The following is a 60663-nucleotide window of genomic DNA, read 5'->3' as shown; positions in this document are numbered from 1 at the left end:
CTGTGATAATACGTAGAGTATTGTGCAGATGGAGTTCGCGTGAAACTTCAGGACGCGGATCGAAGCCATTTAAAATTCGCGCTGTTTATATCGCAACAATTTAAAAAAAACACGGCATAATAGTTTTATAAACCCCCAATAATTTTTGTTTCTGTTCAGAAAGAAATAATTTTCTTGCCATGGCATTTAAGATAGATGTTCATTTAAAGGAAAGGTGGTTCAGCTTGCCTTGGCTCGGCTACCGCCCGCCTGAGTATCCTCCAATTTTTGAGTTCGCCGTATCCCAAGTTCTGCGTCCACGTGCGTGTCGTAAACACGCACTCGTAGAGTTAATAACGCACTATGCCGAAGGACACAAAAAGGAATTGTGGCCCTGAAGCTTCCAGAAGTTATGTGCTTTATCAAAAGCGTCAGTTAACCTTGGTAAGTATTCCCTAATTGCGTTCGCAGCTGCTGTACCGTGCTGTCTGCTTCGCCGGCGAAAGCTCACTGCAGTATGCCTCCTCCGCCTAAACATGCAGTTATTTTCTGTTGCAGTTAGATCCGTCAGGAAAACGCCACGACGGACGAAAGCCTCAGGACATTCGTCCAATGTGTGAGCTCTTCACCTTTTGCAGTTGTACCTATTTATTGCAGTTGTACCTAAATGTTGCTGTCTCGCAGTTCTGAAAACAGGTGTTGTCAGCCAAGCCAAGGGATCAGCCTACATCGAGATGGGAAACACAAAAGTTGTCTGCTCAGTGTAAGCGGCGCCTTGACACATTCCTTACACTTATTTCTCGATCCGTACGAATGGTATCTACTCGGGAGAAGTGAGGGGTAGAAGACGTCCGCATGATTCTCCTGAGGGCGGGAACAGTGCGCTCCAGAGCGGACACGAGCCATCCCAGTCTAGGCGTTATCAGCAGGTGTCCTCTGTGGACCGTGGAGCACGTTGTTCGCTCGCGCCAAACAAGAATGCAGACAGCTGTACTAGTAGCCTGCACCACGGGGCTGAGTCCTCAAAATACAAATATACAAGAGCGAGGAGTGAACACAAATGAAATTGTAAATAATAAAAATTAATAGCACGCAGAAAGCAAAATTTCTAGAAGCCATTCAGAGTAAGGCCTTGAAACTTTCATTGTGCAGATCAGGGTGTCGCTACACAACAAAAACTGGAACCAAAAAGCAACAACAACAAAGCTATATTTTTGACCGGAACAAAATGAAATTTTACGTATTATTTCGTTTACGATTGAAACAAAAAAAAATCATTTCGTTTTTTGGTTTGAGTGGAAAGTTAAGATATTTCAGCATTGATTCCACCTTCAATGCAGAGAGGTACGGGATTGCCGTCGGTTCGCTAGCACAAAATTGCCCTTTGTATTGCTGGTGCCGTCTCTCCTTCAGCAGGCTTGCTGCCTGCTTCCATACTTTCTCCGTCTGCCTTGATGGTCAGTGCTGAGCACCCCGCGTTATCGCTGTGCAAATCTGGCTGCAATGCCGATGTTGCGGCCTTATTTATTCATCCAGTGGAGACCTGTACAAGTCATGTTGAGCTTGTGCGCAAGTGCTGCCAGAGAGCAGCGGGAAACATTTCATAAAAGGCGAAAAGAACAGCATCAGGGAGGGCGTTGCTATCTTTAATAGTTTTTAGAAAATGATGCTTAAATGTGGATGCGTGCCATAAATGAATATTTACCAATTTTCTTGATGTTATCCCTTTGTGTGGATGTATATGTGGGGGACTGAAGGTACTAGTGGTGGTCCTTTGCTACCTCCTTTCCTACAATCTATTTTAAAATTGAACGCAGAGAACAGGTGCCCCGGAGTTTTATAGGGACCCATGAGATGGAGCGTTTTAAACTTGCAACAATGGAATCGCAATGTTAGTAACAAAGTGCACAGCTGGATTTTGAATTAGCTCAGATTTATTCATGAGGATTTTAGTGTTCGGGGCCCAGACGGAGGCTACATGCTCAAGCATTGAGTGAACGCCTGCAGCACGCTGGTTTTCTGGAGGCTTGGAGTGTCCAGTCCTAAAAATTGTATACCTCACCCAAATTGGGTGCCCTGAAACTAATAGCGCTTGAGGATTTTTCATCTACGACAATGTCTCAATCATACCTGGGAGCCAGGTTGGTGACGGCTGGCATGCAGTTTCTGGGGACCGGGGTGTCAACTCCAACTGTTATTTGCAGCTGTGCCATCTAGAAGTATACGACAAGTAGTGTTTAGGCGTCCTTAGATTTCTTTGTATGCACTTGAGCTTTTTAACAGACGTTTTTACAAAAATTAATAAGCATCACCTTGTGTTTCTTAACATAATTTGGCATTTCTGAATGTTTCTTAACTTAATTTTATAAATCATAATTTTTCTTGTGCGCAAACACGAACTGTTATGAACAGTTACGAAACATTGTTTTTTTTTCATTGCGGAGCTGAACCAGAATGGAACGTTTATTTATGGAACGAAGTGGAAACTGGAATGAAAAAATGGCCCGCTGCTACACCCTGGTGCAGGTGCGGTGCCTATGCACAGTTTGCTTAATTTGGTGTGGGCTTATCGGAACGTCTATTTGTGCTGCAGATACGGAGCAGAGTGTATATTACTTCACCTCGACGTCACGGTCGCAGTGTACTTGGAGATACAGGTGTGTTGTGCGAGTGGCGAACCAATGGAGAGCATGGGTCCCTTTGCGATGAAAAATTGTATGGAGCGCAAGGGTTACGTGGAGAACTCCTATTGCAGCCAGCGCCACCTAAAAGCTTTTTAACCAATCTCAGTAGTTAATTGAGGAGTTTTTAAACCTTTATGCCATGAAATGGCAAAATAAGACTATTTAAGGCAACAAATAAGGATGAATTTAACAAACAAAACTTCTGAAGTTGACTAGTAAGCAGCGACCGGCAGGGGCGCTGCTTACTACAGTTCTCCAGCAGAAATTTTCATCCCCGTACGGCACACTTCTCTCTTCTAGTACACCTATCACTAGTATATCCTTAATTTCTGTATTTCTGTTCCCCCCCCCCCCCCCCCCTCCCTAGATATGGCCCGCGAGAAATTGCTCGTCGTAGAGACTTCACCTTCAAGGGCCAGATCAACTGTGAGCTCAGGTTTGCACAGTACTCATGCCCGATTCGCCGTCAGCCCCTTAACGATGGTGAAGCCCTGCATTTTTCCCAGCTCCTGGAGGAAGCGCTTGCTCCGGCCGTGTGTCTGGTGAGCTGTGCCTGCTGTGTGCTGCATTCGGGGAACCTACATGATGGCTGTGTCAAAGAAGGGTAGAGGCTTTTGTGCAGGGCTAACAGCTTCCTACCAGTACCCGAAGTGGCACTGTGGGGGTGTGAATCAGATGTGCCGTATTTGCACAGTGGCTAAGACATTGTTCTGCTTAGCCCAAGGATGTGGGTTCGATCCCCAGCCACAGTGGCTGCGTTTCAGGGGGAGGCAAAAAGCAAAAACTATGTGTCAATATTTTGACACACGTTAAAGATCTCCAGGTGGTCAAAAATAATCCGGAGCCCCCCACTACTGCATGCCTCATATTTCCAGGTGCAGCTTTGGAGGGTAAAATCCCAAAAGTTTGAATTTTCCGGCGGACGAATCGCAATGGAGTTAACATTGCACATGCTGTACAAACTTTGCCAGCGATCACCAAACGAGCCTTTCTGATGACTTTCAAACTCGCACCCTGTGCGCCATTGCAATTACTGATTCCACCCTTACAAACCAAACGAGCCTTTAAATTCTGTGAAAACATTCAGGCAACTCTCCGTTCTGACGCGAGCAGTTTGTAGGTAAATTGCAAAACCACTGTACCTGTTAGCAGCCCCTGCATTTGAAATTACACTGCATATACTTACTTCTCAGGGAAGGCAAGAAAGCAGCTGAAGGCGGAAAAAAATGAAAACAGTGCTGCCTTATTTGTGTGCCCAGTGTTTGCTGCCATCCACAGTGGCTTCCTTCTGTTACAGCACTGTTGTGAATATGAAAAAAAAAACTTGTTGAGCATGTCTAGGTCACTATCACGTCATCTCGTGCGTGCTGTTTTTTCTGGCATTTTCAGTACAGGTTAATAGTAAGTAAGAACAGTACCTGGAAAAACGGTATGCAGGGTAATAGCAAAGAAGGTAAATTGGGCAAGAATCTGTCGTGCACGAGGAAGAGGGCTGTAGCATTGAAGTGGGCAGAGTGAATAAAATAAGAATGATAGAGTAACATGCAAAAACCTTTCATTGATGTTGCCGTTTGATTTTTTTAATTCCGCCAGGTAGTGCGGGCAACGATGGGCGACATTTTCTGCAGATGATGTATTTTATTTGCTACCGCAAAAAGCAAGTATCCGTAATTTTTTTATTAAAGGAGCACTGACACCAATTTTCGGCGTTAATATTATTGCACAGTTCGCTTCCTTCACTCAACGGAATACCCTGGCTGAAATATGAGCGGCCTGCGACGCGAAGAACATAGTTCAATTGCATCGCATTTATTGCGCCGACGGAGCAGCGCGCGGAGCGGCACTCAGCAAATGGACATCAGCGTGACATCACTCCAGGAGAGGAAAAAGAAGTGACGCGACGGCGCTCGCCAAAAACTCGTGACGTCACTTCACGCGCGCGGCCCCACGAGCGGCGAGCGGGCGCAACACCCTCTCGAGCGGGCGCCAGTGACGTCCGCACAAAGCGATGAGGTCAAACCGGGAGGCTGTCATATGCGCCGTTCGGGATGAAAGCGCGGGAATTTGAAACAAACGATTTTCAGGCCGTTCAATGTAATTAACCCTTTACGATCCAGACCAATTACCCCATTTCTGGCCGTTCTGGACCAGAAAGTGGGTAAAATGTATGGATTAGAATGGCTGGACCTTTTACCCGCTTGTGAGAAGAACCGCGAAATTAAACTTGAACACCCACGTCGAGCTGCCCCGACAGCAAACCACTGTGGCCGTGTTGCCGTGTACGGCTGTGCCGGGCATGGCCCGACAACCGACCGCAAAGGGTTAACTATCGCGCGCTGAAGTATTTGAAGTGCTGTTTCAGGTTCGCCAGACCATTAAGCATCGATAAAAGCAATAAAAGTGTAACATAAAATTTTCGTGTCAGTGCTCCTTTAAAGGAACACTGCAAATATCACTTACGTAGTGATTGTCTGCCTTATATTTGTGTAATGTCTTGTTCTTGTTCAACAGTGTTGACAAGTATGAACGTTAACACTGGAGTTAGACGTTTAGATTTGGCTGTTAGTATATAAGACTTGCGCAGCATCAGTTTCACTTTGGTCAGCTGGCTGAATCGAGTGACATAGAGATAGACATACAGATAGACCAAAATTTACCCATTCAAGTAGCCCAAAAAAGACTATCGGCTTTAAATACCAAGTTCGGAATAAGTGAGGTAAAACGTAACAACCAGTGAACACAAAACGCCATACATCACTGAAATCTTGACAATGTCAACTCCAGCGTGAACATTTCTTAGGCAAGAAGTAGGGATTTTGTTTCTCCAGTTGAAACGGCCATGGCCAATCGCAGTGCCTCAAGACGTGCACCATAGGTGGGCGGTTACCTAGTTTACTAAGGTGGAGAGCCGTGGCTGCTGCAAGTAAAACAGATGCAGTGGCACATTTGGTGCTCGTTCATTTTGTTAGTGCCACATAAGTTGCAAGCAGGGCTGTCAGCCATGTGAATGGTATAAGAATAAATGTCAGCAAAGGCAGTGCCGAGGCCTGGGCGACGGTGGGGTGAAGAGACAAACGATTGGGGGGCACGTCAATAGGTAGGTACGTTTTGACTGCTGACATAGGTCCAAAGAGTAGAGGTGAGAGATGTAAGGGCTGTTTCAATACCAAGTGATTGGTCGTTGTGTTGTCACAGTGTGATAGTCTGAGTGAGTACTTTCTTGGGCAGAATACATTGTCAACAGGGTCAGCTTCAACGATTCCACAATGATTTGGGAGCCAATAGAAAGTGACGTCAGGCCCATGCCTAACAGTTTGGTCGTAACACCATTTTAGTTCAACCTACATCTGCTAACACGGACCATGGCAAAGGGCAGAATAAAGGCAGGGGTTGGTAGGCTTACTCCAAAGGCAGCCTGATTTTTTTTTAATTGTTTTTGTTGTACTCTTTGCATAACTTTACCCCACTTCCCCCTGTGAATTCCCTGGACTTGAGAGTAAAATAAATCAAATGAAATGAGATGAAAGTCTTACCTTATATATAAGGGAAGAACCGTGCTGCAGTTTGCCTGCTGTAAAGTGGATGGGGTTTTAAGGTTGGTTTTGTCTCACTCAATTTTAGTACTATATGGCATAAATGGGGAAAGGAAATGTGGAGTGCAGCTAGTGAGATTGTAGCCTTTGTGTTGAAGCTGCCATGGTTGCATAAGTGCATGTGCAAAATTGGAGGAATAGCTGGAGGCATCAGTCAACTCTGCAAGGGCATAATTCCTAACACATTGTGTTGCACATGGTGGCTGTAGTCAAACAGCCTAGGGGGGTAACACTCACTGAACTTAGTTTCTACATAGACAGCTGGTCTGCAGTTATCTTGGTTAGCACCATTTAAATGCCAGAAAGAGTTAGCAATGAGGAAGAGGAAAGTGTTTCGTTATCTGCAGTACGCTTTCAACTCACGTATATGGGAAATGTAAACAAGTGTAGCATTTTATTGGCTTGTTATCAGAATTGTAGCCTTTCGTTTGAAACTTACCTGTGGTGGGGGAGACAGATCTGTCATACAATTTTTGGCAGATACCTAGGTCAGTTTTTTTAATGGTAAAATTTAAAGGAGTAGTGACATGAAATTACAAAGCTGAGATGACTATGTAAAATGCTTCCTTTTTATCAGGAGGTATCTCCCAGCAAGTTTCAACAGTAACCGTTCAGTATAACATATTTTAAATCCATTTTAATCTTTGCACGCACGAGAAAGCCCAGAGCGGGCCAGCATGACTTCATCTGCTCCTTGCCCCAAAGTGCCGATGTCGGGCTCCAGTGAAGCAGCCGACGTGCTGGCTGGGGTTGGCGCGCACTGCTACGCCGTGTGCACACGTCATGGTTTAGGGACTGACGTCGTGCTGCCCAGGCGCGTGGGGATGGTGAAAGCCTCAGCCGGTCTGGACGCACACGTGCGCTCACTCGTGCGGGCGTCCAGACCGGCCAGCGGTGCGACAAGAATGGTGCTGTCACGGGCGCCCTCCTGTCATGGCAGCCACTCGGCATTCGTTTTGTCGAAACCGAAACTGACACGAATAAACGAAACGACGCCTTAAATAAATGTTTATGCTGCGATCGACCGTCTAATGTGCCATTCTATGATTACTGGGCTGGGAGGCACCCATAGCAGTGAAAATGTCGTGTCGATACTCGTTTACCATTCATCTCGCTATTTTTTAGCTGATGTTTTATCAAAAGTCGTGGAGCGTCATCATGCTTTTTATGCTCCTCACGTGATCCACTGGCTTTTATCGTCTTTCCGCAGTTCTCGGGCTTATGTTCTTTTCACACCCTCTCTGTGTGCAGCACAAGTTCCCGAAGTCGACCGTCGATGTCTTTGTCCTTGTGCTTGAAAATGATGGCGGAGGTGAGAAGCTCGTTCCTTGCCCTACTGTACAGTGTGGTGCCTCATTTGAGTATACATCACCTCAGTGATTGTTTCAACTGAAGAAATTTTTTTTTTTCTTTTTTAGTGCCTACAGATGTAGGTATCACCCGAACATTGATGTGTTTTTGGTGGAAAAAACTTCATATAGGATGAGTTTTGGTTTTGTGATTGTCTCCCTTGATGTGGCTGCTGTTATTGACTGACTGGATAAAATTTGGCAGAATTCTTATTCTGCATGCTCATTCTCTTTACATGTGTGCGTGGAAGTCCCTCTCTCCCTCTCACTGTGCCATAACTTTAAATTTCCAAAGTGGCTTATTGTTAAACCTATAGGGTATAATAGCCTGTCAATGTATGTATTTAATGCACCTGGGAAAGAACAGTTTTGTTATTTATCGGATTGCTCCGGTTCAATGGAGTTTGAAGTTCTCATTTGATAAGCTTTTCCACGGTATACTTTGAAGTTCGATTCAAACTGTAGGCTACAGTGTTAATTTGTGCCTTAATTAATGACATGAGCCCTGGTTTGTAGCTCTGTCAGGGACTGTGTTGTCATCAGAACGATAGGAGCACTGTGATCAGCTTCACCCCAAGTAGAAAATTTAGGGACAACTGTATTTTGGTGGTTCTGGAGTGATAGCAGACGGAAACCCAAAAAATGGATGTAAAACAGCCCCAAAATGGCCTATTACAGCAGTTGTACAAACCTTCTTTGGCAGCCTTCCTTTCTTGGGCTTGTGGCCCAAGAAAGGAAGGCTGCCAAAGAAGCTTCTTTTGCAGTGAAGTTTGCTTCTTATGCAGTGAATTTTGGCAAGGCATCAAATGCCATCAGTGAGGCATAGAAAGCATGGTAAGGCACAGAGCATCATCATATTCTACTTTATTTTATAAAGAGGGGGGGGGGGGGGAAAGTGCAGTTTTTGGTTTGTGCACTGGAAATAAGTCCATGCAAACCTTAAATTGAAGGGCTGTTCTTGCGGCTGGCTTCCCGAAAGAACATCAGGTGAAAGATCAGCCATAATGAGATGCTTCCCAGCTGTTTGGCAGCTTCCAGAACAGTGTAGTAACCACTTCCGCTTCGTTATCGTGGTGCGCACCAGTGAAAGTGAAGAGAAGACACGTAACTCTGACTCACGCAAGGACTGTTAGGCTAACCACTATTCTAAAAAAGTAGGAGATAGGAAAAACGTCTTGTCCGACTGCTGACCAGACGCATATTATTCTCTTGTCACGTGATGCCTGATGGGGTACACCGATGTCCACTTTGGCTGTCCACTTTGTTCATAACAGGCCGTACTGTCACTGCTAATTAAAGATATGTCCACGGCATTTGCCAGTGAACGAATGATCCAGAACACAGGAGTGAAAATTGTTTCCTCCCTAGCTGCAACACATTTGGCACTTTACAGGCGAGCTGCCGGATTTGGTGCCTAAAAAAGCCTGTCGTGTTGTATTAACAGAAATGTTGCTGCTGGCACAGCCATTTTGCATTGCCAATTCGCTGTAGTTAATTTGCACCCCTTCTTCCATCCCTCTAGCCTTGGCGTGTGCAATGACAACAGCTGCACTTGCTCTGGCGGATGCTGGTATCGACATGTATGACGTTGTCATCGGTTGCAGCTTGGTGAGTTTGTAGAGCGAGAACATCCTGTGCTCTTCCCCTGCAGCCTTGTATATTTCTTGCAGTGTTAGCCCTTTACACCAAGCCCTTGTTTTGCACTTTCTCAACTGTGTGAGGAAGAGGAGGGAAGGGGATTAACTCTTTAATTACCGCAGGAAACGGACTTATTCTTATGGGTCTAAAACATTTTTTTGTGATAAACACAGTGGTTAGGTAAATATTGCAGCAACATAAAATGCACATGGTTTAGTTCCATTTCCAATAAAATCAGTTTTTAAATTTTTTTTACACTAACGGCTATGAAAAAATTAACAAAATCAAAATTGTTGTCCAGTTGTAAAAAATTATAAAAAAGAAAGCTTTATATAACGAGCCACCACTAGTAGAAAACATGTCGAATGTACATTTTCTTGGTGTAATGCAAGTTGTTTTGTTTACGAAGAGGAATTAATCCGATCCGGCGGAGAAGGACGAGGCATGTGGTGTCAGGCAAGGACAAAGTATATTAGCGAGACAATTGAGGAAATACACCACGAAAACCCACGAAATTCTATACAAGTACAGTCTCCATGAAAAAGTCTAACCTGTGAAAGTTCAGGCTCGCGTGCGGAAGTTGCTGTCTTTGGTGCACTGTAGCAGATGTGCTGGTTGTTGATGCTGTTGGCACCGTTTTTTTTAGCTTTTGGCGGTCAAAGAAGAGGGCTGTGTCGCGGACGCTATGAGGACTTGCCAGGATCAAAGGCCTGAAGGAAGATGCGGTTTGGCGTTGATTCTCCTGGGCATTCGCGTCCTGGAGAGCTCTGCGAACCTCTAACCCCCTGCCTCCGATTGGCCATCCCTGTTCCACTTCCTCGCCTCATCTTCCTTTAGCCACTCACTCTTCCCCACATTGGCACGAGCGCTTCTTTCTTTTCATCTCTTTGCACCCCGAAAAGTGCCTCCTCATGGTAGGGAAACATTTCAGAAACACGTCTTAGAAAAAATGTTGACTTGCACGAAACCATTTGTCAGACATAAAAAAAGAATATTAGCACATGTGGTTCCCATGCCCTGCAGTGACGCCCAACTTCCATTTCAAAATGTGCAATTTTGGGTGGTTCTCTGGAAGAAATTTGGTGGTTTGACATTATCAGAGGCACCAATTCGTCGCCACGTGACTTAAAACACCTTTTCAATGGCTGACCTTGCAATTGCAGTCGGCACAATATTCAGGACAAGCACGCGATTCATAGAAATCTGCATGGAGATGAAGACAAAACTTGGTGGTTGATGCATGTTGACAATCACTGTCACTTATCTGTCAGAACTTAGACTTACGGTTTATTATCCTTTTTTGACTGGCTATTGTAGCCCTGCCTGCAAGGAAGAGGTTTTACTCGCTAGAATCGTGCCCAGCTAGCTTTCACCGAGCAGCTGTCGCGCGACAATAAGAGTTCAGCCCTTTGAGCCTCTGGCATTGCAGCAGCACCAAACATTTTCGAAAAGGAACAATACCAAACCTGCTCGAGACTACTTGTTGGAATACTGCAGTTCTGGAGATACCCTCATATGGAAAGGAAACTGGCTGGTGAATAGCTGGCAGTATGGAGGGCCGATTTAAAACTCTCTCCTTGTCTGAACTGATTTCTAATGACTAGGTGTTATCTTTTGACATCTATCTGAAGTTCTTTTTGCAGAAATCGGGTCAGGGTGTGGTAAAATTATGAGCGACATGCTATTTTCGAGGATCAGTAGCAGGTGATGAAGGTGCCGTGGCAGATCGGCTCAAAATTTGGTTAACTGCATAGTAGCCCCCAATATGAATTTCACAATGCACAAACAGAACCGAAACTCTTTCAAACTGTTTGTGAATAGTCCTGGGTTAAGTAGAACTGCAACATGACCTAGAACAATGTGCACAAAGGCCATAAATATAAAACTGCCTAAAATCATAATATAGCTTTGCAAACAGGCACTGTTTGATATTCTCAGCCAATTGCAGTGATTATTACTGTTAGAGTGCAAACATGACCATTGAAAACCATCTTCTGGTTCACCATTGGTGCTCTGACAACAAGAACCAAACACTGATGCAGAGTAATTATGAGCTGCACATTTTCTTTGGTAGCAGTGGTGTGTGATGACTATGCCCCATTTCCACACTCAGGTGATGCAAATGCATGTCAAAAGTTATGTTTTTGTTGCAAAAATAAAAATAAAACTGATTTTGAAAGGGAATTTTCTGAGATAACATCAAATAGCTTTACTTGTTTTAGGAAGGCCTGGGAGGTTAATAAAAGGGGCTCCCAAGTTATTGTTCACATTAAACAATTTCAAATAGGCATGGTGATTAAAGAAATAAAGGACTCTTATCATGCAAGATAAGCCTTTTTTTTTTAATATAAAACAAGCTTTGAAAACCACTAAGTAATGGAGTGGTCTCACCACAGGGCACATAAAGCACTACTCTACACTTCAGTTTACTTTTTTGACCCCCCGGAGCACGAGGTCGCGGGTTGGATTCCCGGCCGCGGCGGCCGCTTTTCTGATGCAGGCGAAAAGCAAAAACAGCTGTGTGTAGGAGATTTCGGCGCACGTTGAAGATCCCCAGGTGGTCAAAATTAATCTGGAGCCCTCCACTACGGCGCGCGTCATCGCCTGCGTTGCGTCGGCGCGTTAAACCCCACAATCAGTCAATCTTTTTCGACCCCTGTAACTTTCAGGTAGGTTGCTGTCAAAACAGTGTAGGTAAATGCCTGGTTTAAATTCTGAAAGCTATCTAGTCGCGCAGTTACGGACACACAGCGTCGTGCATGCAGGCTTAGCCTTAGAACAGAACTTGAGGTGGTGTGGAGCTTGAAACCGTGCCAGTATGCTGATTAATTTATAATTGCACAGCTTTCATGCACATTTGTGCACCTCTTGTGAGCAGTGTACCCCTGCTGCCCAGTTGCTTACAAAAAGTGGGTGAATGACATTGGGGTTGTAAACCTTTGTTTGTTTCCTCAGCGTCGAGATGGCAGCACGTGCCTGATTGATCCAACTCATGATGAAGAGGAGGCACCTGCGGTGAGTCTGTGTGGCCCTTCTTTGGAGGTGGTCAAGGGGGGACGGCAGGCAGCAGTTGACCGAAAGTGTGTGTCATTTACGTGTATAAACCCATTGATGCATTTTTTAAAGGCTGGGAAATAAGAATGTAGGATACAGAAAAATTTATTACGTAAACTGACATTGAACTAAAAAGTTAGCTTTAACTATGTAACTGCCAGGAAAATGCAATAACTGGGAATGTATCAACAGTAAAGATGGGTGAATAGTGAATTTGAAGTTCGAGGTGAATTCAAAGTGAATTTTGATATCGTTGAATAATTCTGAATCGAATAAGTTGAACCCTGCAATAACGAAACCACTGGGGAAAGCTGAAAAATTCACTTTTGCGAGAATTTCGTTGTCACGAGAATGGAACAAAAATTACAGGAAAATTCTCAAGGCTGGAGCATTGAGGTGGCATGGCGAGGCGAGTCGGACTTGTTGAAAAGAAAGCGACCTACCATGCCAGAGGCAGGAACAAAAGTGAGGAACACACGAGCAAACGCATCCCAGACCTCGCTTTGGTCTAGCTAGGGATTACAACACATGCAGGGATTACAACAGGGATTTGGTCTAGCTAGGGATTACAACACATGCGGGCGCTCACACCACATGCTCCGGGAGAAGCAGGTCTCGCCAGCTGCTGACAACATATCCTGCTGTTGAGAAGAGCCTCTCACTCCTCGCCTGCCTGACAGGAATCGAGAGGCACTTTCGTGCCACCTTGGCTGGCGCTGTGTAAAGCCGGCTGCCATGGCTCCTCCACCACTCCAGAGGGCTTTCAGACTGTGGGAGCACAGGGGCGCCCAAGTAGTCACAAGCCACTTGTGGAAGAACACTGTCGTGTGCACTCTGCTGCGCTGTTTTAGAACTTCGTGAAGAAAAAAAAGCCCCACAGAGTGTTAGCGGTAGGATGTCTGAGGGGCACAATCTTCTGGGGCTGGCACTAGCTCTGCGGCTGCAGCTGCAAGTGTGGCTTTTGCCCACTTTTTTTTTTACTCTCTTCAGTGCAACAAATGTCTTTGTATCGAGGGTGAACTATCATGGATTTGCTGGAACGGGTGCCGTTTTTAGGCCAGAAAACCTCGTTGCAATGCTGCATAGAAGGCCCCTTGGAAACAATGCAGCCTCATAACCTTCTGAGACGTGCTCACGCAGCACCACTTCTGTGCAGTGGACAAGAGGAAAGTGCAGCAAAGCTTGGTCCAAAGGCTACAACACTTTCGCTGCCACAGCCAATAAGTTCCACTCTTTCGAGTTCAAGTTGTCCCTATCAGACCTGCAAAGTTCAAGTGATCCACCCACTGCTCATGAGCGGCTGGGCTAAACTATTTTTAGGGGTGTGCCGGTGGAATTTCTTTTCCATCCCGAGGGAAAGCCAACTTGAGGGGCCACATCTGCGTCATTTGGGGTTTGATATATCGGCTGTTGCTGGTATTTCTGTTTGATATAAGCGTACTCTTTGCTATATATTCTCACTTCAAATATAACGTGATGAGAAATAGTTCGATATAATGGATAACTCAAATAAACAGGTTCGATATAGTCGGTTTCGACTGTATTTCCTTTTATTACTCTTGGCAGCAGCCGCAAGCACTTAGAACAACTTTTTCCCTACAGACAACAGGCTAGTCAAATTGTCCCCTGCTTGCCGCTATTATTGCAGGGGGGGGGGGGGCAGCTTCATACCTGCTTTTGATACATGGGGCCTATGGGGAGTTTAACAACTGGCGTATATGGAGTAACTCTGGTTGGCGCCAGAGTTTGTATCACCACATAGAAGGTCTGTTAAAAACAGAGTATTGTAGCCGCTAGTATCCGCAACCGTTACCAACTAAAGTTCAACTGACAGGCCACCACTTTGATCAGTGTTCCGCTAATTCCGTATCCGATCAGCAGTACGAGTTTGCCTGCCTCGTCCCGCTATGTGGTAGCAGTGTCATTTCAGCGCTGCCTTTGAATGGGAAGTGTGGTGGCAGCAGAGAACTCGTCTAACCTCTAGGCAAGGTGACAACTCAGCACTAATGTTAGAAATGATAGACAAGCCTGGGATGACATCTCGGAAAGCTCGACGAAAGAGCTTGGTTTCCAGCTGCCTTTATCTGGCGTCGAATAATTCGAAAATATGAATACCTGCATTTGGATCGAAGCAAATGACGAATAGAGAGCGATTCAATCAAATATTTGTCAACACCGAATATTCGCTCATTCCTAAAACAGGGTTCTGTGTGTATACACTTCTTGCTGTACATTTCCACCAATGGTGGCCACCCTTCTCTCAACTTTCTATCACTATCCATTCTACTGTGATACTGCCTCTATAGAAGCAGAAAACTATTCAAAACTGGGTGAAATTTATGATGCATGGTGTTTTTTTTTTTTTTTTTTTTTTTTTGCCATAGTTGTGCTTGATTATCAAATGCATCGTAAGCCAAAGGGAGTTGACCGCGCACCGAGTCTTCTTTCCTGTTTTTTGTCTTCTGATGCGCTGTATGAAACAATGCACGCCAAGTGCACCTTCGTTTTTCTTTTTTCTCATCTATGATACAGAACAAAGTATGCTGAATATTTTTGTGTTTTATTCATTCTGATGTATGTGAGCTACAAAATGCGTGGAACACTATGAATTGCGTTAGCCAAAGGTTAGCAGCTGCAGAAATTTTCTTGCAGGCAATAACCGGGTGGGCGCGTACTCGGTGGATGCCAGCTAGGTGCGTGCTTTCACCAAGTAATGATTAACATTAAAGTAATGTATAAAGTAAAGTAAAGCCAAGTAATTAAAGTAAAGCCAAGTAATGATTAACATTAAAAACTGATTTAAGCACACTGTTCTGCCCACAGAAGATGTGCACTTGCCCCAGTGTCAGTCGGTGAAAACTGAGCTTAACGGGCCGAGAAAAAGGTGAAATAACGACAGCAGGCTGAGCAAGCACATATAGAATGGAGAAATGGGATCAGGTGCAAGTGCAACACAAGCCGGTGCAGTGGAATTGCAAAGAACCAAAAAAGGCTAAACAAGTAGTACTAACAAATTCTACATGGAGAATTGCCGAGCCTCGGCAGGTTGCTATCCATAAAGCCGGTCGTGGGCAAGTCATTCTTGTGTAACCTTTTCTTCAGGATTCCACTTTGTAAGTTCTTTTAAACCAATTTGTGGTTTGCACTTTGGTCGTGCAGCTACATTTTTCTTTGATGCTGTTCTCACCGATACCTTGAAAAAATTTCAATTCGGCATAGGTGGCGTGTGGGGTCGGTAGGGATGCAGAGAACTTCATTCTTATTAGTCAAATCAAATCATTGTTCGGATGCTGAGATTTCTGGTTACGATGCCAAGTTATCAGCGCTTGTCACTGACCTATTTTATTCAGTGCAACAACCATTTTGGTACTTCTCGAGTAGACGTAGGGGCCCCTAGCTGCTGCCACGATGATGTTAATTCTCTTCTTACCGTTTTTATTCATTATAAAGCTTTCAGCATAGAAAACGAAACTGGGTCGCAAATAGCTACAGTGTGACTGGAACTGATATCTGACAACTTGCTCTTGTGTCCCGACTTGCTGCTAGTCCTCATCACACGCATTTAGATACACCACAGTCGTGAACGGCACACTTTTTCCCCCACAAGCAGGAGTAGGCGACAAACACACCATGACACCAGACTCGCAGTTTGGTAACTGCGTACAGCGTAGACTACTTATAACGTATTTCACTGGAGTCGCAAAACTCTGCTCTATAAGAGGCACCACACTACAGCCAAATGTGTGCAAACAAGTGATATGGCAACCTACCTTTCAAGAATTTTCATAATGAATGCCACTTAGTAGCACAGTCACGGTGTTTATTTGATCTTTTTTTCTTATCAGCTGCTGCAGCACGTTTTTTCCTAAATTGCAGATGCAGCCTAACTCTTTAGCGACCACGCCATAGGCCATCGTTCACGGGTGAACGATGATTTTTAAACCTCCCGCAAAAACTAAAAACGACGCTATTTTGACAACTGACGCCATCTGGCGTGCTCATTGAAAACCCCTTTTTCAGATTTGTTGCCATTAGTTTACATTTTACTTGGGTAGACGGCGTCGCGAGGGAAATTTGAGCCCAAGGTAGCAACGAGTTGGGCAAAAATGGCGTCCTGTTTCACTGCGCCCTCTGTAAAGGCGGACAGCAGTTTCAGGGACCTAAGCCACTGCTGCTGCTGATTTTTTTTTACCCCAGCAGCAGTGATGACTCCAGCAACGATGTGGATTCTTCAGTTTTAGTTCTGATGAAGACTGTCCCATTCAACAGCCTCAGACTTCGGCAGGTGCTGGCAGGGAAGGTTCGCTTTGACTTTGCACTGTACTTACAAAGAAAACGTGCCTAATATCTGATGGCTGTGGTATTACATTCATGTGTAGGGTCTGGACAACGTGCAGTGGGGAAATTTTGCCAAATTCACCATGCTGTATCGCGTTATCACCTCCAAGGTAGCCTACTAGCGCTACGAAGTGACGCATGCTGCTTTTCAAGAGCGCTAATTTTTTTTCTTGTTTTTACCGCTGCAGTGATAAGGATTTTGTGTGACAACACAAACAAGCATGCTTGTATGCATATTTTAGAGAGACTGATTGCTTCTCGAGTGGCTTCGTGGAGTGGTGCAGCCGTCAGGGCCGTTAGGTTGGTGGGGCCGCAAAAAGCCAGAACTTGGTGTACATTATTGTTGTATATATTAATTCGTAGCTTAGGAATGTAGAAACATTTCGTATGTCTTAGAATTCCTAAATTAATTTTTAGGCTCAGTAAAGTCTCCTATTAGTGTTTTGTGTATACTTTTTTTGCACATCTTTTTTTGTTTTGTTGACCAATAAACTCAATAATTACATTTCACAACACTTCTATTATGTGTTTGAAAGAGAAATCTATAAGCTACGATTTCATGCATAGCAATGCTAAATGTGTCCAGTAGCTCAAGAGAAAAAAAATTTTCTGGAAGCACTCAAAATCGGCCATTTTTCTGCGGTTGCGAAAGAGTTAAACCCTTTTTTGTTGTTTTGTTTTTAGAAAGCATGTTTAGTTTGTCATTTCCAGTTAGAAAGAAGGGACGCCATTAGACGCAAGCCCAGTCGGTACTGTCGGGGCAGCGTGACAAGGACGCAAGCCCTCCTTTCTTGTACCTCTGCCTCATTTATTTGCGATGCGAAAAGCACAATGTCCTAGTTCAGAAAACTCTGGTATGACGATCTGCTATCTCCAGATGGAAAAAAAAGAAAGGATTGCTGCTTATCAGGTTATCGGCTCATTTTTCTGGCACAAATCCCAGTGTGGTTGGGGGCTTATTAGTTTCAGAGGTGCCAAAAAAAAAAAAACAAATAGCAGTTGTAGTTGTCGTGCTTCTTCAAACGGGAAGCATGAATGAAAGGGCGCCCTAATCTTTACTGCATCTAAATTAGGGCCAATCACATGGTCACGTAATCGAAGGCATACTCACACATCTACCTAACAGTGTGTAGAAGTAAGAACTACCACGTACTACACCAGCAAGCGTGAGCAGCCCCATGGCAGAGGCCATCACCATGCCGGCCAGAGTATGGCCAGAGTCCTTCAATGCTTTGCTGGTCACGAAACTTCGGCGCTCGTTTCATATAGGGACCGCGGGCGCCACTACAGGCGCCACCGCCGCGCGTGCGGCATATTGGCCAGCTCTTGGAGTGCAAACGCTCGCTGCTTTTGGTGTCTGTTCGCAGATTAAGTGTGCGTTTTTCGTAATAGTTAGTGATGAATAGTTCATTCATTGTGAATATCAGCTGCCTTCAATGGGGTTTTATTTTTCCAAGTAAATTACCGTAGACTTCGGCCGCGAATGTCAACGGCTTCTGCGTAATCTGCACAAGCGCTGTGCCGTCGTGTTTATGGATTTTTAAATCTCTATTGCTTCTTTTCTTAAAGCAAAAGTTGTAAATACCACACATACAGTAGCTCTGTAGTCACGGACTGCTGCGTCCCCATCGATAATACAATAAAAAAAACTGAAAGAAACCAAGTACACGTCGTTCAGACTACGCTTAATGAATCCGTTGATTGCTCTGGAATGCACAGAACGCTAAAAGAGATAGCCCAATAGTGTTGTCGTTTCGATGAGCGGGTGCATACGTAATAACATCTAAAAACGCTGCAGAAACGCAGAGGATCAAAACACGAAGAGATATATGTTTCACTGTGTGTTTTTCAGCTTCCACGCTTTGCAATCCTTGCAAGAAAAAAGGAAACGAAAAAGGAACAATAAAACTGATTTTATCACACGCAACAAAAAAAAAATTAAATATTACGAAGGGAGACAAAAGAGCGTGGTCCAGTGTACAAAAATTTATTTTTTTGTGCTGCGATGTGCAGCACACGGAGGAAACAGAATATTGCCACGTAGCCAAGAACGACGCAAACCTTTTCTGAACGAAGTTTATTGAAGCGACCTCCTGCTCTACGAAAGACTAGAATTAAACACAAACGTCGAAGAAGCAGTCCGCAGTGTGACGTGCACAGATGACTGTGTCGATAAAGTGAGTGGCGCGGCGTTTGCTATGCATGTATTACTCTCGGAACATCATTAATTTCAGATACATAGAAATAGGATCGAGAACATTGTCGAAGAAACAAAAAATGAAGTTAGCGACAAGGTGACACCCTTTCCATATCAAACAATATTTTCCGATGGGACGTTCGACAAAAAGAGCAAACGGGCGCTCCGGTTGAAACGCCACATAAGAAAACCGGAAGCGGCCACGCGCGGTTACAAAACAAACAAAACGAGCACTAAGGGATAATTCACGGAAATATGAAAAGTAAAAGCACAAGGACGTCCCGAAGCTTTTTTTACATGCGAGCCTGAGCGCAAGGTAATACAAGTTTGCAAACAGGTAATGAAGCACCGCTACTACCTGACTGATCTGACAAAAATCCGGCTTTAAGTTAACCTTGTACTATTCTAGGTCCAGGATGCTCTCAAAAGGGAACATTGCTTTTTTCATTCTCACACACAGTGCATTCCCACACACTGTCACACGCATAATCGAAGCTGAAATCTCCCGTTTCTTGCCTTGGAACGGCACGCCTCCATTTCTCACGCAGCGCCCCGTCGCTCGATAAACAGAACAAGGAAACATTTTCTGTTGTATCGTTGTACAAGGAACGACATCCCGGGACGCAACACGTGTTCGGCATCGTCATTGCACTACTTAAGCCGCATAACAACAGCGCGAGATGCACGTTACATTTTTTTCCCGCACAAAGCAAACACAACTTGCCGTGTCTCTGCCGTTCGAGCCAGCACAACGCCCCCCGAGTGACCTCAGTGAGATGGTGGCGCCACCGCGCGGCGGCCAAACGCAGCATATGAAGCTCTCCCATTGAGTTACGGAGCAGTTTCGTGACCAGTAAAGCATTGAAGGACTCTGGTATGGCCTAGGCCTAGCGCCAGTGTACCCAGTTCAGCCGAAGCTTGCCTTGACCATTTTTGACCATTAACTTGTACTTGAACGAAGAACGGTATAACAAGGACTTTTTTTTATACATGGCCACCCATTTTCAACCCGTAAAGCAATGCGTACGCAGTATACCATTTTTCATTCCCGTGCCTACTTCATGGCGGCCTCTTGGATGGGCTGGTGTAAGTGGTTTGCGGTGCACAAATTTGCAGTGCACGAATATCTAGTCTACAGACTTCGGCACAACAGGCGTGTACCAGTGTCCTTGCCATACGCTACGGTACACACTTCTGCGTGCATTTATGCCATGCTACATTGATGTGCGAGTACGTTGAGGATTATGTGTCCGTGTGGATAAGCAAACACGTGCTGTGACTGATGCCCGATTTCTCCTTTTCTTTTCTTTTTTCTTCTTCTTCTTTTTTTTTTTTTGTGTGTGTGTGTGTGTGTGTGTGTGTGTGTGTGTGTGTGTGTGTGTGTGTGTGTGTAGTCCTTAAACAGAGCCGCTAACGCACTGGCCAATAGCAGGCCGCAGAAAGAGTCCCGCACTATAACCTGCATTGTGTTTCGGGTGACTGAATTTTGAATGGTATGCTTATGCATTGAGTTCAATGGGAGGAAAACTGGTAGTCACAAAAATCCACCCTAAATGTGGTCTTGCCCTGTAAGCAGTTACATTATAAATGGTCTATACTGTAGTAGCATGAAGTGTGAAGTTATCGCTGCAGAAATGAGCTTAAAACTGTTGTCAGCTTGTCGCAAGTGGCCATAATAGCATCTAGGACCAGCATTGCACTTCCCTAAGCATTCACAATGGCCTCCACATTTGAGTAGCTGCAAATCAACCTTCCCTTGTGAGCTGTCAAATGTGTGCATAGTCGTAGCCGATTTTGTGGAGTAATGGTACTCAAGCCAAAATTTCGCTTGCCACATTCAAATAAAGCTGTTAAATTTCATATTTTCGCCATTCTTCTTTCAGGTAAGCTTTTGCTGACAAGATGTATGTATGTTAGAGTACTGGATACCAGTGCCTTTGTACTGGTCCAGCCTAACCCCCCCCCCCCCCCCCCCTTCGATAATTAACTTGGGGTGGCGTAGATAAGGTGTGGTATCATTTGCATTACATACAAGCCTCACTTGCCTGCATTCATGCACATGGTAGGCAGAGGCACAAATTTCTTAGTTACCTGTTTGGATGGTGGTGGCAGCAAGTGTAGACCTTGTGCAATTAATGGATAAATTTCACTGGTAGTGAGGAGTGTGTGGGCACTCATGACGACTTGTGGGTGGCCTGTGCAGGACGACAAGCAGGCTGAGCTCTGCTTTGGCCACATGACGTTGGGCTTCATGCCGGCGCTCCAGCAGGTGGCCGCTCTGGTGCAGGATGGGGACCTGGACGCAGCCTCTGTGGTCACGGTGAGCCGCACTCCTTCCTCTTCCCCTCACTTGGCCTCCCGACACCGTCACCCCATCTGTCCCCCACAAGCTTTTCCAGCTTGAGCGTAGCAAGGGATCAAAGCTCTCATGTCATCTCAAGAAAAGCTAGTAGCTTTGGGAGTTGTGACCACAGCAGCAGCAGCACACACTTAAAGGCCAACTGCACTCAAAATTTTGACATCTTGAAAACACTATTTCCATATAGTCTGCTGAAGAAGAACGCAAGATTCAAAATACAACAGCTGAAATACACGCGCTGAAGCCACAAGCGGTCAGCAAAAATCGGCGGTTTTGAAACTGAAATCGGGGAGAGCGCGGATATTAAAATGACGTTGCAGCCGTCCAGTGAGCGGCCGGACAGTCAGCAGCTCGGGAGCAAGCCTGCACGCAAGCTCTACGCACGCACGGGGCTGCGAATGGGTGAAGTGTTCGCAGCAGAGCTCGACCAGTTCTCCAGCTGCGTGGCTGGCCAGAGGAAGGAGCCCCCGTCGGCTGGAGCGTCACAGGCGCGTCATGGCTATTTACGCGATTCACCGGCAAATGCAGCGTGGTCTGCGGCGGAGCCTTTTTAAACGCTTCTGACTGATTGATGAAGCATTTCACGGGGCTACCACTGGTGTCCCAGCTGATTTGGGGGTACTTGCTACACATTAAAAATAAATTTGGCCGAGATGAAATTTGAGTGCAGTTGGCCTTTAACAGGCTGGTTTAATAAAAAGTGGTCAGTTTGAGTTGTATGCTGGTGTTCTAAATTTTGGTCCTGATGATCAAATCCCCGTCTGAAAAGTAGTAGCCCAAGAACAGTGGATGGTTGGAGAAAGGGGCATAAATGAGTTCAGGCAAGCAACGAACGATTTTATTATGGAACACAGGACTCAATGCCTTATTTTAAGGTTTCAACTTACTTCAATCATTCACAATTCTTAAAAGTAAATTTTGCATTTCTGGTAATATATATGAATTTCGCCCTGAAAGGCAGTTCACTGCACTGCGAGCTGCACCCTGGTGCATGCATCATAGCCGGCTGACTGCCAGAAGTAAAAATAAAGTAAAGGTTTACTGTTCCGTCTTGCACCCGTGTCATACCTTCTTATCACAAATGCACTTGCCTTCCCAAGTTCACATGCCTCGGTGCGGCTCCTGTGTGCTGAGATTTCAGTGTACATTAACGATCCTCGGCCTGTCTGAATTACTGTATTTACACGATTGTAAGTCGACTCGAATGTAGGGCGACCCCAAAAAATTGCATCTCTAAAAAAAAAAAAAAAATGCGAGCGCCGCCTAGAAAATCGTATCACAAAAATAAGCTCTTCCGTCAACCCACACGGCAGCTCTACCAGCCGTGCGCTCGCGGTATGCGCGGTAGATGTTAAAAAAAATTTCCCCGCATTTCCCCGAGGGGAAGAATGTGAAAGTGCGAATGCACGAGTTGAATTTGCGCGGTTTGGTAATGTTCGCGAAAGAGAGATCACACACACACACACAACTACAAAGAAAGAAAAATGCATTTATTCACAGACACCTATTTGTGTTGTCGTTGTACTTGATTGCTAGAGCGGATCTCAGCTTTGAAATTTCGTGTCAGTACTCCTTTAAGCGGGTGCATTAGCCCTTCTCACGCCCGATTCCTGGCCAATCCCCCACATGGGTATGTGCCATGTCAGCGGCCAGGCAGCGCGCGCCCATCTCCCCCCGTTGCCAAGGAAGACGAGGAGCGCGCGCACCCGCAGCTGTTGCTATGTGGACGGACGGCGGTCACCGGAATTCAGGGTCGCTTATAAAGTGCATTCGCACTTAAAAAGAAAAGCTTTTGTATAAGCACCCGGAATAACCTAGCTCTGTGGGTTGAGCGGGAAGAACACATTCGCTGCGAGATGACAACCATCGAAGCAACCGGCGGCGGCCACTGCTGAGCAATACCACAACAAACAACATGGCGGCTGACAGAAGCGGCCGCGCGCGATTTACTTTTGAGTGACTAACCTCCCACCATCACGTTCGGAAGTGTACTCAACAATGTGATATGATTTGGGCTACGTTAGCGCCACGCATTGAATTAAGGGATTCGCTAATACTCATTTTGTTTATTAGAGACAAATAAAATGCTTCTTGATGCATTTTTGCACCCGATTCATGCGTGTCGGCGTTGCGCGGGCGACTTTTAAGCGTTCTACTTGTTCTACCTCGGTATGACACGTGACGAGCGCGGCAGTGGGAGGAGCCTGACGACTTGCCCCAATGGGGAGGCGGGCTCTTCATGGCGGAAGTTTGAAAGCACTCGGGACAGCCAGCTGGCGCCGCCGGAGATGTTTAGGCTTACCACGGTGGAGGATATTTGATTGGCGCTTTCCCTAGCGGCACGGATGATGCTTTATAGAGTCGTTTTCGACCACATTATCAGCTCCTTTCCTGCACAAACGCCTTCGTTTGTGCCTTCAGTTATATCTTAAAAGTGGTTAGAAGCAGTAGCTGGAGCTACGCGCACCTCTTCGTGGCTGGTGACGCCGCCATGTTGCCACCGCCGATCGCATAGCGCGCAGCATGCGGGTGGTATTCGCGGCAGCGTCAGCGCGGCGTATTTTCGCGAGCAGAAAACACCACATGCGGTTCACACTTTAGACCATAACCATGGGAACGAGGGTGCAAAGCTGTCCCCACCTCGTAGCACCCCCGATTTCTCGTTTCTCTTGGCGTTACTAGAGGTAGACGATTCGATTTCGATTCTAAGTCGACCCCCCAACATTGGATTGTCAAATTTGAAAAAAAGGGTCGACCTACAATCGTGTAAATACGGTAACCTGCAGCCCACCGCTACGGCACTCCTCGTATATCCCAGGTGTAGCTTCAGCACAAAAAACCCCAATTTAAAATGAACCCTACAAATCTTTGTTTAAAAATGGGGTGCTCTACAAGAGCAAATTTTGTCACCAATTGGGAGCTTAAAACATGCTTTCATTTTTTTGAGAGCATAGGCCGGATATTTTTGCAGTAATCTGGAACAAGTAGAAGAACATAACTACCTTGGCCAGATGGTCCATGCTGATCCCGACCGCGACAAAGAAATCCGGCACAGTATCGAACTGGGGTGGGGTGCATCTGGCAAGGACTCGCAACTAACCAAGAGTAAGCTACCCCTATCCCTAAAAAGAAAGGTATTCAACCAATGCGTCCTGCCGGTGATTGCATACAGAGCGGAAACTTGGCGCATTACTAAACAATTAGAAAGCATACTTTGGTCCACCCAACCTGCCATGGAGCAAATAATGTTAGGAGTAACGCTTATGGACAGGAAACGAGTAACCTGGATTAGGGAGCAAACTCGGACAGAGGAGTTCAAGAAAGCTCAGAACGGATACCCTTTCGCAATGGCGGCCGCCTTGGTGTTCATTTAGTCAAAACCAATACTGACACAAATAAATGAAGCTGTAAATAATTATTTACACTGCTATCGACCGTGTAATGTGCCATTCTATGATTAGTGGGCTCGTAGACGCCCATAGCAGAGAAAAAATCTTAACACGAAAATTTCTTTTAAGTGGAATGCTTTTTGCACTCAAAATTTATAAACCAAGAAAGGTTGTGTTGTAGTGTTAACAGTGGTGTGAGTGAGGAACCAAGGGTTACTGCCTTTCGGCTATGCTTGCAACAAAGGGTCTGGTCATACCAACCCCTGGTATGCCTTGCAGGTGCTTCTTTTCACTACCATCGAATGGTAGCAACCGGGCTGCTGTATTTTAAAAAAGAAAATGTTGAAAAACTCGCACTTTGTCATGACTATGTCCACCGAGTTGCTTATTTCATTGCTTTTCCATCTAATCCTAATCTCACATTTTTGTTTTGTCAAACTTTGTGCTTTTTTTTTTTTTTTAAGACTAGTACTCGAGCAAATAGTTGAGTGAAGTACTACAGTCTAGCCGGCTTATAACGAACACATTGGGAAACAAATCGTATCGCTATAACTGTTTTTCGCTATATGTAAACATAAAATATATGTATACAATGGTAACGGGAAACAAAGATTTGCCCTTTTATGGCAGGGATTTCATTAAAACCAAGTTAGCTGTAGGTGGAGTATACTGTGCTGGCCACAAAGCACTTTCTTATTGCTGGAAACTGTGCAAATTGAAGCAAAGATATTCACGTTCAAAGATATTTAATTCAATTCGCAGTAAGTTTGCTGTTATTTATACCAGGTTTGCTATAAAAGTTCTCAATTTGTACACCTTTTGCAGAAGTACTACAGCGTTTAAAAAGCTGGCATGTTTCACGTTCAACGCTTTTCAAGCTTTATGAGAGGCACTGCTAGATGGGGCTGCTATATTTTCCCAATTTCAAAGTGTCCTTGTTGCATTGCATTTAGTTGCCTGTTTATCGTATGACAATTAACAAGATGGCTGCTGATAGGGGACACCTTCCCTCCGCGGGCATTCAGTGAAAGCTGTGGTCCGCTGCTAACCAAGTGTTTTCACGGCCATTTTTTAACGTTCCACACATTGCAGGACATGAAGGCGCTGGTCAATGCTTGCCACCAAATTTACCCTCTCGTCGAAGATGTCCTGCTGAAAGATGTTGAAGAGAAGCTGGAACTGGACATGAAGAACATGAGCCTGACCAAGGGGGAAGAAAACGGCGTAACCACATAAGCTGAAAACAGTCTTGTCAAACTCGCAGGGCTCTTAAAAGTCACTGTCATGTCAGCTGTAAATAATCATGGAATACAGTCATGGTTTTACTGCGTGCTTCTGAGTTCATTTATGGTTCTATTTGGTCTTTTCAGTAATATGAATTAAAAGGGACTTCGCAAAAGTCACCCTTACCCGAACAGGAGTTAAAGGGGTTTTTAACACACTCACTGAACAAGCGCAATCATTAAGTTGGGTGGTCAATGTCATCTGTACCAAGTATAACTTTATGAGCAGCGGAAAGCTCACACTTTTTTTTCATTGCCAAGTTTGTTGCCGCGTTCCCACCCTTTCCTGCGTGTTTTTGGGCTCCGCCATTCTGACGCATATACATCATTGATTCTCCCATGTGCGTCACGAATCAGAAATCCTGCTATTGGACGGCCTTTTTTTCGCACTTTCAGCGAAGAGAAGCGTCGTCTGCTTAGTGTCGACAGGTTGCGGCAGCACCTTTAGTTAATTTGCACTTCCTGCACCACGCTTAATGCTATCGTGTTTCTCTATGTTTATCTTGTTCACTCTATTCACTAGGCCAACATGGCACCACGACGACACGATGGCGACGCCGACCTCCGAGTTGGCAGTCCACCTTGTCACATGACGGCGACACAAACACGTCGGCCGATCTACAGCCCTCGTGGCGTGGCTGGCTCGCTGACCGAAGACGCTGACAGTACTTATTGGCCGAACGGTTGTTGGACATCGATCAGGAAGCGAAAACTTCGTCCCAACAACATTCGTGCTGTAATGAATGCAGCTCTGTTCCTTTAGTTCCTAGCGCGTAATAAACATAGTAAGGTCCGCGAATTCCATACAACTCAACATTAGCGCTACTGCGGTCTGTATTTCCACTTGCAACGCTTCGGCCGTTCACTTTGGCGACAATTCGTTTCCCGGAGTTACAAACTGCATATTTGTGTGCGACCAGCAATGCTTGTAGAAAATATAAGCTCAATTAAAAGTAGAAGAGGAGTTACGGAAGGTTTATTAGATAATAATAATCAATATCGACCAAAGCTTTTAGTGTAAAGTGTAAAATAAAAGTACGGACGGCAAGCACTATTCTCGCTGGGCGAATTTGCAGTTGCAGCCGGGTACACATTCGGGATCACTTTTCTCCTCGAAACAGTGCTGTTGCTGGAGATCAGGTATGGTGGGGGCTTCATGGAACCTTACTGCGCAACTGTTATTCAAGAAATGTTGAGGAGTTAACCAGCCAGGAATTCTTGAAATCAGGTAGAAAACATGGATGTGACACAAAGGCTGGGTCTCAACCTAGTATACAGGTCGTTTCCACGCAGTCTCCACTTGCGTCGTGGTACAGTGGACTAAATACTCTCACTGAATCAATGAAAGTTAGGGGTTCAAATCACGACAGGGTATGCTTTCTCTTCTTTTTTCCTGTGTGGTCTTTGAAGTGGCATGGTTTGCAAATCTTATTTGGAAGAAATTCGAGGAAGAAATACCAATGTGTGTATTTTGCAAAAATACATGTATTGGTGTGTTATTATATAGAGTAAACAGTTTCCTTCCATCCACTTAATCAAGACACAAGGTAGGCTTGTGGGAGTAGGGGGGAATATAGGGCCGCGGCCGGCAACTGAGCCCTCCATATATCGCAATTGGCAGCCCTGAACACACAAAAAAATGAACGAAGAGCCTTTATAGAGAGAAAAAGGGCCTCCAGGTGACCAAGGGATAAAGCGAGCGTGTAATAACTGTTTTGTGCTATCATATGCACAGTTGAACAAAGAAGCAGGTGTGCACCACCCCAAAAGTTGCACTACTCTTCTGAGACCGCTTGTAATATTGGTTGCAGCGTACTTGTCTAGTAGTAGATAGACGCAGGGTCGTGTAAAAGTTTCTGGGAAAGTAAGGGGGAGGGGGGGGGGGGGGGGGATGGTATGCACGGCCTACACTAAAACAAGTCCCTGTGCCGTACCATGTAACCCTTTGGCTGCTTTTTTGTAAATGTTTAGAACTGATCGGAAGAACAGAATGGAATACTACTACTGCCTGTGTAAGCGCATGCATGGAGTCACCACAACACGACCAAGCTCAACATTGGCGTGAACGAGCGGCCAATCAAGCAATATATAAACTGAAGTTGGTTAAGAATGCATGTGCGTGCTCACTGTAACGAATTTTGAGGGGATTTTTTAGTCATTCTCTTGCACATTTTAGACGCCCGTATGTACCAAGACATGTCGTCGCTGCGATTGCGTGGTGACAGGGTCGTTCTCTTTTCGCGTGATCTTTCGGCATAGTGTGGAAGCGTAAAAGTCTCACCCCATTTCTTCCATCAGCTTTTCCAGCCGTGAGGGGAGTGCAGCATTCGTAAGCAGAATAATAGAAGAAAATTTCACCATCTTCCCGTAGGGGAACCCTAAGTAGTATGCGAAGCAGACATGGGGTCGACTCAAGTTCCCATTAGTTATTAGTTAGGTGGCGTTACTGGTGGCGTTGCCCGTGGCACTCATCGCGGCGTTGCGGGAGGAGAATGAGGGGAGCGGAGCGCGCGTGCGTCATTTATACCGCGGAGCTACAGTGGCGCCCCCAGCGGAGTATGCAGCGACTACTGTCGCTCCGCTAACCCTAAGTGCTTCGCATTATCGCACGCAGAGCAGCAGGTATTGCCATTTGTTGTGCTATCCCGGAGAGGAGAGGAGATGAGACCAGGAGAGGAAAAGAGGAGGATGTTCATGCGCAGTGGGGGTGTGGACGCCGCACAATGACGGAGGGGACAGGCACGACCATAAGCTGCTTCGCATCTAAAAACGGCACAAACGGAACCAGAAAGTCAGAAGAATGTCGCAGAATATCGCAGTAGCAGACGCCTGCAGCTGGCTGTTCATGCCGACACCACCGAGAAGTGAGGAATCATGGGCAGGCATGCTTGTGTGGTACGAGAAGGTGGACGAAACAAGGGAGAATCGCGACGCGGGCGAAAGTGTGATGTTTTGTAACTCCACTAATAGTCATGGCTTTGACAAAATTCTTCAAGGAGGTAATGACAAAACGTGCGAACACCCATGTATCGGCAAAGCCTCTTTCAGGGCCCCTTTAAAATTATTCATATCAATAAAAACCTTTCTACCGCAGTTGACATGAAATGGATAATGAATGAATGAATGCACCCTCCCTCGCAGATGCTGAGGCGTGATGATGCTTGATGTGAAATTCTTGTCTCGTTATTTATGCAGTCAGGTTCTCTCTTGAGGGGTTCAATGCCAGCTGACATACTGCTGTCGTAGCATACGTAGCTAGCTATAAGCAGGTTTGCAAGCTGCAGTTCACTGCTGGGGATTTACTTCACTGCATGGCATAGCAAGGAGGCAGTGGAGCGCTGGCATGTAAAGCAACTGGCTTCAGTGTAATGGCGACTGCAGAGTTCTGCACATTTCTGTGACAAATGCGTGCAGTTGTAGTCTCTAATGACCACAGGGCTCCTGCATTGTTCACAAACACAAACAGCATGACTTACGGCGGCAGGGGCCATGGAAAACAGGACATTCTTTTTTATTTTCCCAAAAAATCTGGCGTTTTGTAACACCATCAGCTCTTGTCCAGCAGCAAACAACGCTATAGTATTGAAGAAAAATTTAACGATTAAAGATAAAATGCTAATAATCCCATTGCATTGCATGTTTCGTGACGTTAGCCATAACGTAATAAAGGGAGGTGCCTAAAATGAGTAGTTAGTATGTTGAATCGATGCCACCTGTATAACATCACCTGTCGCATCAGCTGAAAATGGCATAACCGCCTATCTTTCTGCGTGTTCCTGTCTTCAGCACTGTTTGCCGGGCAGTGCTGCTTCATGGAAACTGTGCCAAATGGTTTGTTGAGCCTTCCCAGAGTGGCGCTCCCACACCGCCTTGTTTAGGCATCTTCACCCTTTGTGATTCGTTGTCGGGCCGTGCCCAACACGTCCGTAGCGGTCCATTTTCGGGGTACACCCAACTTGTGTGTTCAATGTTAAATTTCGAGATTTTTCTCACAAATGGGTAAAAGGTACGGCCATTCCAGTCCAGACCTTTTACCCACATGCCAGACTGGAATGGCCGGAAAGTGGGTACACGGTTCAGACCGCACAGTGTTAAGGGGGGGGACACGGCTCTTAAAATAATTTTGTTTAATTTTTAAAAGTAAGCTCTGTGAAACTTGTCAGACTTGCTGCTTTTTTCCCACTAATTTCAAATAGGGCATTATTTTTTGAGTAAGTCAATCAGTTACCAAGATAATTAGAGATAATCAGCCATTTTTGGATGAACAGTAGACAAGACGGTGTTGGTCATAAAACTGTAATCTCTATATTTTACAACACTATGAAGCCTGGTGAGTGCAATAAGAGAATCGGTGTCTTTATGCACCGCTTGGAACTAATTTTACAGCTCATTAAACTTTGGTGTTTAAAACGGGCATTCGAAATGGTTCCTTGCCGCTGGTGCCACCAAGGTTTAATGAGCTGTAAGAGCTGTAAGATAAGCCTAGTTGGGCCGCTTATCCGTCGCGTGGCACATGCTGGCGGACATGCCTTAGGCGTCCCTGCTACCCCCATTGGGAAGCGAGTGACTTGACAGGCACTGGTTGAATCCATGTAGCATCCAAACACCTGCAACCCACCAGGAACTGAGGCTGCTGACGTTAAAAAATACAATCTGGCCCTGGCTGCCAACTGACTCGTACTATAACTCTGCCGTCTTTTTCCACCTCTCACTGTCGCGCTTCACGTGTCACTGCTTGGATTTTCGTGACCCTGCCTCCACAGCCCATTTCAGTTTCCTGGGCCTCCAACCTCCCCCTCACCAAACAGTGGGAGTGAGTGTTGAGCAGCTCGGACCTGCAGGAGCTGCACAGCCTGTTCCAGCAAGCCACCCCTGAGAAGCAGCGACATGCGATCATCTGAACTGAGGAGACTGCCCCCTCCCCCCCAGCTCGGAAAGGTTTTACCTACGTACCTACCTTCTTGTCGTCATGGATTCGCCTGCTCTGGACAACGCAGCTCTCAAAGCTTGGGCTTGAATGCGAAGGTTGAAGCCCAATAGGAGCACGAGCGAGTGCAGTTTCAGCGTACCAGGCTGGACCTGAAAGGGACGAGCCCACAAGTACAAACGCTGAGGCATTGGTACCGCTAGCAGATATCGCAACTTTCCAGCTGCGTCAACGAATGAACACGGACTGGCACGTTTTCACAGCTTCCTTGGATTCAACTGCGGTGGATTCGATGGTCACTAGTGGTTATAAGCCGCAGTGTAACCAGTGCCATTGTATCGCCTATTGCTGTCATTTGGAAGCTGTTGCACCCAGTCTGACACACCAGCAGAACAAAGGTTAAGCATATCTGATGTGGTGGGGCAGTGTGAACGCATTCCCAACATGAACTGTTTGTTACTGTAGGCCTTTCTGGGTGGCGCAGCATTCAGCCACAGCACCCATCCTACCTTTACTTTTGATCAGACCTGTACATGATGTATTTTGCTACAATTCATAGTAATCATTTCCCAAAATGCTGAGTATGACCTGTCAAGTTTGGTCGTGTAAGTGGCAGAGTCTAGTATGCCAGTTGGCCAGTCAGATGTACTGAACCTGTGAGCGCTCTGCTCCGTACAGAAAATACGGTAGATCCTGGTTGCGGAATGGAATGCTGCTTCTCTAGGAGCGTCATTAATTCGTGAGCATACCAAGCAAGGTCGCAACCAAGCCAGAACAGTGACCCACAATTCGTTGGCCCCTAGGGCCTGAACGGCTGGAAATTGCATGACAGCAGGGTGTCTCGGTGTCCACTGGGGGTAGTTCTGTATGCGGTGCAGCTGCGCGTATGTTTACATCCCGGAGTAAGAGCAATACAGGAGGGGAAACGACGCTTCCTAGGGCGGCCCGATAATGTCGCAAGTGTTTGGTGTAGCCGAGGCTAGCGGCATCTGTCGTGAGAGAAGAGACTGCACAGCCGCCGTGATTGCCATTCCACAATGCAGCCCTGGAATGGATTGTGGCCGCTATCATTTAGTCCATCAGGTGCTGCTACCCTCTCCGCCGCCACAGCTACGAATCTTTCTAGCCCGCGTTGGTTTTCACTGTGACATTATCTCGTTTCTCGCCTGTGCCCTTTGCAGTGGGCCATTTCGCAGTTCGTCCAGGAATTATTTTGTTTACCCACCATTCTTGCTGCTATGTTTAAGAAAAATATGCTCTAGATTTGAAGCGCCAATAGCTTGTTCCTCAAGGTTACAGCCTCTGCTTTATTTGTGCTTGATTTCGTACGCTTCCGCCAATCGCACAAGCGTGCCGTTTTGTGTCATAATTCTAGTGCAGGAAAATAGCTGCCAGATCGCCTCGATATAGCTTGTTACATTTGGGCGAAGATTGTGTTAAATGTGGAACGAGTGTTATGGCGCTTCAACGGCCAACGTCCAAAACCCCGGGGTTTTGGAAGTGCAGTTGGAACGAATTGGACCTGTCCAGAACAACATTGCAAGTGCAATTGGAACGAATTGCACTTATAAACGGTTTTATGGTGTTCTGGACAGGTCCAGTTGGACTTCCAATGTTTTTTTTTTTTTCGGCTGGGGGCCACACCACCGAAGTTCAAAACTAATGTCCAACCCTGCTTTGTGAATTTATTTTGTCATCATCATCATCGCTAACCGTGTGTAGTGCCAATCTATACTTGCGTATTACTGAAAGTCCATTAGGGGTGCAAAGACATCTCATTGTTATGTTATGTGATGCATGATTAACCCATTTGGCGCCAATGTTCCCTTCGTGAAACCCATTGTGGAAAGTTGGCTTTCTTGCAGCGTTTTCTGCGGACGTGCGGTGAAGCATAGGAAGCCTCGCATTCGATGGCCCCCAAAATTCGAAATCCGGGAGGGGGGGCGTAGGCATCGTTAACATACGTAGACATGTATAATACGCCGAACAAACAATTTTCTTGCGTGTAGTGATGATGTGACGAAAATTGCTGAGACGGCTCTTAATGTCAATCTTTTTTGTTACAAATGGGGAAAAATTCCCAGATATCAAAGGAGCCTTTGATAATGTTAACCACCAAGCCATTCTTCGTGGACTAGCCTCAATTGACTGTGGCCAGAGGCTATATAACTATGTTGCGGCCTTCCTGACAGGACGCACGGCAACCATCGGAATAGGCCACCTCCGTTCAAGAACATTTAAAACAATACCAAAGGGCACTCCACAAGGTTCGGTGATATCACCGCTCCTATTCAATATAGTAATGAAAGATCTCCCTCGAAAACTCAATGACATCCCGCATCTACGGCATGCGCTTTATGCGGACGACTTGACCCTTGGGACCCCCGCGGGATCAATGGGGGAGCAACAAGACGCCCTTCAATTAGCCATCGACAAGGCACACGAACACCTTCGAGCCCGAGGACTACAACGTGCCCCAGAGAAGTCAGCTCTGCTTACTCTAATATCTGGGAAAGCTACGCAGAGGAAGAAAAGCATCCCTGAGCCCGAGCTCACAATACAGGGCAAACCAGTTCCCAGTGTGCCTCATCTGCGTATTTTAGGGCTTGTGATTCCCAAAAATGATGCATACAATTGCCCCTGTCAACCGCACTCTCAGCCAGCTAATGCACCTCATACATCGGGTGTCGAATAGAAGATTTGGCTTGCTGGAGTCGGATACCCTGCGCATCATACAGGCACTGCTCATCAGCAGGGTCGCATATGGCACTCCCTATCTTGCCCTTAAAACAACGGAAAAAGACAGATTGAATACTATAATTCGACAAGCTTACAAGATCGCCTTAGGACTACCATCAAAGACATCAACGAAAAGGTTGCTCCAACTGGGAATACATAATAGTTGGGAGGAGATAGAGGAAGCACACCGAACCTCTCAGCTTGAATGACTGAAGCTGACTCACACGGGAAGGACGGCTTTAAGACAGCTAGGATATGCGACGCCACCAATGCAAGACCACAAGATACGTGTTCCATTAGAGATTCGACAGCACATCCGAGTTCTACCGATACCAAGAAACATGCACCCCGTTCATAACAAGGCACGCCGCATCCCTAGAGCTACGTCAACGCCAAGTATGTAAATAATCCAACAAGATTCAGCGACGCAGCCATATATCCAAATCAACCAGCACACGCCGTCTGCGTTGTTAACGCGGCCGGTCAAGAAATGACAGCTATGACTCGTACAGCCTCAACAGAAGCTGCAGAGGAATTTGCAATTGCCCTGGCTGCCACGACCAGCAAGGACTTTATAACTATACTAACTGACTGGCAAGCGGCATGTCGAAGTTATCAGCGGGGGCGCATCTCTACACCAGCACTGACCATTCTGAAAAATATTGCAGAGCTACCTGATATGGAAATCGTCTGGGTTCCTGGGCATGAATCCATCGACGGTAATGAGGCGGCTCACACCGCTGCCCGCGCATACATACACCGGGCCGCGTCCGCTGACACCAAAACGGACCCACTTCTCCGGTACTCAGACGTCCTGGGACATTATGGGCTCGGCAGAAGAGTATTCCCACCACCTCATCCTCAATTAAGCAGAGAAGAAGCCACCACTCTTCGGCGATTGCAGACAAATTCTTATCCCCACAGCACCCTCCTCCATTCCATCTACCCGACTCAGTATCCCTCCCTTTGCAATTTCTGTCCAACGCCGGGCACCCTGTACCACCAGGTATGGGAGTGCCAACAAACTACAAACCTACCCCCAATCCCCTTCCCAACTTTTGAGCAGTGGATGGCTCGTCTGGTCGACACCAGCAAGAACTGGTCAAGAGGGCCTGGACGGCAAGTCGCAGCCTGGGTATCCCGGAATAAGGATGCCCTCCACCGGGCGAGTGCCCTGCCATCAGCACTTATGCTCAATAAATGTTTATTCTCCTCCTCCTTTCCCAGGCTTTGAGCTCACGACTGTTTACACGTTGGCGGCGACAATTATTACATAAAGCTCCTTGACTAGTGGCTTGCGTCGACGGAGGCTGCGATGACAATAACGCGCACATGTACTATTTTGTAAAATGTCTGGCTCATCTTAGCAGCCTTTAACGCAGAAGGCAGTTTGTTGCAGGTTATGTTCTGTTTTGTTGGCGTCCGCAAGCCGGCAGACGAAGTGGCTTATTCCGAACGAGCACCACTGAATTAGTCCTCTGGCACTGCTTTATGTGACGGCGCGTCACCATTTGCCGTCACCACAAGACATGGCGTTTTCAAGATTGCTTTTTGTACTTTCAAGATGCAACAGCTGATGCAACGTGGGTGCACACCTAAGGGCAGACATTCTAGCTGCCTAGCTACTACGCACCAGCCACTGCCAGGGTCAATTTGCCCTCTGTGTAACATTGAGGAAACTACTTCACCACCTCGGCAGCGGTGGAAATATAACATTAATACTGCGGTGAACGAAATATCGAGGCCTTGCCGTGCGATGCTTTGAATTTGGTGTCGCCAGGCTGGCGCAGTGTTGCGCGCACACCCTGTTTTCGCTACGCACCTCATAGAGGGCGCCACGCTTCCGTTGACATTCAGATGATGAGTAAGAACCTGCAAGTACGGCAAACCGCATTTTTTACTCTTCATACGTATCCTTGTTCTGTGAGCGTACCTTTAGCAGGGACGGGTATTTCGCTTTTCAAATTACAGGGCAGCTCAGATGCCGCCTACTTGAGCCTAAGTTTCTGATTCACCGGCGGTCAAAAGTGTGGAATTTCCCGCCGAGCAGTACCTACGCGTCTCAATACGCCATTTACGCCTGTATTTACGCCCTTGCGAAAATAGCTCCATCGCAACTCTTTTGAGAACAATAAAGTTTACTCTCTCTCTCTCTCTCTCTCTCTCTCTCTCTCTCTCTCTCAGAAACCTATGTTGCATGCAGAGATCGATTTTTTTTTTATTAAACAGCGGATCTGTTGTTGCTGGCCCTAAAGTGTGCGGCGTCATCAAGAAACCCAGAGTTATAGTTACTTCGGCCGTTTACCGCGCCTGGAGCACGCGATTGACGAGGAGCGCCCGGCGTCGTCCAGGCTTGCGTGTGACGGTCACAAAAAACGCCAAGAAAACAGTTCACGCGCTTCCGCGTCTCAAGGGAGGAGCACAAGACATCTCGCGCTACAGACGCCCAGTTCGCAATCCGGTTGCCGCCAGTTCTAGCGAATGCTGACGCGTTCCACATTGTTCCACCCGCCAGTCATGCATGAGGAAGACGACGATATAGATGGGTATGACGATGGCTACTGCTACCGCAGCGCAAAGCGACGACGGAACATGTAAATAAGCAATTTCACACCTAATACAACGCGTGCTGGTGCGTCCCTCAATGCTTACATAGAAAAAAATCCTCCAACTCCGCTATGGTTCAAACATTGCCCGAATTAGCGCAGGCTTCTCCACTTTTTTTTGCGTAATGTCAATCCCATTATTACTGCCTTAGCAGCAGGTTACCGTCAATTCGTACACAGAGCGGCAGAAGAACGGCGAACGACACAGCTCGTGTGGAGACAGGGCCCACTCCGCGCCGGCGGCAGCATTTTTTCGCTGTGGCGCCGCGTTCGCACCACTTCCTCTGTTTCACGCGCCCGTCGTCGTTGTTCTTGACGATTCCCGCTACCTCGTGTACGCGCTGTATCGGAATTCCAGTTCTAAACGGAACCAGTCGGCAGCTAAACATTTTCCGTTATCCTGCACTCAGGACGTCCCCCGCATGAGTGTGCGACTACCCCCACCTTCGTTTTTTTTTTAAATAAACATTAATTCTCCCTCCTTCATTACCAGTTAGTTTCTTGAACAATCTCCTGCGTCGGCGAAGGTGACATTGGCCGTGATGATATGCACGGTGCGATAGCTGCTAATCTCCAAATGACTTCTAGATTCTCGGCTGATTTCCGGCGTCAACGACAACTGCGTCAACGGCGTCAATCCCCCCCCCCCCCGCACACACACACACACACACACACTTCCAAACATTTCACCTGTTCGCTTTGCCTTGCTGCCGCGGCAAAGTTGTAGCTTCGCTGCATGACACCTACGTTTTTCTCCGCTTTGCACATCTTTTAACGTCGGCCTTTTTGCACGACACGCTATAGCTGTGCGAAAACGGCAGACACACAAAATGTAGCATATTAGTGTTTGGGTGACTGTTAGCTGCTAGAACAAATCTTTTGACAATATTGCACGCATCAGCATAAAAGTCAGGGAATTTGGCTGCATGTTAATTTGCTTGATATTATGACATAGATCAATACGGTACGTTGTGGCGTCCTCCATTACTTTTGAAAGGCCAGAAGGCCGGTGCTCTCGGCACACTCATGGTTGAGAACCTCTGGTTTAGTGTATGCACAATTGTTTTGGCTCTCGACGTGTCGGCGAGAGATACGCCAGGGACGACGATCATTTTGCACTAACCGATTGACCGGTGAAAGGACAGGGGAGAAGTCCGATGACAACTAAGCACTTCTTCAAGGCTTTGAATGCTAAAACATTATTGTCCGATTAACGCTTCAGGCGCTTTGCTTCCGCCCGGCTTTCTTCGAAGGTTTCGCCCTCTTGTTGCTTGATACAATTTGCTTCACGATTCGTCTCATGGCTCCTGTCTGTCTCCTACGCGTTGCGCCTCTGCTCGCTCCTGCCAGCTTGCATTTGGAAAGTTGGCGACACTGGTGGATTTCAGTGTGTGATCGCTCGCTTGCCTTCGTTCTTCCGCCCTCTTACTTTATCTTGGTGTATTGGCACGGAAGGCGACCTTTCGCTACTGTCGCGTTTAAGCGCGCGATATATGGAACGACTCGCGCATTCGAGGCCTCGTGCTGTGGAGCGCTTTAAAGCAGGGTGTCCAACCGGAGCTGAACCGAACCGAAAACCGGAAGCGAACCGGTATTTTTAGCGGACTGAACCCGAACCCGAACCGTTATTTTTTGGGCATGGTGAACCCGAACAGGAACTGAACCGAAAAAAGGAATAAAGATTATCGTTTCACGACGAAACGGTTGGACCATCCGCTGTTGATAATACCATTCGGTGCTTTTCTCTTTTGCACCGCCCATTATGTAAATAAATTCAAATCAGTCAACACTGTCAGCGTTCTCTCCGTCGTTGCATGCGGAAAGGTATGCGCACCAATGTTGCAATGGTATGTTACTGCTGGTAGAATGCAAGGCTGAGCAAACGAAATGTCGCACTCTCGGCAGCCGAACGAAGACTTTGCCCTTCCCTCGCTGCGACTGCGTAAAAGCAATCGGGCCGCAAGATTGCTGCACTGCGCAACGGCGAGGGCCAACGCCCGAAATGTGCGCACTTGTTGCATTTCATAATTTTCTTTAAAAAGGTCACACCCCTGGAGAGTGTAAATATATATATATATATATATATATATATATATATATATATATATAGAAAGAATAACTTTATGAGGACCAGCGATGTTAGCCGAGACATCGCACTGACTTGCTACGCTAAATGAGGGAAGAAAAACAAAAAAGTAAAGAAAAGAGTGAGTGAGTGAGTGAAAACTTTATTGCATAACAGCCAGTAGTCCTAGACGTCGGCCAAGAGCCCTTGGGCTCTAGCAGCGTCTTCGGCCAGCTGAATGGCCCAGACTTGATCAGCTGGGTCGGAGCTGAGCAATACGGTCTCCCATTGCTCTACAGTAGCGATGTTGCGACCTAACGTTGTCGCCTGTGGACAAGCCCACAGCATGTGGGCTAAGTCTGCCCTGTCCTTACACCGGTGGCACTTGTCAGAATATTGCCCAGGGTAACAGTGACTGTACGCAACCGGGTTGGGATACGAGTTGGTCTGTAGAAGTCTCCAAGCCACGGATTGCCATTTACTGAGGGTAGGATGAGCCGGGGGGAAGCGGGTCCGCTCTAGCCTGTAATGATTAGTTATGTCCCTGTAGGACACAAGGCGATCCCTACCCGAACAGCGAATTGAATGAGCGTTGTTGTCGTCACCAGCTCGGTCAGAAAATCCTCGAGCGGCGTCGTGCGCGCATTCATTCCCAGCCAGGCCAGAGTGTGCAGGTGCCCATATTAGACATATCTTGCCCGAACGCTGAATGTTGTTGAGCCCAATCCTTAGAATTGCAGATGCCTCTGGGGAGATGCGCCCCCTTGCGTAATTTATAATAGCAGACTTTGAGTCGCTCACCACGTATTTGATTTTTGCGGATGCCGTCATTGCCAGGGCAATGGCCGCCTTTTCGCCCACCTCCGGCTCGCTCGTGCGGACCGACCCGGAGCTGATGGAATTGCCCTGGTGATTGACTATTGCAATTGCCATAGCATTGCGACCCGGATAGTCAGCCGCGTCCACGTACAGCACGTCCTCCGAATTTCCGAACCGTTTGTGCAGGGCTTTCGCCCTTGCCTGCCTGCGTTCCTGATTGTGAACCGGGTGCATATTTTTAGGGAACGGTGGGATGTGAATTTGATCGCGCACTTCGGGAACCAAGGGTATCTTGTGAGTGCCTGTTCGCAGGTGGTTGATGCCCAGGGAGCCGAGAATATGCCGACCCGTCTGGCTGTGGCTAAGCCGTTCCCGTTGAGCCAGCCGTTGAGCCTCTATTAGTTCGCTAAGGGTATTGTGAAGCCCCAGCGCCTCGAAACGTTCGGTCGGAGCAGTGATCGGGATGCCGAGGGCCTGCTTGTAGGCCCGTCTAATGAGGGCGTCAATTTTGAGTTCTTCGTCCTTTCTGAGGTGTAGAAAAGGGGTGACGTAGGTTATCCTACTGAGGACGAAGGCTTCAACTAATCGAACAAGGTTGTGCTCCTTCATACCGTGATGCCGGTTAGCGATTCGCGATATGAGTCGGGTAGTCTGATGCACGCTTTTTTGGAGCGCGAGGACGGTTTCCGAGTTGTGTCCATTGGCCTGTATTCGGAGACCGAGAACCCGTATACTGGACACTGTGGGGATGGGCTGCGTTCCATTCGCGAAAATATTCACAACCGGGGGGTTCGGGTCGGTACGTCTACCCCTACTAGTGGGCCTGTAGAGCAACAATTCTGACTTTTGCGAGGAGCAACTGAGGCCCCTGGGACTTACGTACCGCTCCACCGCCTCAATGCCTTGTTGCAAGATGTCCTGAATTTGCCCGTCACTGCCTCCGCTGACCCAAAGCGTGACATCGTCCGCATAGAGGCTGTGTTGGAGACCATCGATCTTTTGCAGTATTTCGGGAAGCCCCATCATGGCTACGTTGAAAAGAAACGGAGAAAGGACTGAACCCTGTGGAGTTCCCCTGCTCCCAAGCTTGATCACATCTGATTGGAGTCCCCCTACAGCTAGAGTAGCTGTGCGTTCGCATAGGAAGTTACTTACGTAGTTGTATACCCGTTTCCCAAGGCCCAGTCGGCCGAGGTTGTCAAGAATTGCCGAGTGTTTAACGTTGTCGAACGCCTTCGTTAAATCTAATCCCAATATAGCTCTGGTATCTAGAGGGGAGCAGCTTTCCCCGTCGATGACGTCATGTTTAAGACGGAGCATGATATCCTGCGTAGAGAGTTTTGGACGGAACCCGATCATAGAGTGCGGAAAAAGTCTATTGTCTTCCATATAGTTGGTGATTCGATATAGAACAACGTGTTCCAATAGTTTCCCTACGCAGGAAGTGAGGGAAATAGGTCTAAGGTTTTCAATCTGGATTTTTTTGCCCGGTTTAGGTATCATAACGACCATGGCCGTTTTCCACTGAGGTGGTAGTTGCCCAGTCTCCCAGCATACGTTCATATAGCGTGTGAGGGCTGCAACGGACTCGTCATCTAGGTTTCTGAGCATTTTATTTGTAATTCCGTCCGGGCCAGGAGCAGAGCGAGTGCGCAATGCCAAGATAGCTTCCCTAACTTCACTTATAGTGATGGGCCGGTGATGTGGATCGGGAGCGGTGTCGACTACTGAAGGAGACGTCACGGGATCCTGCCCCGTGGCTCCCATCCCGTCGGCTCTGATGCTCACGTTGCAAGAGTTCCGGGAACGAGTCGTCTCGTCCGCGTTGATCCGCTGAGGTCCCGTTGTTCTTGAGCAGGGACGACGCAAAGAAAAAAAAAATGTGATAACGAAAAGATGTCATTTAATGCACCCAAAATTTTCTATCACAAAACTTTGTCCAGTTCTGTGCTCCGAAGAAACTTCAAGAGAGCTTTGCTTGCATGCTCGTGCAGCCTGACTGGGACCCGACCAAGGACCCAAAACAGCCCTCAGCTCAAGTCCAGCACCAAGCTGCCATTATCTTTGTGGAGAGTGTAAATGCTTGACAAGTGTGACACTCAAAAACGGCTCGGTGGCTGAGCCGCGTTGGCTACTGACCACAAGGATGTGGTTCGATCACCGCACCCGCGGCCGCCGCTTGTCTGGTCTAGACGAAAAGTGAAAACCTCCATGTGTCGAGATTTCGACGCACGTTAAAAATCCCCAGGTGGTCTAAATTGTTCTTCCGGCCTGCAATATACGGTGTGCCTCATAGCAGAGGAGCAGCTTCGTTGCATCAAATACAGAAATATTTTTTGGCAGTGTTTTTCTACGGGAAAACAAAAAGGACAGGGCCCATGCATATGGCTTTAAATTATTCCGCGCCGTGTTCCCACACGAATAATTTTGACTCTTTTTTGTTGCTATAAGCCATATAGATTTCGCTCTCGACATCCCATCCTTTTTTTACCTTTCACAACCAAACGTGTCATCACTACGAAGGCAGCAAGCGCCGTCATGCCTGGCATAATCGTCAGTGTTTCAGGACCCGTGGAGCGAACAAGTTCGCTTTTTTTAACGTATCAAAATAAGGATAATAGATACAGCAGAGAAAACTGTTAGCGCATTGTAGGCACTTTTTCATTTCACAAGAAACTGTTCCCCCCAACACTGCAGGCGCTACGTATTTTTTTCTGGAAGAATAACAGCACTAAAGTAGATTACGCATGTGGAAAGGCAGGCCCGCCCCGTGCTGCCCCACCTGCCCGGCGCTCATCCTTTCTGTTCGTTCTGCTGTTTCGTTTCTTTCGGGGCTGCCTCGTTCTGGAAGATTAACAGGTCCAATTTTCTACCCTGCTGCTCCTCCTACCCGTTCCGAAGGGGCGTTGGGACTACTGTTGTAGACAGATTAAAGAGCGTCTTCCCGGAAGAGTTATATCTCGTGATTCACGCCTCAAATCACCCTTTCAGTGTGCAATCGCATTACCTGTTATGAGATTTCGCCACGTAGCGGTCGGAACTAGGGCGGTCGGTCGGAACTAGGGCGGTCGTCAGGTGAAATGATTTGATTGATTACTTAGGGTTTAACGCGCCGACGCAACGCAGGCGATGAGGCGCGTTGTAGTGGAGGGGCTCCGGATTAATTTTGACCACATGGGAATATTTAGTGTGCGTCTAAATCTCGTAGACGCGGGCGTTTTTGCTTTTCGCCTTCATCAGAAAAGCTGCCACCGCGACCGGGAATCGAACTCGCGTCCTCGTGCTCAGCAGCACAACGCCTTAGCCACTGAGTCACCGCGGCGGGTGTCAGGCGAAACTGAGACGTATTCATGGTGGCGCACACATCCGTATTAGCTACATAAAAATGCACTCCAGTGATCACTGCAATAAAAAATGACTGAGCGTTGACAAAAGCTCCTTTTAAACAAGATTTTCACTCGCACCCCCGAGAAGGTGACTGCTAACAAATTATTCTAGGTGGCCCAACGATCGAATTCATAGGTATAGTATTTACGTGGCCGCTGTGGGATTTTTTTTTCTTCTGATAAAACTGATGAAAAAAGTACACCGCTTGTATTTAAGCACATCCCCTGTGTATGTACGAAGCCGACTCGCCGAGACGCACGCCCAACTCTGGGGGTTTAACGTTCAGGGTGATGGGCGATTCCAGACAGGAAGTTGCAATTTCAACAAAAAACGGAAGCGGTAGAAAGTATATTTCACAGACGGCATGAGCCTTGGTGGATGCTTCGTTATCCCTAGGAATCCGCCGGGGTGGCTCAGTGGCTAAGGCGTTGTGCTGCTGAGCATGAGGACGCGGGTTCGATTCCCGGCCGCGGCGGCCGCTTTTCTGGTGGAGGCGTAAAGAAATAACATTGGCTCTAACCCACGCTGTGAAGGTGGTTGGAAAGCAAAGCTTTAAACGACACCCACAACAATTGCCCATACGACGTCACTTGAATTCACATACATGGCTCTACAAAGAGTGAAACCAGAGATTCGGCCAGCTGTTACCTGGGATTTGTGGGGGCGGCGTCCCGAACGCAGCAGCGTCGGCCACGGCCAGACTAGAGCGGCGGACGCGCCGCCGCTCTATCCAGGCCGTGCGCGGGCTAAAAGAAAATGGAGAGTAGCGTCTTCCGAAAGGTAAGACAGCGGAACCTAGCCAACCTAATGTGCTAGCTCGGGGCTGCACTACCGCGCGACACAAGCTCAGACACCGAAACAATTCGGCATGTGAGCTTAGCGATTCTCATTTATGCCGATTTAAACTAGTTAGTTTAGTAAGTTTGAGAATTGCGAGATAACTGAGGGAACTTTTATAATCGCTATTTATCAGAACCGGTTGCTCCTTTCGCCTTTTGTAATACCTCTTAAAACACAAGCGAATTGGTATTCACCAATTTAGAAAACGGGTCCCGTTCGTGGCAAGCAGTGCGCCAAAGGTAGCGCTTCTCTAGCAGCCAGATGTCTGTATGTGATCTCTCGATTTTGTTTTCTTGCCCTGCAAACCAATCCTTAACGTATGTTTGCCGTACGACCACTTAATTCCGTCGGGTGCGGGCTCCCAGGAGATGCTGCCGAACAAGTTAATCAAGCCGTGCGAATGAAGCATGCAATGGACGCGAAGCTGCGCCAAAACAGGCCCAAAACAACCGTCGATAAAGCAGACGACAAAACCGTACCGATGACGCGCCCGCCGGCGAGCAAGCACCTCCGCGCGGGGAACGCTGGTTTAAATTCGCCGCGCCATCTACAGTGTGCTGCGTGAATGAAGCCCTCCGCCACCCTTCTTCCCCCGCCGCCGCCTCCGCCGCGTTGGGCATTTTTTATTTCTCTATGCGTTGGGTGTTTATTGTACCGCACGCCGCGAAAGAACCGTTGGCTGGTAGAGATCGGAAAGCTTTCCTTCAAACGCCGGTGTGAGATTTCGGCGCACTTTAAAGATCCCCAGGTAGTCTAAATTAATCCGGAGCCCTCCACTACGGCGCGCCTTATCGCCTGCGTTGCGTCGGTGCGTAAAACACTACAAACAGTCATCAAGTAATATCTAGGACAAAGCAAGGGTTGGGTAGGAAATTAACCGGTAAATCATCACCACTTCATCTGCCTTCCTTAATATCTGACCTAAATGCTTACTGTTGTCTTTAAAATTGCACAACTTTTATTGTGAAAAAGCAGTATTGGGAATGCACCAAAACTGCGTTTAATTTTTATGGTCGCTTTAAATAAAAAAAAGTTACACCCATCTCCCCGAAGGGAACCATGAGTAGGATGCGGAGCGTCATGGGGGTTCCGTTTGCGTTTCCATTATGTTTGTTAGCCAAATTTGGTGGAAATGTAGTGAACCCCGTAACGCTCATATATCCAACTCATGGTTCCCTTCGGGGAGATGGGTGTGATTTTCCTTATTGTATGCGTATATACGCGAGTGAGACGAGATTGAAGTGGTATCTAAAGGTCTTTATTTAGGTTTGCACGTCTTCTTACTTTGAGTATGACGGCCTTATGGTCGCTGAAGTGCACAGTCAGTGGATCTCGTAGCAGCGGTTGTATGTAGTCGTCGCCGTTGCAGTTGGTAAAGACGAGATCGATACACGTTCCGTGGCCCTTGTAGTTGGGTGTAATTGCTGTTAGTGTTTGCGCTGATGCTCTCACTTAATTGCGTCAGCACACTCACTGACGGGGCTGTTGCTTCCATCCTACTTCATCTGAAGAATCACGGAGTCAAGCGCAAGCACAACCGGAGTTGTTGTTGTTGTTGTTGTTGTTGTTGTTGTTCCTCTTCTATAGCACGTACCCACGTGGGGGATTGGCCAAGAAACGGTGGTGTGCGGACGCCGGACCACCGCCGACGCCGCGGGACATACCCCCAGCATAAGACGCTCCGCATCTAAAACATGTTTTTCGCACTTCGTTAATAATTTCACTCACCCACCCGGTTCGCGAACTGGTTCAGGCTTGCGAACCGGTTCTCGAACCGATTAAGTGCGTGATTTAGCCGAACCGCAACTGAGCCCGGAATGTAATGCATTATCCCGGGGCCCAATTCTCGACTGCACAAATTCGCAGTGCATTCGCCATGTTTTTCGCGTAAGCACAACGTAAGCCATCAGAGTTGTATTGCACGTATAGCTATGACGGCATGAAGTATAATTTGACGCTTCACTCATAAAGATCACAACCAAGGTGCAAATATTGCGCATAAAAGATATAAAAACTTTGGACATGTATTATAAAAATTAAGACGGTAGCTGAGGCTGGCAAGAGAAACACATTTCTGCAGGTCAAAATTGGCGTCAACACCACAAGGCGACGAGTAACGTTGATCCAAAAGCGAGCGAAAGGCGGATCACACAATTTTTTACCGTATCTATTTATTTCTTCCAATCGGTTTTAGTGAAATAGTTGAGCTATCTGCTTCAATGCAAGCTTTGTTGCGTTATCGCCTTCCCGGACGCCACCGCCGCCACACTATCGTCTGCTGCCATGTTACAAGTTTATGGCGTGATCACAGAAAAAGGCGGTCGCGGCCATCGCTTGTATGACGCATAAGGGCAGCGAAGCGCTACACCTGATAACCGCGGAGCGTACTGATGTCGCCGATTCAGTCATTCCGCAAGCTCGACTTCGATCAGCACAGTAATGCATAAAGCAGTCATTTTTCTTTGCTAAAGTTTTCTCCTGAGTTCGATCATGTGACCCAACAGCCTACCAGGAGGAGTGTGGACAAATGCCATACGTTGGGTTCTCTGTCATTGAGAGGCTTGTACTACCCTCTTATGTTACTGTTGCGCCAAACAAATAATGTTTACTTTATTGCCAAACATAAAAGCAAACTACGGCACGTTATTTGTATGCTCCGTGATCGCTGACTTGGAAACAGTCGAAACTATTATTTCTTTCGGTAGAAAACACGCTCTAAACCGCGCGTCATGTGAAACTGCGCCTGTTGCTGCAAATTCACGGGGTTTTCACGGCGCTTAAGGTCGGTGAAATTTTTTGCCCTATATTTCACGGCAACAGCAGCCGCCATTTTCATGCTGTTGCGTAACAATACGTCACTTTTACGCAGGCTGAGTGCCATTGTGTGACGTAATTGTTCCCACCAGCTGTTTAAATTACGTCACGCCTTCTCAGCCAATCACAGAGAGTGCTTGACATGCAAGCCGTATTGTTGTTGAATAGCAAAGACAGGCGAGCGTTCTCATGTCCGCTGCATTTAGTCTAGTTTTTCATTGCCGGCCAAGAATCATGCGCTTTCAGTAAAGAGAAATAAGGAAAACTGAACTGGTGCCCGTAAACGTCATGAAACGTCTAAATGACGACAGCATACGGAACCGCCTTGTCAACCGATAGCACGTGACCAAAACTGAGAGCCAATCAGAAAAGACTTCCGGCAGATTCACAGTTCACTGTGAATTTGTGCAGTCGAAAATAGGGCCCCCTAACCCAAGCCGTAACCGAACCGGTATTTTTTTTTTATTCGGTTCGACTCACTGCTTTAAAGACACGGGGTTTTTAAAGACACGAGCCGTTTTTCTGTCCATAGTCCGGACAGAAAAACGCCAACGCCGGGCACCGGCTTTTTCGCTTAGTGGAACATTTCTTGTTTTCGAATATAAAAAAAAAAAAAAAAAAAACTCCATCAACTGCAATCCGGTAGCCGCTGTGTGCCGCGACATGATAGGGACGTCGGCTGTCAACATCGTCGCGCACGGCCCCCGTCAGGCCACGTCATGTGTGTCATGGCCGCGGCTTCTCCACGTGGGGATCTCAGACGGCATTTTCTGAATCCACGTGTGGATTTCTCGCTTCATCGTATACGTGTTTACATGCCCTTCTCGATGGTGGTGCGCCCCAGATAAACAGCCACACGCTCGTGTATAAGCGCAGCTCCTGTCTGTTGCGCGCCGTGGCGAAATTCTCCTCGATAGTTCGACAGCGCCTTTTTCTTCGACTTGCGAGAGGCGGAAAAAGGGGTGTAGGTCGCGCGAGCTGTGGACCGGAAAATTCGGTAGTTATGCCTTCTGGAAGCGAAGGTGCCACCATGCACGAGGGCTGAAGCAAAAGTAGTAGCGCGTGCCTTTCCGCGTTTTGCACCCGCGTGGCGCCAGTCATATGTACACGCTTACGCTATACACCGCGTTCCTCCGTTCCTGTGTTGGCTTTGCGCTGTTACCTGCTCCTTGGCTCGGCCAGATAAAGTGAGCCCTAATGCGGGGAACAATTCCCGACGCTTTCTCTTCCCTTTTGCTATTTTTTTTCGACTGCATTTTGCTTCTAAACGGACGGGCTGTTGCTGCGGTCCTTCAACGTCTAGTGTTAGTATTTTTTCTCTGCGCTGGCAATTTTCTCTGGTAGCGTTGCTGCGTCTTTTGTCTTTTTCTTTCGGTGGCTTGATTTCGGCGTGCGCTTCCTTTTATCTCGCGTGCAGTGCAGCGATTCCCCCGTGAGCGAACGAAAAGGGCCGAGGAAGAATGAAGCGTGACCGTGGCTTGCGCGTGCACGCTTGAGCGAGCGCTTCTCCGAAGCGGGCTTATAAGCGCGCCCCGTACACTTCCAGTGGGGCTCCGCGCTTTCTTCGCAGCGGCCATCGTGCTCCAGTTTTTCTCTCTGGACCGCAAAACGAGCCTCTTCTGCCCCGAAAATGCTGGCTGTCTTGTTTCTTCATATTTACTTCGTTGGGCTTTCATTCCTGCAGCTTCGAGCGTATACGGACACTGGCTTCGCCTACGGTTGGCGCGAGCTGTCAGACGGCCATTCTGCGTAGCCGAGCGTCGACCACAGCGGACTGAGTCTCGCGCGAATCAGGCCCCACGTGTCATTGCTTGCTGCCTGAGTTATCTAACGCCGGCTGAAGCAAGAGAGAGTGTTCTTCTTGGGGGATACCTTAATACAAAAGGCTGTTCCAGGGATTTCAGTTTGCACTCTTAATAAAAACGGTCGTAAGAGGGTTGTAACGGCCGTAGTTACTAACTCCTTACGAACCTTACTACCCCGCGGTACGGTACGTATACGCTCTGTTACTAGCAACTGCATGGGTAGGAAATTAACTTGGTGCAGGAATTCGTATACACTAGATTAAGGTTGTACTTGTGACTTTGTTATGCATGGCCAGTTAGTAAACGCATGTTGCTCAGAAAGGTGTTATCGCTAGGACTTTGTGAAGCTAGTGGTGCTTACTGCGGCTTCAGTTAGCAACCCTGACTAGTGCTGCATTTACTACCTCCAGTTGCTAAGTACCCAGTATATACTGGAACAAGTAAATTGTTAGTGTTCCGTTAGTGAATGCCACAAGCTTTTTTTTAAGAGTGTACAGTTAGGAAAATTATAGTTGATGTAGCAAGTGTCCTCCCTAAGACTTCCCTTGAACTACCATCGAAATCCCTCGCCGTCTCGACACTGCACCCTGTGCAAATGGTTAAACAAACATTTTTGGGGGAAGCTTTGGTCGAAAGAATTCTTTTTGGTGAAATGGCGCAATCCACGGAGTCCCGAAGGCTAGAACGTCGGCCACGGCCGGGTTAGAGCGGCAAGCGCCGCCGCTGTAGCCCGGCCGCGCGCCGGCTAAAAGAAAACGGAGAGTAGCGTCTTTCGAAGGGTGAGACAGCGGAACCTAGCCATCCTGGTGTGCTAGCTAGGGGCTACACAACTGCGCTATACAAGCGCAGACACCGAAACAATTCGGCAAGTGAGCTTAGTGATTCCCATTCATACCGATTTAAATTAGTTACTTTAGTAAGTTTGAGAATTGCGAGAAAGCTGAGGGAACTTCTATAATCGCTATTTATCAGAGGGCAGCGGAGGGAACAACTTCGCTTTTTGCCCCCAAAATGGACCCGCTCACGAATTACGCCGAAATTTTAGCCCACTACCGTCTCGACCGAAGAAAATACCCGGACCCGCACCCAAGACTATCCAGAGATGAAGCCACCACCCTGAGAAGACTTCAGACAAATACATATCCCCACAGCACCCTTCTTCGCGCCATTTACCCAACTCAATACCCCGCCACCTGTAATTTCTGTCCTTCTCCTGGCACCCTATATCATCAGGTATGGGAGTGTCGAAGAACCCCGCACCTCCCTCCCTCCCAACCCCACCCCATCCTATGAGCAGTGGATGGCTTGCCTGACTAGCCCGGACCTCAGGATCCAGCAAGACCTGGTGACCAGGGCCCGGACAGCCAGCCGCAGCCAGGGTATCCTGGACTAAGGATGCCCTCCACCAGGCGGGCGCCCTAACACCTGCGCCTCAGGCTCGCAAATAAAGATTTATCAATCAATCAATCAATCAGATCCAGTTGCTCCTTTCACCTTTTGTAATACTTGTTAAAACACAACTGAAATGGTATTCACCAATTTAGAAAACAGAGTCCTATTCGTGGCAAGCAGTGCGCAAAAGGTAGCGCTTCTCTAGCGGCCAGATGTCTGTATGTGGTCTCAACATTTTGTTTTCCTGCCCTGCAAACCAATCCTTAACGTATGTTTGCCGTACGACCACTTAATTCCGTCGGGTCCCGGCTACCCAGGAGGTGTTGTCGAAAAGCTTAATCAAGCCGTTAGGAGGAAGTGCTCAATGGACCGAAGAACGCCAGAACAGGCCAAAAACAACCGTCGCTAAAGCAGACGACAAAGCCGCCCCTTCAACGCGCATGCCGGTGTGAGCAGGCAGCTGCGCGCGGGGAACGCTGGGTAATAGCGCACTATCGCCGCGCCACCTACACTGTGCTCTGGGAGGGAAAACCACCCTCCCCCTCCTCATCCGCGTTCGGAGTTTCTTGTCCCGCACGCCACGAAGCAATCGTTGGCTGGTAGAGGTAGAAATTTTCTCTTTAAAAAATCGGAGCCTTTCCACCCTTTGCGGAAGGAAGTCCAGCAGAGCTGGCGTTCTGCCGGGATTTGGCATGTTGGGGTTTAGCTATTTTGGGGCTTTGCTATGTCGAATTATAAGGACAGTGGCGCGATCTCTCCGTCACAGACAAGGAATACACGCGATTAGGGGGTATTCAATGGCGTCTCTAGGGTGCCGCACAGGTGGTCGCTGAAGAGAGCGAGGCGTTGCGCAATGTTAGAGGGAGACAGACGCCGCGAGTGGCGAGAAGGGTACACCTCTCGGGGAAGAGGCGGCGATGGTGGAGAGGAGTACGAAGCGGGGTTGTGAGCACATTACCTGCGTAGGGGACCATGCTTCACTGTGCAGCAACACACAGCGCGGGATAGCCACCTTACCTTATCCAAAACTTACCCTGATTCCTTTAAAGTCGGCTTCGCTTCTAAATGCAAATGCCTTACTGGGAAAACAGGAAAAATATAAGGAGAAGACAGGGGAAATATGTCTTCGGCTATTTGAAATGTATCTATGCGTTCTCTTATAACTTGCTTTCTTGCTTGCTGATAAGTACTTCTTGTGAGTGCCTTTTTGTGCATCCCCCCACCACTGTAATGCCGCAAGCGCTGCGGGTTCTAAATAAATAAATAAATAAAAATAATAAGAAGAAGTTTATTGACTTGTAAAAGTAGAAGCTTACATGAGTAGATGTATCCAGATGAGGGTCCCATACTTAATACTGCACCGGGACCCTCGGTATATTATTACATAAAAGAAATACAGTGACAGCAGCCAAAGACAAATTACATGGTCACATATCTCAGAGTTACACCTCTAGAGTTAAAGTAACGACAGAGCAATACAAGCCAAGGAACTCATGTCATAACATTGCTAGGCAGGTTTAATTAAAAGAAAAGAATGAGAAGAAAAGAAATGCGAAAAAAAAAGCACGGAAATGGAGAAAAATGAAAAAAAAAACTGGACGCAATACACTATAATGTATATGTAAAGCCGCAGTTTTAAGTAAAACATGAGTTTGGAATTTCAGGAAAAACGAATAGACGAAACAGCGCATCTAAGCAAAATCTCTGAACAATTGTTACCACGATAGACACAAATTAACGCAGTTCAACGGGCGAGTATTGCACAGCTTTAAAAAAAGAAAAGAAAAAAGACAAGAAGCACATTAAATTGGAATGTAGCTGGCTCTGAAGGTAAAAGAAATATTTTTTCGTACGCAACGAGCCGTACAGAACCACAAACATACATTTGCAATAAAACCGACAACAAACAAGCGAGCAACAACTAATAATAAACAACAACACGCTGTTACACATTTATACAACTGTTATGTATGAATCAAAACTGCAGAAGAAACTCTTTAAGATGATTAATGTGATAAAGATGAGAGTGACCTAATTGAATCCTACAGGCTATTCGGTTTGAAATAGCGGGAAAATGCGAAGACATTTTCCCGTAATTTGTGGAAACTGAAGGAAGCGCATAAATGTAGTTTCCGGCGAATCTGGTTGGGTTGGTATTGGTGAGACAACTTAAACCAATAAATCTGATAAGAAGTTGATTAGTCAGCAGTTTGAACAACAATGTAATAATGTTATATTAGAATAGTTTGCGACTGACACAACGTTATTTTGACCAAGAAGTGCTCTAGCATTTGAATAGAATGAGCTCGACGGCTTGGTTCTGGACATGTTGGACGTATGAAATGTGGGAATTTTACGTCTTACCCGACGCAACAATTCCATGCGTCAAATGGCTGTGAATAAAGGCAAAATACAAAGATAGAAGCGCGTGACGTGGGAAAAGATGACGAGTGCTAATAAGGGCTCTAATGCCATATGCAGTTTTTCTTCTTAAGTAATTAAAGGATTGCGAAATTTAAGATAAGAATCAAGATGAACGCGAAGAAAAATGACATGGTCAGAGACATGAATATTCTCAGTACCCAGATTTATCGCCAGTAAGAGGGGGACCCGCTTCTGTTCCGATCTAAATAACATAAGTTTAGTTTTTTAGGGGTTTATAATAAGGTGATTCTTGTGAAATCAATCCATAGCTATTCTTAAAACACCATTTAGCAATGAAACAAGGGGTGGTAGCGCGGGAGCGATTTATGGGCGCATGAGAATGTGGTGCCGTCGGCGTAAAGAACACAACGAGCTGATTGAAGATGATCCACAATGTCATTAATATACATCATAAACAATAACGGGCAAATAATTGACCCTTGAGGGACCCCTTGATCGATAATTTTGGTATCAGAAGATAGTTCGCCATTGTAAACCTTGCTTTCTGTATTAATTAAATACCTCCTCAAAAATGAAAGTGCAGGGCCCCTCCTGCCGTACAGATCAAGTTTTATAGAACAAAATATTCTGAATAATTGTGCGAAAAGCCTTCGTGAAATCTATAAACATTGAGCCTACTAGCATGCCCGAGTCTATTGATTTTTTAATATGATCTCTTAGGGATTTGTCGAGCTACCATAGCAAAAACCAAATTGATTGGGCTTAAGGAGGTCAAATTTAGCGAGGAAGTCATTCAACCGCTGTACGAACAACCGCTCAATAATCTTACTGACACTTGATAGAATATAGAGATCGGCCTGTAGTTGGAAATTAGTATCCTATCCCCCTTTTTGAACACATGAATCATTTTTGCCTCTTTTAAGATTTGCGGAAAAATTGAAATTTCAAAAATGCGATTGATTATTATACAAAATGCGATTGATTATTATGCCTTCTTCTGAGCCGTCTTTATTATATCAAAATATAAGGCATAAGGGTTAATGGGGAATACCTCAGTAACGTAAGATTTGCTGATGATGTTGCCTTGCTAAGTAACTCGGGGGACGAATTGCAAAGCATGCTTACCCCACGGGACGAACAGAGTAGAACCGTCGGCGTGAAAATTAATATACAGAAAACCAAAGTAATCATCAATAACCTCGGGAAAGTACAGCTGTTTGAGATAGGTGGCGAGGCAGTGGATGCGTAAGCGAATATGTTTACTTAAGTCAAGTTGTGACCCTGGATCCAAACCATGGGACAGAAATAATTAGAAGGATAAGAATGGGGTGGAGTGCATTCGGCAGGCGTTCTAAGATAATGAATGGCAGCCTACCATTGTCTCTGAAGAAAAAAGTGTATCTTACCGGTATCTTACCGGTACAGTGTAGCTTACCGGTGCAGCTGCATCTTACCTGTACTCACCTATGGGGAAGAAACTTGGAGGCTCACTAAGTGGGTTCAACTTAAATTGAGGACGACCCAACGAGCAATGGAACGGAAGATGATAGGTGTAACATTAAGGGACAAGAAGAGAGCGGAGTAGGTCAGGGAACAAACGCGTGTTAAGGACATATTAGTAGAAATTAAGAACAAATTGGTGTGAGCAGGGCATGTAATGCGAAGGCAAGATAACCGTTTGTCATTAAAGGTAACAGAGTGGATCCCTAGAGAAGGCAAGCGCGGCAGAGGGCGGCAGGACGTTAGATGGGCAGATGAGATCAAGAAGTTTGCGGGGATAAATTTGTCGCAGTTAGCACAGGACAGGGATAATTAGAGATTAATGGGAGAAGCCTTTTCCCTGCAGTGGGCCTAGATAGGCTGATGATGATGATGACGACGACGACGACGATGATGATGATATCAAAATAGGGAGGCTATATAGGACATTTATTATTTTTATATTATTTCTTCATACGCTGGAAATTGTTAGTCTACGCTCGGTGTGTTGGCCGAAGCGATCTGCTTGGTCCTAGTCAAAGACAGCCGCGCTGTAAAAGCTACATGCTTTACCTCGTAACCCCTAGTGAGCGCAGTTATACGGAGGGGCACACTCGGCACACCGCACTTGATTTGCGCGCCGCGCGGCTGCGAAACCGCCGAAGCGCGCACTTTTTCTGCTTGCTGCGCTATTGCGTAACTTTCCTACAGTGCTGCCTGGATCGGCACGCCCTGCTTCGACGCTGCTGCTGGTGCTGCCCGGCGCGGCAGCCGTTGTTCCAGGTCACGAAGAAGAAAGGGCACGTAACGCGGGCTATCCGATGAGTCGGCTGCTTTGCATGGGCGCCAAGGGACCGGGTCGCCCGATTCCGGCAACAAAGGCGCTAAGCGACACGCTTGATTAGTAGACGGTGCGGCAGCATTAACTCCCCCTCTCCCATCCGCCCGTGTTGTAGAGGGCAGCGGACATGGTTGGCCGACTCCCACGGATTAGTCGGGGGCCGCTCTGGAAACCGATGGTTTGGGAAAGCGGTTGAGGTAAATTAAAACAGAACTGTAAAACAATGTGGCTTGTGATTGCGGTGTGAGGGGGTTTAAACGTTACGAAACAGACAGCCTATGTGTTGCTGAGGCATTGAAAACAGGTTGTTAGTTCGCGTCGGCCTCTTCCGTTAAAAAGCGGGGGAAAAAAAAGAGGAGTGCTCGAATGATTTGTGAGAACCAGGGGCCAGGAGCTGCTGGCCACATACGGGTCCCGTGAACAGGGAACCGCCCCGTCCGGCACTTAAGGGTGCCGCCGTCTTTTCGGGCTCCAATAAAGTCTACTACTACTACTACCCAGTTTTAGCCGAAAAAGGTTAGCCAGTGTTCGAGGCTATAGCTAAGTGTCGCTACCGGCATGATTTCGAGTAATGGCTTTAGATTTATGCCCTCTTAAACAGCGTTTTGGAACTTGTGCGCCCTCCCAGAGGCTCCTCTTGAATCAGCCGATGTGTCACCTAAGGTGGTTACATCATTACATGTCGCTGGCGCGGGTGGTGGTGGTAGCCTGCGTAGCACCCAGATTTGTGCATCATCATCACGAGCCTATCTACGCCCACTGCAGGGCAAAGGCCTCTCCCATTACTCTCCAATTATCCCGGTCCTGTGCTAACTGCGACCAATTTATCGCCGCAAACTTCATCTCATCTGCCCATCTAACTTTCTGCCACCCCCTGCCACGCTTGCCTTCTCTAGGGATCCACTCTGTTACCCTTAATGACCAACGGTTATCTTGCCTTCGCATTACATGCCCTGCCCACGTCCATTTCTTCTTCTTGACAGAACGCTTGTACTCTAAAACTTTTTTATACTTACATTTTTTCGGATGTTCCGCAAGGGGGCCACCGCTTCCTGTGGACCGGCGTTTCCGATTGTGAGTACCCTACTCGCCATTTCCTGGCCACTAGTAAATTTCACCACGCCAACGGGCTGCTGATCCTAACGCCAGCCGCCAAGCTGCGAATAGCAACTCCCTGGCACTATACCCTCAGCAACCATGTTGGAGACTGAAGACCTCCCACTTGCCACGATCGAGACCGCTAACTCACGGCGTGAACCCTACTATCACTGCCGCCATATCATCAGCGCCGTCGTTGCCGGTTAAAGGGACACTGAAGTGAATTTGTCAAGCTCCCGTTTTTGCTTGCACTGCGTAGACTGGCTCAAATTAGCACACTTTTCATCGTTTATCCGGTTGACAAATCGGTAATTATTTTACAAAGCGCGAAAGAAGAAAAACTACCATGCGCGGTTTGCGGCGGCCGCACCAACTAAGGCTGTGACGTTGAGAGGAGGGGCGCCGTGATTGGACGATGCCCAAGGTTAGCAATCACACAAGTTTCGGTTTCGGTTCTGTAAAACATAACCAATGGCTTTGTTGGATGGGCATTCTCAATATCTCAGTAATCATCGTACCGCGCTTCTGCCATGTTGTCGGCTGTAAAATGCACAAGATAAGCCTCCCAGGACGGCTTGTAGTCGTAGCATTCACTAGCCGAGACCTACGCAGTGCATGAACGCCCTCCGCGTACCCGCAGACGCCCAAATGTCAAGCGCTTTTCCCCCATATTTGGAGCTTGCCTCCCTCATGCCTGTATCGTAAAAAGCGTGCTCGCACCAGGCCAAGGGTCTGTTCATTCTGGCCTGTGCCCACTGCCTGCAAGCAGTCGGTGCTTATGGCAACAGCACGCCAACGAGAACTCGCTAGCGCGCCAGTGCCAGCCTGCGCGCGTTTTGTGAACTAGTTCGTGTAGCCATGAACGTTGCGGCCCCAAAAAAGGTGAACTCAATATAGAAAACATCGGCGGAAAACAAAAAAGTTAACTTACAAAAAAAAAAAAAAAAAACACGTACCCGCGGGGATTCGAACTCGTGACTCGCAAAGCATTTACGGTGAATTTCTAGCGCCCCAGACTGCTAGGCTACGGAGCGGGACGCGAAGCCTTGCTAATATAGGGTATATATTGTACAACCGGTTTACACTTTTATTTAGTTTTGGCATTTCAAGCCGCTTAGGTGACTATTTGTTGTACTGCGATCGTGCAGTAAGCGTCGCCCGAGTTTCCACAGTAGCTCACGTCTAGCAATTGCATTTCGTAGACGGAAAAGCGTTCGCAGATGCGTAGTCGTGCTGCTGACCGCTGTGCTTGTTCGCCCAGCGCAAAAAAGTGCTTCCCGCGCCCTAGTTTTACGCTGTACGGTAAAAATATCACTTGATTTTATTTGCTTAGTACCTATATTGACTTCGCTGACTCTTCTCCCGCCTTCAAGAGGCCTTATATTTTCCTACTGACGTACCAGTCAGCGAAGCGTCGCATGTGCAGCGCTTGTGTGAAGCGACCTTGACTTGGAGCTAGATACAGTGTACAAACAAACCAAGTAAAGAAAGGCACATTCTTCCATTCACAAACGTGTCCTGGCTTCGTTTCAACTAAGCGAACGAATTGCGACCAAGCAATTTTTTTTTTAACCTCCTTGATTGCGACGACCCGCCGGCGGCCGGCGGACGAAACGCTGGGCCGACTGACTCTGTCGGCCGGGGAGCCGTGCAGTAGCGCAGCCGTGGCGCAGCCAATTGCCAGCTCATCCCCTCCTGACGTCACACGAAAACGCCACAGAAAATGGGCGAGCGTAAAGAGAGGAGGACAGCGTTTTCGAATTAGTTTTTCTACTAAATAAAATCGCGTAAACGCGCCTAGAGTGGTCGAAACATGGCCTGGGGACTCCGGACTACAATTTGCGCTAGTAATCCCGCAATGTTTACATATCACTTCAGTGTCCCTTTAAACGGCAGCCACGTGCGTCGTGCCGACAAACATTCAGCCTAGTACATGCAAGTCCGTTATCCCGTGCCTACCAGAATCTGAATATAACACTGTTTGTTGATTGCGTGCCGGGGGTGATTTTGCTCACGGCATCGGACAGCGCCCCCATGGGGTGGTGATGTCTGATGTCTGCTTATGTCTGCTGATGTCAGCAGCGGCTTGTTTCCCTAATCAGCAGTCTTATGTTTCTATCACCCTGCAAATTAAACCAGCGCGAAATATGCTTGCAGCAATAATTTGAAGCGCAACAACAACAAAAAAAAAACACGGACGAAGAACAGAGTAGACGAGACAGGCGCTATCTGGTCTGTAGCGCAGCAAAAAAACACGGACGAGGAACAGAGTAGACGAGACAGGCGCTATCTCGTCTATCTCAGGCGCTATCTCGTCTATCTCGACAGACGAGATAGCGCCTGTCTCGTCTACTCTGTTCTTCGTCCGTGTTTTTTTTTGTTGTTGTTGTTGCGCTTCAAATCATGGCAACTATTCACCTACTAGCCCAGCAAGAAGTTATTCTCTGCTTACAGCAAGTACTGCCAGAGAGCGTGCGCGCTTATCTTCAGCTTATTTGGGCCGACTTTACCGCCGCAAGTGATCTGTTCGAGCTATCCCACCTCAAGCCACACCGGAGTATAATGCGCAATTTCGTGTACGACTTGGACGCCGAGGTTACTAACGACATTACCAACCAGCCCGGCCCTTCTGTTTCTGAAGGAGCGTTCGACAACGTGACGCATGAGGCGATCCTCGGGAACTTAGCCAACACATGATCCGGGGAGAGTACCTACAACTACACTATTGACTCTCTTTCCAACCTCAGAGATACACAAGATCGGGGACATCACTTCTATTTCCATCATCCTCCGGTGCAAAGGCTCGGTCCTCTTCCCATGGCTGTTCAACATCGCACTCCTAAGTCTCCCAGAGAACTAGAAAGAATAATAAAGTTGAGCCATGGCTCATATGCAATGGAAGTCTTTGGACTTGTTGGTTCATATCACCGAAACAAAACAGCGCTCAGTGCGGACCTCCTCTTTGTCCTCCTTTTTTGTCCCGTCGTGAGCGCTGTTTTGTTTTGGTGCCTATATACAGACGATGTGACTCTCTGGAGTGGCCACGATTACCGAGGGAAGTTGCAGTACATGATCCAGTTCGCTTCCGAGAGAGTGAATCAGTATGCAAAGAGTTGAGGGCTGCCGTGTTCATACCAGAAGCACAACCTACTTGAAGCGAGGAGGCACCGCACCAAGAATGATAGTGACAACATCCTAGTCACTCTCGAGGAGCATGACATCAACCAAGCATGTTTATCAAGATTCTGGGCCTTTTCATCCAGGCGGAGGGCAAGAACGACGAAATTGTGCAAGAACTCGCAAAGAACACCAGGCAAATCATGCATGTCATACGCAGGGTTCTTCCGCCGAACGAATCACCCGGGCCTACGGACCTGCGAACGATAATTCAGGTCATTATCATCATCATCATCATCTGATCTCCTTAAGGTGGGCTTTACTGTTAGCGTTTATAATACACACATCGCACATTCAAGTCCGTTATTTCAAGCTTTGTTTGAAAACAACGAACCAAAAGCTTTGCCTTCCTACTCCCCCCTCCCATCTTTTGGTCGAGCGCGGCCCCTAACCCCCGAAAAACTTCGTGGCTACGCCACTGCTGTTATGATAGTACCGGAGACTGACGTGGGCAAGGTACGGGCGAGATTGTGCTGATATCTGTGTTCGCAGGCAACTGCGCTGCAGCGTAGATAAATTTAATGCGTCGTGCAGCCTTATTTCACAACCTCGGCTCCATTCTCCGGTGATGACTCAAAGTCTTCAAGTGCAAGTAGAGCATCACCACACAATTTCACTACGATTATTCATAGCTGGTGACGCCACGGCCGAGAATCGGGTGGTAACGGCATAAGCGACGAACTCCGAGGTTGGTAAATCGCCAGTTTAACGTTTATGTGAATACCATCTACAACTCGACTGAAAAGGAACGATTATATCCTTGCATTTTCATCGCCATAATTCGGCTAAAAAGGTAAAGCTGTACCCTTCCCATTTTGATCGCCATAATTTGCTTCTAAAGGTAAGGATGTGCCCTTGGCATTTTCATTGATCATGAAGTTTCATGAGATAGAGAAGGTTGTGGGGATAAATTGGTCGCAGTTAGCACAAGACCGGGATAATTGGAGATCTATGGGAGAGGCCTTTGCCCTGCAGTGGGCGTATTCAGGCTAATGATGATGACGATTACCTACAAACGTAAGCCCATAACCCTGCCATTTTTTTGTCATAACTCACCGTAAAAGGCAAGGCCTTTGCTCTGCCACTATCGCGGGCACAGCTGGTCTCCAATGGTTAGACTACACCCCTACAATTTTCATCGCCATAACTCGCTACCGAAGGTAGGCTTTATACCTTTGCCATTTTCATCGTAGTATCTCGCCTCCATGAACTGAACCCCTATATATAGCCTTCATAGATTATGAGAAAGCATTTGACTCGGTCGAAACCCTAGCAGTCATTCAGGCATTACGGAACCAGGGGGTAGATGAGCATTATGTAAGAATACTAGAGGATATCTACAATGGGTCTACAGCTACCATCATCCTCCATAGGGAGAGCAGTAAAAATACCTATAAGGAAGGGTGTCAGACAAGGAGACACAATCTCTCCAATGTTATTCACAGCATGCTTACAAGAAGTATTCAGAACGTTGGATTGGGAACAGGTGGGAGTAAGGGATAATGGAGAATACCTCAGTAACCTCAGATTTGCTGATGACGTTGCCTTGCTAAGTAACTCGGGGGACGAATTGCAATGCATGCTTTCCGCACTGGGCGAACAGAGTAGAACCGTGGGCCTGAAAATTAATATGCAGAAAACTAAAGTAATGATCAATAACCTCGGGACAGCACAGCAGTTTGAGATAGGTGGCGAGGCAGTGGAAGTGGTAAGCGAATATATCTACTTAGGCCAAGTTGTGAACCCAGATCCCAACCATGAGGCAGAGATAATTAGAAGGATCAGAATGGGGTGGGGTGCATATGGCAGACATTCTCAGATAATGAATAGCAGCCTACCATTGTCGCTGAAGAAGAAAGTGTATGACAGCTGCATCTTACCGGTACTCACCTACGGGGCAGAAACTTGGAGGCTCACTAAGAGGGTTCAACTTAAATTGAGAACGACTCAGCGGCAATGGAGCGTAAAATGATAGGTGTAACATTAAGGGACAAGGAGAGAGCGGAGTGGGTCAGGGAGCAAACTGGTGTTAAAGACATATTAGTAGAAATTAAGAAGAAGAAATGGACGTGGGCAGGGCATGTAATGCGAAGGCAAGGTAACCGCTGGTCATTAAGGGTAACAGAGTGGATCCCTAGAGAAGGCAAGCGTTGCAGGGGGTGGCAGAAAGTTAGATGGGCAGATGAGATCAAGAAGTTTGCGGGGATAAATTGGTCACAGTTGGCACAGGACCGAGGTAATTGGAGAATAATGGGAGAGGCCTTTGCCCTGCAGTGGGCGTAGATAGGCTGGTGATGATGATGATGATGATGATGATCTCGCCTCCAAAGGTAAGGCCATTGTTATCGCCGTAACCCGCCGACAAAAGCAAGGATAGACCCTTGCCATTTTGATCGCCATAACTCGCCTCCGAAGGCAAGGGTATA

At 47.1% G+C, this 60663-nt stretch overlaps 1 protein-coding gene across 1 annotated transcript; it reads left to right on the top strand.

Annotated features, from left to right (window-relative positions):
- The first annotated feature begins 243 nt into the window (after nucleotides 1–243).
- LOC144174105 (exosome complex component MTR3-like) lies at nucleotides 244–25912 on the top strand. The gene is made up of 9 exons (XM_077702560.1): nucleotides 244–423; nucleotides 538–595; nucleotides 664–742; nucleotides 3031–3205; nucleotides 7508–7568; nucleotides 9128–9213; nucleotides 12199–12258; nucleotides 21036–21152; nucleotides 25673–25912. The coding sequence occupies exons 1-9, from the start codon at nucleotides 343–345 to the stop codon at nucleotides 25814–25816; spliced, it is 861 nt and encodes a 286-aa protein (XP_077558686.1). The 5' UTR covers nucleotides 244–342; the 3' UTR covers nucleotides 25817–25912.
- The last annotated feature ends 34751 nt before the right edge of the window (nucleotides 25913–60663 follow it).

The sequence above is a fragment of the Haemaphysalis longicornis genome, unplaced genomic scaffold (genome assembly GCF_048455015.1).
Source record: "Haemaphysalis longicornis isolate Haplotype H1 unplaced genomic scaffold, Haemaphysalis longicornis Haplotype H1 scaffold_3, whole genome shotgun sequence".
Lineage (NCBI taxonomy): Eukaryota > Metazoa > Arthropoda > Arachnida > Ixodida > Ixodidae > Haemaphysalis > Haemaphysalis longicornis.
The sequence above is the reverse complement of the archived record's forward strand: the minus strand, read 5'-3'. Positions and strand labels throughout refer to the sequence as shown.

Coding starts and splice junctions, on each gene's coding strand:
- LOC144174105 (XM_077702560.1), top strand. CDS start 343: ATGCCGAAGGACACAAAAAGGAATTGTGGCCCTGAAGCTTCCAGAAGT. Junction 3,206..7,507: donor TTGCTCCGGCCGTGTGTCTG/GTGAGCTGTGCC, acceptor CTCTGTGTGCAG/CACAAGTTCCCGAAGTCGAC. Junction 12,259..21,035: donor ATGAAGAGGAGGCACCTGCG/GTGAGTCTGTGT, acceptor TGGCCTGTGCAG/GACGACAAGCAGGCTGAGCT.